This window comes from Cibotium barometz, chromosome 36, assembly GCF_041138505.1.
Source record: "Cibotium barometz isolate CiBa-2024 chromosome 36, ASM4113850v1, whole genome shotgun sequence".
Taxonomy (NCBI): domain Eukaryota; kingdom Viridiplantae; phylum Streptophyta; class Polypodiopsida; order Cyatheales; family Cibotiaceae; genus Cibotium; species Cibotium barometz.
In genome coordinates this window covers 9155572-9227660 of record NC_141081.1, presented here as the reverse complement: position 1 = coordinate 9227660, position 72089 = coordinate 9155572, and the positions used below count along the sequence as shown (strand labels likewise).

General features: G+C 40.8%; 1 protein-coding gene across 1 annotated transcript; it reads right to left on the bottom strand.

Annotated features, from left to right (window-relative positions):
• Positions 1-28514: 28514 nt before the first annotated feature.
• LOC147617463 (pentatricopeptide repeat-containing protein DOT4, chloroplastic-like) lies at positions 28515-31398 on the bottom strand. Its single transcript, XM_086775441.1, has 3 exons — positions 31268-31398; positions 29784-30241; positions 28515-29653 (listed from the first exon to the last, which is right to left on the bottom strand). The coding sequence occupies exons 1-3, from the start codon at positions 31396-31398 to the stop codon at positions 28515-28517; spliced, it is 1728 nt and encodes a 575-aa protein (XP_086631567.1).
• Between the last annotated feature and the right edge of the window lie 40691 nt (positions 31399-72089).

Below are 72089 nucleotides of genomic sequence, written 5' to 3'. Positions count from 1 at the left end.
TCAAACTTGAGTTTGCGCCTTGCCTCTCTATGCTAGCGTACCTCTAGCATATGTTTGCACAACTTGGATCTAGGATCCAGCTTAAGTCGAGCTTCTGTATGGATTAAGTAAATGCAAGTGAGGCCCCCGCTATTCAAGAAAACTAAGTGAAGTATCAATAATTGTAGCATGCAATAAGTTTCTTAAGTTTGATAGGTTTTGATTTGATATGTAGCATTTAAATCCATTTTTTTCTAAGGTTTTGAAACTTTTTTTGTGCTTCATGGGAATGGAAGCTAGCAGAGCACCCGCTACCTCGCAACAACCACACGGTGCACCAATCTTTACTCTGGATACACTACAAGACAATGCTGCCATACACGCGTTTCATACACGCGATAAATTACGAGCGCGTGTATGGTCGCGCTTGTATTTGAATAGAATCGGGCGCGTGTATTTTAGCATTTAAGTTCGCGTGTATATTTGCATTTATCAATGCGTGTATAAACGCGTTTATATACACGCAGTAATACACGCATCTATACACGCTAATATTCACGGATTAATACACGCTATTATACACGGATTAATACCGCCACTATACACGGATTAATACACGCATGGTAGAGAAAAACTGAAGAAAAACTGAAGAAATACATGCATTTACAACAATGAAATATATTCAAAAATAAATCATGCATATGAGATGATAGAAATGTCATCAATTTAGAACGTACAGTGACGGATGGGTTAGGGTTCGATCTCATCTTCAATAAGATCCATCCTTGCCAAACGATCAACATCAATATCCATTTGATCAATTTGTAAGGCTACGATTAAATTTATTCCACCTATCGATATTCTGTACTCCATTGATAATGGTATCGATGTCCTGATCATCCTCATCAACATCACCATCATCCTCAATGGTAGAGTCATTCTCATGATCATGAGAAATGGCATGCTCATCCTCATTATCATGATCATCTCTTATTTCTTGATCATCGATCACAACAGCTTCAATGGCATGTTCGACATCATCTTCATTGTGGCTTGTTACATCCTCCATATGCTCCATATCAGTGAATGTATTATACATCACTTTGGAACGTGGTGCAATAGGGATGACGTACCACCATTTGATGTCATGCACCATTGGTAGATAGATAACCTACTCAAATACACATAGTACAGTAATTAATTAGCATATCAAAAGTCAAGGGGTACGCGAGCTTAGATATATATGTACATGAAACACATTAGTAAAAAAATGCATACCTGCTCACATTGTTGTGGCAATACGAGCCTATCTTTCTTTGTTTGCCAGAACTTTGTAGAGTCAATAGTTACATATCCACTTGCATGGCGTTTTATCGTTGCATCAGGCCCTTTTTCCACCACGTTCATTTGCCATTGGACATCCAAAACATACACAAAGAAGCGACGAAAGTCAAGCCTAAATATGTCTTGGATTATGCCACAATAATCATCCATTTTTCCATTAGCTCTCTCAAAGCTACTAATGACACCGCAATCTTGTGTATTTCTCTTTTCATCAATTCTTTGTGTTCGAAAATGCTTGCCTTCACACCATATAGCATTGAACATAGTGCACTGGACCAAAATAGAAGCAATATTTGTGTAAGCAATGTGAATAAATATTAAAAGCAAATCACTTACAACTAATGCAAAACATTAGTTCTATGTACCTTTGACATGCATCCTCGTGCATACTCCCATTCTTCCGCCGTGATATGCAGCCCCTCGTCGCTCTCTGCTCTCTCCATTTCCTCATGCAACCAATCAACATGGATATCATTCGGAAGTGTTGCTAGATGCTTAGGGTACGCCTTCCGAGAGCCATGTTGCCTTCGAAAGAGAGCTCTTTCTGCTTGCCTTTTTGTCTTTGCATCCTCATATCTTGTAACCCATCTGCTCATCACATCACTATTAAGGATACAAGTGAAATTGAGATCATCAATCAATGTTCTGTCAATTACTTTACTCTCTCCTTTTCCTTGAGGCACAATAGAGGTCATCCTCAAGTCCTCTTCATTGCTCTATAGTCGTGGCAAAGAGCTGTCCACCTGACCAAGAAATTCTGAAATATATACAAGAGACTCTTGTATCAACCAACCCTCGGCCATGCTTCCTTCAGGCCTTGCACTTTGCCTCACAAAGTCTTTTAAGGTCTTCATGAAGCGCTCTAGGAAGAACATCCAGGAAGAACATCCAGCGTGCATGCACAGTACCACATAAAGCGATTTCGTCCACTAAATGCACAATGAGATGTAGTTGACTTGTGAGAATGGTTCGCGGAAAAGTCTCCTCTACCAAACAAACCACCTCCACTGCCATAACACGCGCATCATCCAACGTGGCTGGATCAATTGCTTTGGAACTAACATATCTAAAAAATAAATAAATAGTACGTTATACCTCATGCACGTTCATTTTGCAAGGTATAATGAAGGGTGATCTGAGCATGGGTTTTACATACCTCACAAGCTCGCCCATCTTATAAATACATTTTTTCAAACTCTTATTTGCACAATGGTCGATGCTAGTAGGTAGTATGAACTACGTACATAAGAGCACATGTATGTATGGTTTATGGCATTACAAAATTTAATTTCAACGTACGTACAAGACTTGGAAAACACTTACTTGAAGCATCTTGTGCCAATCGTGGGACTTCAACCCATATAGTTGCTCAACACCTCTTTTCTTAGTGGTTGTAAAGGCTCCCTTCAATGATCTCATGCATCCATTGGGAGTACGCAAAGTGGTGATGGCCTGCTTTACCTGCTTCTCCTCTTTCTTTGATATAATCCATGGTGCAGGCAGAAGACGAACGTGCCCACCCACCTCTCGTGGCCAAGCTTGATGCATACATCCTGCGACCCGCAAGTCCTCACGTACGCTAACATTGTCTCGTTTACCAATAATATGTTCCCAAATACCAGATCCCACATTCTTGAAGATGTGCATGGGATCAAGAAGATGGTTGATCTTAAGATGGGTCCAATATGGCAGCCGAAAAAAAATGGAGTACCTACACAAGGGATTGCTCTATGTGACCTTTAATCCAATTAGAGACTACACAAAACAAGATTGAAAAAACATTACTATACCTGTTCATGCCATCTGGAGGAAGAATAGTTGTAGACTCCCAAATACGCTTCCAATCTTTTGCACGAAGTGTTTGTGGAGGAATGTTACTCTTACTAGCAACATATTTAGGATGATCTGAGGGGAGAAATCGATGATGATTATCGAATATAGTCTTACATAAACCGTCAGCATACTCATGTACTAACAAAGGGCCACAAACAGGACATGCATGTTTACCCGATGTTTTCAAACCTGTTAAAATATAAATAAAAGTTAGAATAATAAAGTCAATATGTATAATTAATATATATAGCCAATAGTAATAGAGTAGGGAGGTAATGAGAATTCTTACCAGAACAATCGCTGTATCCTGGAAAGTCATGCATTGTCCACATCAACACTGCTTTTAAGTCGAAGTGTCGAGAGGAGGGAGGCCTACTAATGTCCACCACCGCAACACCTCTCCATAGTTCCTCCAACTCATCAATCAATGGTTCAAGATAAACATCCATATGCTTGACTTTATGTTTCCCTGGAATTAGAAGGGATAACATAAGATGTCCCTTCTTGATCGCCATTGATGGTGGAAGGTTGTAATTCACCAACACAACTAGCCACACGCTGTATGCGGTGCTTTTGAAACCAAATGGATTCACTCCATCCATACCCAGGCCAAGTCTCAAGTTTCTGGGCTCTGTTTTAAAGCTGGGCCACTCATCTTCAATATGCTTCCAAGCAGGAGTGTCTGCAGGAATTCTCCACATGCCATCATCCGATCGATGTGAGGAATGCCATGACATGAGCTCTGCTATGGATTTGCACTTGAACATGTGTTTGATGCGAGGAATTATAGGAAAGTGTCGCAAGACTTTACGAGGTACATCAAAACTCTTCATATCTGTTCCGTACCTTGCTTCACCACAAGTGGGACAATGTAGAGCCTCCTTATGCGTCCCACGAAAGAGAATGCAATCATTGACGCATGCATGTATGCGATCATAATCCAGTCCTCCAAGAGATGTCACATAGCGCCTCGCTATATGTCTCTTGAGGTGGGTAGTCTATTTTCCTTTGGAAGCATGTTTGATAATAGCCTGCATCCAATATCATCAATTATAATTAGTCTTAAATCATAAACCTTAAACCACTAATTCAAATTTGTAAGTTAGAATATTGCTTACTTCAATAATGCGTCAAGACTTGCATTGCTCCATCCATAAACCGTTTGTATATTAAGTAGTTCAAGTGAAGCACGTAAAACAGAGAATGTGCACCCATTAGGTTGGGGTCTATAGGGGCCCTTTAAGATGCCATGTGATTAAAAGGTTATTAAGGAAAAGAGCCAATCGTGTGATGCCATGTATACAAAAATGTTGGGTGATTAAAGGTGGTCAAAAGATTCTCTAAAAGATGCCTTTTTGTACTTTTCATTTCCAAAAAGTGGGGGGAAAGTTTTTGAAATTTCGGACGTCCATAACTTCTACATATGAGCTCAAAATTTGTCGGAGATTACAGATCCAGAATCTACTCGTCGAGCTCTTTCCATAGATATGTCACATGATATAGTTTTGCTCGCTCGATTTCAAATTCAATTTTGGCGAGAAACTTTGAAATTCAAACTTCTAGCCGTTTGAAGAACAAGAAGGTATCTAAAGTCAAAGAAACTTAACGTTTTAACAAAAAGTCATTAAAATCATAATATGGCAGCTTAAAGGGCCCCTATAGACCTCAACCTTCCCCTAATGCTTCAAACATCGGTGTCGATGAAGCCTTATAAAGATGCTCTTGTTCCATATCATCGTCGTCCATACCTTTGGGATCATCCTTAAAAAGATTCCGCACCATATCATCAAGCACCGGGCCTCTTCCACAACTTCGTGGGGTGCAGGGCTATTGTCATCCCTTTCCCACTCATCTCTGACAATAGATCCCGAAGCTCCAGCATCATCTCGTCGACGCTTTGGGTGCTCTCGTCGCGCGTAGGGTACCATGTTAGGGTGTGGTACTGCATCCTGCTTCAATTAGAGTTTATATATTACAACTCTATTAATTTAATTTGGATACCATGAGTCATTTGAATACCATCAATTTACATCTACTCACCTCTAAACCTGTTTGATAGTAATATTGAATTGATTGATCGATAGTATTACATTCATGTCTGTCTTGAATCGTGTATTGACAATGTATGCATTCATGTCGTTCTTGTCTTAATCTCCCTCGTGCATATGTTCTTCGTGGATGGTCTAAAGGGATGGTCTAATGCACAAAAAAAAATCCAGTGTTATTGGGTGCTGGAATGCTGGAACAGTATTCAGGCACCAAATAGCACTCTCTGGATTTTTTTTTTCTCTCTGTTCGCGTGTATAAACGCGTCAGAACTGCTAAAACTCGCGTGTATTTATGCGGATAATCTATAAAATACGCGTGTATTAATGCGTCAAAACTGACAATTACGCGTGTATAAGCGCATCTAAATTAAAGAAACGCGTGTATAGACGCAGGTATCAACGCGTCTGAGACATCTGAACTGAACTGAACGCGGCTATACACCCGTGTATATCATCAATTATAATTAGTCTTAAATCATAAACCTTAAACCACTAATTCAAATTTGTAAGTTAGAATATTGCTTACTTCAATAATGCGTCAAGATTTGCATTGCTCCATCCATAAACTGTTTGTATATTAAGTAGTTCAAGTGAAGCACGTAAAACAGAGAATGTGCACCCTTCAAACACCGGTGTGGATGAAGCCTTATAAAGATGCTCTTGTTCCATATCATCGTCGTCCATACCTTTGGGATCATCCTTAAAAAGATTCCGCACCATATCATCAAGCACCTCCTCTTCCACAACTTCGTGGGGTGCAGGGCTATTGTCATCCCTTTCCCACTCATCTCTGACAATAGATCCCGAAGCTCCAGCATCATCTCGTCGACGCTTTGCGTGCTCTCGTCGCGCGTAGGGTACCATGTTAGGGTGTGGTACTGCATCCTGCTTCAATTAGAGTTTATATATCACAACTCTATTAATTTAATTTGGATACCATGAGTCATTTGAATACCATCAATTTACATCTACTCACCTCTAAACCTGTTTGATTCCATTCTCCATACATGGAGATGTGATTCAAGGTAATTCGATATGCTCGTACAATGCATCCTTGACATCGATTACACATACATTTGATCCGTTGTCCCAACCACACATCGCGATTACGATGACACATTGTCTCATCTTCCCGAGAACTGCTTGAAGAGGTTGATGACATCCTATGTACAAACCAGAAAACACAAAAGCATCATATGTTTTTAATGAAAGTATAAAAATCGCGTGTATTGACGCGGCTATTTCCTAAAAATTGCGTGTATTAACGCGGCTATTTCCTAAAAATCGCGTGTAGGTAATTCCTGCAAAACGCGTGTATAAATGTAGCTAAAATATCATACACGCGAATATACACGCGTTTATAAACGCGACGGTCTGTTTAAACTAAAAATAGCCCGCCTTCCCCAAATATAGATTTTGAACTAACATATCAACACTGCTTTCGTTTTCGCCTCTTCCAACAGTAACGAAACCTAAGTGCAAGGAGGGAGCAGAGAAAGAGCACACACGGGAGAAGGAGGGAGCAGAGAAGGAGCAAAGAAGACTCACTTTTTCAGAGGTGAGTCAGTTTGTCCTATGCCTTGTCTCTTTCCTCAGATTTGTTTATGCTATTTGCTCTTTGCTTTTTGGGTTTGTCTCCGTCCTTTTGCTTCTGTGCACACGATTGGGTGAATGATTCTGACAGGGGCAACAATGGTCCTTTTATAAGGACACTTTGTCTTTGTCGGGGGTCGGTCCTTTTGAAAAAAAAATTTTGCAGGTCGCGTGTAGAAATGCGTGTAAAAGCGCGTGTACTCTGTCTGCAGAGTCTGTTCACACGGATATACACGCGTTTCTGGACGGGTGTATACACGCGTTTTTTGACGGGTGTATACACGCGTTTCTGCACGGGTGTATACACGAGACTGCGTTTCAAAATTCATGATTTGCAGGCAACACAATTGACTTGAATGATGATATTTGTGTGAGTCAAGAGACAGCCCATGATGTACATGAAGATGTTTGTTGCAGGTTCTTTATGGATATTCCAGGTTCTTCATCCGATCCATTTGCGTACACCAATTGGCTGATGGAGATGCTGAATCATTTTGGGTGCCATCCTGGTCCAGTTGAGCTTACAGAGTATATGTATGCCCATCCCCCTCCTTCCCTGCCTGGTGTCTATACCCCTACCGCGAGTATCCAGGGCACTCCAGTGCCGTCTATTCCTCCGAGTCCCGACGAGACGGCATGCAGCTTCTCCTCTTCCACGTCCACCGAGGAGACATACCTCGTCCCAGACACACTCACGTACACCCTCACAGCCACCATCACGTGCTCCCTCAGAGCCACCGTCACGTCAGGGCTCACAGCCACCGTCACGTAGACAATCCCCCAGTCGTGACTCCACCCGCAGCAGTAGGAAGAGTGGGAGTGGAGGATGCGGCGGGTGCTTTGGTGGGGAAGGTGGGGGAGGTGGGAGAGGTAGTAGGGCACGCGGTGAGAGAGGAGATAGAGGGAGAAGAGTTAGAGGAGACAGTTCGGAAGAGGAGGAGATGAGAGAGATGGAGAGAGTGGTCTGCTATGATGTGACGGATAGGGGCGGGATAGTGATGGATGCGAGGGGGAGGGAGGTAATGGAGTACATGCGTGGGGTAGCATCAAACTCATATAGAAATTGTTTTATTAAATTTAAAGATCAAAATAGCCGATTAGTTGGGGAGGTGATAGAGGCTGTACATAGTCGGTACCCCAATCCCCCACATGCTACATTCTCGGATGTATGGGGAAGGACGCGAATAAGGGAGATCTTAAGTAATAAAAGATCTCACCTTAAAAAACTCGCGTACGATGACCGGCTAAATGTAGCTGCGGGTGGCTATCCTGCCGAGAAACCTGCCACCACTGCGCACAAACGCGAGTGGAAGGAGGCAAAGAAACGAGCAGAGGGTGGCGTGAAGAGCAGGCAGCATGTGGAGGCACGACGGATCCAGATGGAGACCATTGGATCTTTGCATTTCGGATCTGGCGGCGTCGAGTCATGGGAGGCAGAGTTCGTAAGTATCTTGCCACTTTATTTGATTGTTTACTTAATTCATTGATTCTATGATTGTTTTAATCTTACAAATTGTGTTGATTATGATACAACGACGGGTTACGGGGAGGAAGCCCACAACCCACGATACTGCGTATGCTCGCCGGCATAGCAAACGTGACACGTGGGCCATCTTCAGAGCCGAGGGACGTATTACGGACGCGCAGTTTGAGATGGCCATGAGACCATACGGTCGACAGGTACTTGAAAATTCTAAACGAATGATTTTGGTTTATTGAATTACATATATATATACTTATATACTATATATTACTTGAACAGGCACAAGCTGCTGATGATCCACCCGCCGCCACTGCAGAGGGTGAACATGAGCACTACTCATCGGACATTCCGACCGATGTGAGCTCATCTGAGCATGGAGGGAGCACCGAGTCATCATCTGGGTCTGAGTAGTACTCAGACTTATAGTATCACATTCCATATTGAGGATGTGGTTGTATATATTTTTTTGTAAACTGAAGCCATGGGCTACTTCGAGATATGGACTCCCTTGTATACATGTATGAAATTTTGATAGTAATATTGAATCGTGAATCGATACTATTACATTCATGTCTGTCTTGAATCGTGTATTGACAATGTATGCATTCATGTCGTTCTTGTCTTAATCTCCCTCGTGCATATGTTCTTCCTGGATGGTCTAATGGGATGGTCTAATGCACACAAAAAAAAAATCCAGAGAGTGTTATTGGGTGCTGGAATGCTGGAACAGTATTCAGGCACCAAATAGCACTCCCTGGATTTTTTTTTTGGCTCTCTGTTCGCGTGTATAAACGCGTCAGAACTACTAACACTCGCGTGTATTTACGCAGATAATCTGTAAAATACGCGTGTATTAATGCGTCAAAACTGACAATTACGCGTGTATAAGCGCATCTAAATTAAAGAAACACGTGTATAGACGCAGGTATCAACGCGTCTGAGACATCTGAACTGAACAGAACGCGGCTATACACCCGTGTATAAGCGCGTCTAAATTAAAGAAAGGCGTGTATAGCCGCATGTATCAACGCGTCTGTGAAAAAAACGCGGCTATACACCCGTGTATAAGCGCGTCTGAGAGGTCCTATACACGCGCTTTTACACGCATGTCTGTGGCCGCGATGATACACGGGCCCGCTACTTTTTTTCACAAGTCATTTTTAGCGGCTAGGAGCGCGGGTATAGGACCTGAATTCGTATCCCAATACTTCTAGATTCAGGCCTGAATTCCAAACAGAATTTCTTCAATTCTGTTAACTTGATCCTCAGATCAAAATCAAAAGTCTTAACTTAGTTTCAGATTCGGTGGGGTGATTTGAGTACATTTTCCCTGAACTGAGCACATCGTCATTGACGAAGGAATTAGGTCTTGGTCAATAGTCAGAATCAGAGTTTGGGTCTGGAAAAGTTCTTCCTAAACTATCTTTCTCGAAAGGTACTATTTCAATTTCTCTTTTTCTAAATTTCATTCGAACAAATATTTACTAAAACATGAATTTCTTATGAGGAATAAAATAATCATTTATCTCAATCTCCCACTTCGATAGTTTAATTGAATTTTCTCTACCATCTGAGTGAATATGAAACGGTAGCATTTCTTCTCACACATTATCTACTTATTCATTTTTCTAATTTTTACAAAAATTAAACAGAGGATTAAGGATAACCCTTATTTAATTATAAAGATTCTATATGCAAATAATTATGCAAAAAATCCAATTCTAATGAAAGTCACACTTTTATCATCATAAAAATCATTTATGATGGAAATCACTCTTTTAGTTTTAAAAATATCTTTTATGCACCCATTTATGCATAAAAACCATTTATGATGAAAATCACACTTTTAATATAAAAAAATATCTTTTATGCATATGTTTATGCATAAAAATCATTTATGATGAAAATCACACTTTTAATATATAAAAAGATATCTTTTATGCATAAAAATCATTTATGATGAAAATCACACTTTTAATTTAAAAAAATATCTTCTATGCACCCATTTATGCATAAAAATCATTTATGATGAAAGTAACACTTTTATAATAAAAATAATAATATTTTATGCATACTTCTATGCATGAAAATCAAATATGATAAAAGTAACACTTTTATAATAAAAAAATAATCTTTTATGCATACTTCTATGCATGAAAATCAAATATGATAAAAGTAACACTTTTATAATAAAAAAATAATCTTTTATGCATACTTAGAAGATGATGAAAAAAACATTTTGAAGAAGGCCGATCTAGAGCATGAGGAACATCAATCCAAAGAAGATGATGAGTCCCCTATCAATCATGGCAATGCTTCATTGGATAATGATAGTGATATTGATATGGAACCCCCTCTTTTCATTGAGCGTCCATTAGATATAAACATTGATGAAGCAACACATATGGAGCTACTCTCCCCTAGTTCTCTACAATTTATAGCCTCGAATGGGTGGACCAGCAATACTACTCCATTGCCAAGTTTTGTCATCCCGGAGGATGACACTTTTCTCTTTCCAGCTCTCCCTATCTATAAAGTGATCTTTTTGATCAACAAGAAGTTCCGCAAAATTATCCTCTTTGGTATTAGTAATGTCTTTGTCCATAACAAGGTTGACCAATGGCCATTTGATGCTGCTTCCAACTGCTTGAGACATTGTTCTTGCATCCATTGTGGCAAATGGAATGAGAAATGTGTCATCAAAGCTTTGTTGAACATGTATTGCTACACATGTCTCACCAATGAATTGAAAACCACATGTTTGAGATGGAAAGATTGAAGCAATGTTTTTATGGTAGTACACAAAACTATAAATGTAATTCAATCTCAACATGAGTTCAGGCTCCAACCAAAGTTTGAATCTCACCTATCAATGCTAGTTTGCTAGGAGGCTAGGCTCCATCTAAAGCTTGAGCCTTACCTGCATATGCTAGCTTGTTAGTAGGAGGCTCCATGAGCCTCACCATCATATGCTAGTTTTCTAGGAGGCTCCAGTTAAAGTTATCATCCTCACTTGCATAATATATTAGTTTGCATATGTTAGCTAGAAGAGTAGGCTCCTCCAACAAAAGTTTGAGCCTCACTCGCGGATGCTAGTTCGCTTCTAGGAAGCTAAAAGTAAAGTTTGAACCTCACCCACTGCTTGGAGGCTCCAACCAAAGTTTGAGCCTCACCTTCATATGCTAGTTTGCTATTAAGAGGTCCCAATTGCAATGATAATCCTCACCTCATGTATATGCTAGTTTCCCAAGAGGTAGGCTTCATCACCCTCTGCATCTGGCCATACCCTTTCATTCGGATATTGAGTCAAGGTATGGTGTCAATTAGCCATCAATGTTTCATAGCTACAAAAGGCAAAGGTGAGTGGTTACAACACCAGCAAAGGCAAAGAGAAAGCAATAGAGAGAAACAATATGCTAGTGAAGAGAATGTGACATGGAAATGAGCAAACGGACATTGGATTTGAGACTCTTCTGCTTCGTGAGACTCAAACTCAAGTTTGAGCCATTGTGCATTATATAGATTTTAGTTGAATTTTTAATCGCATACTACAAAAGGCAAAGGTGAGTGGTTAAAATAGCAGCAAAGGCAAAGAGAAAGCAATAGAGAGAAACAATATGCTAGTGAAGAGAATGTGACATGGAAATGAGCAAATGGACATTTAATATGAGTCCTCCTTCGTGATGCTCAAACTCAAGTTTGAGCCATTGTGCATTATATAGATTTTAGTTGAATTTTTAATCGCATAGTTTATAAGTATATTTGGGTGTATGGGGAAAGAGGGACGAAAAGAAGAAATCTCAAGCTCAAGCTCAAGCTCAAGGCTCAAACTTGAGTTTGAGCCTTGTCTATTACACAAGCAAGTAGGAATAGAGAGGAAAGCTAGGATAATCTCAGAGAACAAGTGGGGTGTGGGTGAAGAAGGGTATATAAACAAAAGTGAAACTAACTATAATCAAAATACCTGTGACCTGGACCTGGGCTTGGGCTTGGGGAAGAAACCGAAACCAAAACCTTCTTTCTGCCACACTAGGATGATGCTCCTCTCCCAATCGGTGCCGCCACGCTCCTCGGCCAACTTGATGCCCGCCGCACTCCTCGGCCAACTCGGCGCCCGCTACTGCTCGCTCGCCCCACCGTGCTCCTCGGCTAATCGGCGCCCGTGCCGCCTCGCCCCTCTTGCCTCGCCGCGCTCCTCTCCCGCTCGGCCAATCGGCGTTTGAAATTTAAATTTCCGCCTTCCCCCCAACTTTGAAATTCAAATTTCCCCCTTCTCCCAACCCGTTTGAAATTCAAATTTCCCCCTTCCGTTTGAAATTCAAATTTTTGCCTTCCCCCCAATCTCCCGCTTGGCCAATCGAGGTTTGAAATTCAAATTTTTGCCTTCCCCCCAACTGCACTAGTGACACGTTTATGTCCGACCGACCTCACACGTCCCATCCATGTAAAAAAAAGAATGTCTCGCCTTAATTAGAAACAAAGTGTCCGACCAACCTCGCGTTTGAACCAAACCAAAGGACCTGCAAACCCTAAACGTAATTTTGCACCCAAAGCGATTCTGTGTGGTGAGCATACAGTGCTCGTAATTGCCATCGTGCACGCCATCATAAGCAATAATCATCTCTGTTTCCTGTCTCTGAAGTACTCGCTTAGCCCTGCGTCCTCCTGTGTTTCAAACAGTTTCTTTTCCTCCCGCAAATCAACATGTCTGCGTTGGTTCCGACCTCTGTTTCCTGCAAAACCATCATGCCCACACGCTCACACGCCATCGGAGACTTCAAGCATCCATCACTTCTATGCGACATCGGAGACTTTCGTGCGCCCATCTGTGTTTTGTGTGTTCCCTCATCTAATTGAATACTTTACGCAACAAGTAAGTCCTTCTTTAATTGATTGTCTATATCAATATAAAGGCTTACTTGATTGCACGCTAAGTGTGCCATTTGTCAATCGTTGCTCGTCATAGATTGTTTGCACTTCTTGCTGCTCTCTTTTGTATCTTCGCATATGTCGAGAACCTGAAAAACTGATCTTTGTGCACATTATATAATCTAAATGACAAGGGTTTCCTATATAAACATGGTATATGTGTCACATATCTGAGTGCACAACTTGGATATAGACTCCACCTTAAGTTCAAGCCTCCCCTACATAGAACTTATGTGTTAATGCTAGACCTAGATTGAGTCTTTGTTCTCCATGTTAGTGTACCCCGTCCTTAAGGCTTGAACTTGAGTTTGAGCCTTTGCTCTCCATGCTAGTGCACCCCGGCCTTAAGGCTCGAGCTTGAGTTTGAGACTTTTCTCCTTTTCTCTCCATGCTAGTGCACCCCGGTCTTAAGGCTCGAACTTGAGTTTGAGCATTTGCTCTCCATGTTAGTGCACCCCGGCTTGAACTTTAGATTGAGCCTTTGCTCTCCATGCTAGTGTACCACGGTCTTAAGGTTCAAACTTGAGTTTGAGCCTTTGCTCTCCATGCTAGTGCACCCCAGCCGCCTTAAGGCTCGAACTTTAGATTAAGCCTTCGTTCTCCATGCTAGTGTATCCCGGCCTTAAGGCTCGAACTTAAGTTTGAGCCTTTGCTCTCCATGCTAGTGCACCCCGGTCTTAAGGCTCGAACTTGAGTTTGAGCCTTTGCTTTCCATGCTAGTGCACCCCGGCCTTAAGGCTCGAACTTCAGATTGAGCCTTCATTCTCCATGCTAGTGTACCCCGGCCTTAAGGCTCCCTTAAGGCTGAAACTTCAGATTGAGCCTTCCTTCTCCATGCTAGTGTACCCCGGCAGTCTTAAGGCTCGAACTTGAGTTTGAGCCTTTGCTCTCCATGATAGTGCACCCCGGTCTTAAGGCTCGAACTTGAGCTTGAGCCTTTGCTCTCCATGCTAGTGCACCCCGACCTTAAGGCTCGAACTTCAGATTGAGCCTTCGTTCTCCATGCTAGTGTACCCCGGCCTTAAGGCTTGAACTTGAGTTTGAGCCTTTGCTCTCCATGCTAATACATCCCAATGTTAAGGCTTGACCTTCAGATTGAGCCTTTGTTCTCCATGCTCACCGGCCTTAAGGTTCGAACTTGAGTTGGAGCCTTTACTCCCGATGCTAGTGTACACCGACCTTAAGGCTCGAACTTCAGATTGAGCCTTTGTTCTCCATGCTAGTGTACTTCGGCCTCAAGGCTCGAACTTGAGTTTGAGCCTTTGCTCTCCATGCTAGTGCACCCCTAGCATCTGAGTGCACAACTTGGATATAGACCCCACCTTAAGATCGAACCTCCCCTACATGGAACTTATGTGTTAAGGCTCATTCTCCATGCTTAACTTTACATGGAACTTGGCCTTAAGACTCTAACTTAAGTTTGAGCCTTGCCTATCTATGCTAGCGTATCCCTAGCATATGAGTGCACAACTTAGATCTAGGCTCCAGCTTAAGTTTGAGCCTCTCCTACATAAAACTTGACCTTAAGGCTCGAACTTGAGCTTGAGCCTTGTCTCTATATGCTGGTGTACCCCTATCATATGAGTGCACAACTTGGATCTAGGCTCTAGCTTAAGTTTGAGTTTCCCCTATATGGAACTTGGCCTTAAGGCTCCAATATACTAGTGTGCCCCTAGCATATGAGTACACAACTTGGATCTAGACTCCAGCTTAAGTTCAAGCCTCCCATACATGGAACTTCGCCTTAAGGCTCAAACTTGAGTTTGAGCCTTGCCTCTCTATGCTAGCGTACCTCTAGCATATGTTTGCACAACTTGGATCTAGGATCCAGCTTAAGTCAAGCTTCTGTATGGATTAAGTAAATGCAAGTGAGGCCCCCGCTATTCAAGAAAACTAAGTGAAGTATCAATAATTGTAGCATGCAATAAGTTTCTTAAGTTTGATAGGTTTTGATTTGATATGTAGCATTTAAATCCATTTTTTTCTAAGGTTTTGAAACTTTTTTTGTGCTTCATGGGAATGGAAGCTAGCAGAGCACCCGCTACCTCGCAACAACCACACGGTGCACCAATCTTTACTCTGGATACACTACAAGACAATGCTGCCATACACGCGTTTCATACACGCGATAAATTACGAGCGCGTGTATGGTCGCGCTTGTATTTGAATAGAATCGAGCGCGTGTATTTTAGCATTTAAGTTCGCGTGTATATTTGCATTTATCAATGCGTGTATAAACGCGTTTATATACACGCAGTAATACACGCATCTATACACGCTAATATTCACGGATTAATACACGCTATTATACACGGATTAATACCGCCACTATACACGGATTAATACACGCATGGTAGAGAAAAACTGAAGAAAAACTGAAGAAATACATGCATTTACAACAATGAAATATATTCAAAAATAAATCATGCATATGAGATGATAGAAATGTCATCAATTTAGAACGTACAGTGACGGATCGGTTAGGGTTCGATCTCATCTTCAATAAGATCCATCCTTGCCAAACGATCAACATCAATATCCATTTGATCAATTTGTAAGGCTACGATTAAATTTATTCCACCTATCGATATTCTGTACTCCATTGATAATGGTATCGATGTCCTGATCATCCTCATCAACATCACCATCATCCTCAATGGTAGGGTCATTCTCATGATCATGAGAAATGGCATGCTCATCCTCATTATCATGATCATCTCTTATTTCTTGATCATCGATCACAACAGCTTCAATGGCATGTTCGACATCATCTTCATTGTGGCTTGTTACATCCTCCATATGCTCCATATCAGTGAATGTATTATACATCACTTTGGAACGTGGTGCAATAGGGATGACGTACCACCATTTAATGTCATGCACCATTGGTAGATAGATAACCTACTCAAATACACATAGTACAGTAATTAATTAGCATATCAAAAGTCAAGGGGTACGCGAGCTTAGATATATATGTACATGAAACACATTAGTAAAAAAATGCATACCTGCTCACATTGTTGTGGCAATACGAGCCTATCTTTCTTTGTTTGCCAGAACTTTGTAGAGTCAATAGTTACATATCCACTTGCATGGCGTTTTATCGTTGCATCAGGCCCTTTTTCCACCACGTTCATTTGCCATTTGACATCCAAAACATACACAAAGAAGCGACGAAAGTCAAGCCTAAATATGTCTTGGATTATGCCACAATAATCATCCATTTTTCCATTAGCTCCCTCAAAGCTACTAATGACACCGCAATCTTGTGTATTTCTCTTTTCATCAATTCTTTGTGTTCGAAAATGCTTGCCTTCACACCATATAGCATTGAACATAGTGCACTGGACCAAAATAGAAGCAATATTTGTGTTAGCAATGTGAATAAATATTAAAAGCAAATCACTTACAACTAATGCAAAACATTAGTTCTATGTACCTTTGACATGCATCCTCGTGCATACTCCCATTCTTCCGCCGTGATATGCAGCCCCTCGTCGCTCTCTGCTCTCTCCATTTCCTCATGCAACCAATCAACATGGATATCATTCGGAAGTGTTGCTAGATGCTTAGGGTACGCCTTCCGAGAGCCATGTTGCCTCCGAAAGAGAGCTCTTTCTGCTTGCCTTTTTGTCTTTGCATCCTCATATCTTGTAACCCATCTGCTCATCACATCACTATTAAGGATACAAGTGAAATTGAGATCATCAATCAATGTTTTGTCAATTACTTTACTCTCTCCTTTTCCTTGAGGCACAATAGAGGTCATCCTCAAGTCCTCTTCATTGCTCCATAGTCGTGGCAAAGAGCTGTCCACTGACCAAGAAATTCTGAAATATATACAAGAGACTCTTGTATCAACCAACCCTCGGCCATGCTTCCTTCAGGCCTTGCACTTTGCCTCACAAAGTCTTTTAAGGTCTTCATGAAGCGCTCTAGGAAGAACATCCAACGTGCATGCACAGTACCACATAAAGCGATTTCGTCCACTAAATGCACAATGAGATGTAGTCGACTTGTAAGAATGGTTCGCGGAAAATTCTCCTCTACCAAACAAACCACCTCCACTGCCATAACACGCGCATCATCCAACGTGGCTGGATCAATTGCTTTGGAACTAACATATCTGAAAAATAAATAAATAGTACGTTATACCTCATGCACGTTCATTTTGCAAGGTATAATGAAGGGTGATCTGAGCATGGGTTTTACATACCTCACAAGCTTGCCCATCTTATAAATACACTTTTTCAAACTCTTATTTGCACAATGGTCGATGCTAGTAGGTAGTATGAACTGCGCACATAAGAGCACATGTATGTATGGTTTATGGCATTACAAAATTTAATTTCAACATACGTACAAGACTTGGAAAACACTTACTTGAAGCATCTTGTGCCAATCGTGGGACTTCAACCCATATAGTTGCTCAACGCCTCTTTTCTTAGTGGTTGTAAAGGCTCCCTTCAATGATCTCATGCATCCAGTGGGAGTACGCAAAGTGGTGATGGCCTGCTTTACCTGCTTCTCCTCTTTCTTTGATATAATCCATGGTGCAGGCGGAAGACGAACGTGCCCACCCACCTCTCGTGGCCAAGCTTGATGCATACGTCCTGCGACCCGCAAGTCCTCACGTACGCTAACATTGTCTTGTTTACCAATAATATGTTCCTAAATACCAGATCCCACATTCTTGAAGATGTGCATGGGATCAAGAAGATGGTTGATCTTAAGATGGGTCCAATATGGCAGCCAAAAAAAAATGGAGTACCTACATAAGGGATTGCTCTATGTGACCTTTAATCCAATTAGAGACTACACAAAACAAGATTGAAAAAACATTACTATACCTGTTCATGCCATCTGGAGGAAGAATAGTTGTAGACTCCCAAATACGCTTCCAATCTTTTGCACGAAGTGTTTGTGGAGGAATGTTACTCTTACTAGCAACATATTTAGGATGATCTGAGGGGAGAAATCGATGATGATTATCGAATATAGTCTTACACAAACCGTCAGCATACTCATGTACTAACGAAGGGCCACAAACAGGACATGCATGTTTACCCGATGTTCTCAAACCTGTTAAAATATAAATAAAAGTTAGAATAATAAAGTCAATATGTATAATTAATATATATAGCCAATAGTAATAGTAGGGAGGTAATTAGAATTCTTACCAGAACAATCGCTGTATCGTGGAAGGTCATGCATTGTCCACATCAACACTGCTTTTATGTCGAAGTGTCGAGAGGAGGGAGGCCTACTAATGTCCACCACCGCAACACCTCTCCATAGTTCCTCCAACTCATCAATCAATGGTTCAAGATAAACATCCATATGCTTGACTTTATGTTTCCCTGGAATTAGAAGGGATAACATAAGATGTCCCTTCTTGATCGCCATTGATGGTGGAAGGTTGTAATTCACCAACACAACTGGCCACACGCTGTATGCGGTGCTTTTGAAACCAAATGGATTCACTCCATCCATACCTAGGCCAAGTCTCAAGTTTCTGGGCTCTGTTTTAAAGCTGGGCCACTCATCTTCAATATGCTTCCAAGCAGGAGTGTCTGCGGGGGAATTCTCCACATGCCATCATCCGATCGATGTGAGGAATGCCATGACATGAGCTCTTCTATGGATTTGCACTTGAACATGTGTTTGATGCGAGGAATTCTAGGAAAGTGTCGCAAGACTTTACGAGGTACATCAAAACTCTTCATATCTGTTCTATACCTTGCTTCACCACAAGTGGGACAATGTAGAGCCTCCTTATACGTCCCACGAAAGAGAATGCAATCATTGACGCATGCATGTATGCGATCATAATCCAGTCCTCCAAGAGATGTCACATAGCGCCTCGCTATGTCTCTTGAGGTGGGTAGTCTATTTTCCTTTGGAAGCATGTTTGATAATAGCCTGCATCCAATATCATCAATTATAATTAGTCTTAAATCCTAAACCTTAAACCACTAATTCAAATTTGTAAGTTAGAATGCTTACTTCAATAATGCATCAAGACTTGCATTGCTCTATCCATAAACTGTTTGTATATTGAGTAGTTCAAGTGAAGCACGTAAAACAGAGAATGTGCACCCTTCAAACACCGGTGTCGATGAAGCCTTCTAAAGATGCTCTTGTTCCATATCATCGTCGTCCATACCTTTGGGATCATCCTTAAAAAGATTCCGCACCATATCATCAAGCACCTCCTCTTCCACAACTTCGTGGGGTGCAGGGCTATTGTCATCCCTTTCCCACTCATCTCTGACAATAGATCCCGAAGCTCCAGCATCATCTCGTCGACGCTTTGCATGCTCTCGTCGCGCGTAGGGTACCATGTTAGGGTGTGGTACTGCATCCTGCTTCAATTAGAGTTTATATATTACAACTCTATTAATTTAATTTGGATACCATGAGTCATTTGAATACCATCAACTTACATCTACTCACCTCTAAACCTGTTTGATTCCATTCTCCATACATGGAGATGTGATTCAAGGTAATTCGACGTGCTCGTACAATGCATCCTTGACATCGATTACACATACATTTGATCCGTTGTCACAACCACACATCGCGATTACGATGACGCATTGTCTCATCTTCCCCAGAACTGCTTGAAGAGGTTGATGACATCCTATGTACAAACCAGAAAACACAAAATCATAATATGTTTTTAATGAAAGTATAAAAATCGTGTGTATTGACGCGGCTATTTCCTAAAAATTGCGTGTATTAACTCGGCTATTTCCTAAAAATCGCGTGTATTAACGCGGGTAATTCCTACAAAACGCGTGTATAAATGTAGCTAAAATATCATACACGTGAATATACACGCGTTTATAAACGCGACGGTCTGTTTAAACTAAAAATAGCCCGCCTTCCCCAAATATAGATTTTGAACTAACATATCAACACTGCTTTCGTTTTCGCCTCTTCCAACAGTAACGAAACCTAAGTGCAAGGAGGGAGCAGAGAAGGAGCACACACGGGAGGAAACCGAGCAAGAAAGAAGACTCACTTTTTCAGAGGTGAGTCAGTTTGTCCTGTGCCTTGTCTCTTTCCTCAGATTTGTTTATGCTATTTGCTCTTTGCTTTTTGGGTTTGTCTCCGTCCTTTTGCTTCTGTGCACACGATTGGGTGAATGATTCTGACAGGGGCAACAATGGTCCTTTTATAAGGACACTTTGTCTTTGTCGGAGGTCGGTCCTTTTGAAAAACAAATTTCGCAGGTCGCGTGTAGAAACGCGTGTAAAAGCGCGTGTACTCTGTCTGCAGAGTCTGTTCACACGGATATACACGCGTTTCTGGACGGGTGTATACACGCGTTTTTTGACGGGTGTATACACGCGTTTCTGCATGGGTGTATACACGAAACTGCGTTTCAAAATTCATGATTTGCAGGCAACACAATTGACTTGAATGATGATATTTGTGTGAGTCAAGAGACAGCCCATGATGTACATGAAGATGTTTGTTGCAGGTTCTTTATGGATATTCCAGGTTCTTCATCCGATCCATTTGCGTACACCAATTGGCTGATGGAGATGCTGAATCATTTTGGGCGCCATCCTGGTCCAGTTGAACTTACAGAGTATATGTATGCCCATCCCCCTCCTTCCCTGCCTGGTGTCTATACCCCTACCGCGAGTATCCAGGGCACTCCAGTGCCGTCTATTCCTCCGAGTCCGACGAGACGGCATGCAGCTTCTCCTCTTCCACGTCCACCGAGGAGACATACCTCGTCCCAGACACACTCATGTACACCCTCACAGCCACCATCACGTACTCCCTCAGAGCCACCGTCACGTCAGGGCTCACAGCCACCGTCACGTAGACAATCCCCCAGTCGTGACTCCACCCGCAGCAGTAGGAAGAGTGGAAGTGGAGGATGCGGCGGGTGCTTTGGTGGGGGAGGTGGGGGAGGTGGGGGAGGTAGTAGGGCACGCGGTGAGAGAGGAGATAGAGGGAGAAGAGTTAGAGGAGACAGTTCGGACGAGGAGGAGATGAGAGAGATGGAGAGAGTGGTCTGCTATGATGTGACGGATAGGGGCGGGATAGTGATGGATGCGAGGGGGAGGGAGGTAATGGAGTACATGCGTGGGGTAGTATCAAACTCATATAGAAATTGTTTTATTAAATTTAAAGATCAAAATAGCCGATTAGTTGGGGAGGTGATAGAGGCTGTACATAGTCGGTACCCCAATCCCCCACATGCTACATTCTCGGATGTATGGGAAAGGACGCGAATAAGGGAGATCTTAAGTAATAAAAGATCTCACCTTAAAAAACTCGCGTACGATGACCGGCTAAATGTAGCTGCGGGTGGCTATCCTGCCGAGAAACCTGCCCCACTGCGCACAAACGCGAGTGGAAGGAGGCAAAGAAACAAGCAGAGGGTGGCGTGAAGAGCAGGCAGCATGTGGAGGCACGACGGATATTCCAGATGGAGACCATTGGATCTTCGCATTTCGGATCTGGCGCGGCGTCGAGTCATGGGAGGCAGAGTTCGTAAGTATCTTGCCACTTTATTTGATTGTTTACTTAATTCATTGATTCTATGATTGTTTTAATCTTACAAATCGTGTTGATTATGATACAGCGAGACGGGTTACGGGGAGGAAGCCCACAACCCACGATACTCCGTATGCTCGCCGGCATAGCAGACGTGACACGTGGGCCATCTTCAGAGCCGAGGGACGTATTACGGACGCGCGGTTTGAGATGGCCATGAGACCATACGGTCGACAGGTACTTGAAAATTCTAAACGAATGATTTTGGTTTATTGAATTACATATTTATATACTTATATACTATATATTACTTGAACAGGCACAAGCTACTGATGATCCACCCGCCGCCACACTGCAGAGGGTGGACATGAGCACTACTCATCAGACATTCCGACCGATGTGAGCTCATCTGAGCATGGAGGGAGCACCTAGTATTCAGACTTATAGTATCACATTCCATATTGAGGATGTGGTTGTATATATTTTTTTGTAAACTGAAGCCATGGGCTGCTTCGAGATATGGACTCCCTTGTATACATGTATGAAATTTTGATAGTAATATTGAATCGTGAATCGATAGTATTACATTCATGTCTGTCTTGAATCGTGTATTGACAATGTATGCATTCATGTCGTTCTTGTCTTAATCTCCCTCGTGCATATGTTCTTCGTGGATGGTCTAATGCACAAAAAAAAAAAATCCAGAGAGTGTTATTGGGTGCTGGAATGCTGGAACAGTATTCAGGCACCAAATAGCACTCTCTGGATTTTTTTTTTTGCTCTCTATTCGCGTGTATAAACGCATCAGAACTACTAAAACTCGCGTGTATATACGATGATAATCTGTAAAATACGCGTGTATTAATGCGTCAAAACTGACAATTACGCCTGTATAAGCGTATCTAAATTAAAGAAACGCGTGTATAGACGAAGGTATCAACGCGTCTGAGTACATCTGAACTGACACAGAACGCGGCTATACACCCGTGTATAAGCGCGTCTAATTAAAGAAAGGCGTGTATAGCCGCATGTATCAACGCGTCTGTGAAAAGAATGCGGCTATACACCCGTGTATAAGCGCGTCTAAGAGGTCCTATACACGCGCTTTTACACGCATGTCTGTGGCCGCGATGATACACGCGCTGGTACACGGGCCCGCTACTTTTTTTCACAAGTCATTTTTAGCGGCTAGGAGTGCGGGTATGAGCCCGATCCCTTGTAGTGATGCTCTCTCGAAACAACAAAACAAGATGATAAAAGTGTCACTCCTAGAATTAAGGTGGATAAAACCTTTGAATTGAGTAACAAAGAAGAAGTAAATTGGTTTGTGGATAGCTACGATGCTAGTGCAAACTTCAAAGGAGTCCTCCATTTGTTTCTGTCTCAAGGTGATACATCATATGGAGATATGGGGATTGTGGTAGGCGCTAAGGATGATGTGGATGCAAGAGAAAACCCATGCTTCACATGCAATAAATTGCCAGAAGGAGAAACTACAAAAGAAAATAAGTTTTGCTTATCATTGGACACTTTTCACCCAGCAGACATGACTAGCAGTAAACTAGGAAAGGACAATTCTATTGTAAAGCTAGGATTGAAGATCATTGACTTTTCCAATCAAGAAGACTCAGGGGTGGATAATGTGGAGGATGTGGTGAAAGTGGTGAGGCATGCAAAGAAGGCTTTGGATTCACGAAAAAAGTTCATACCTGAAAAGGAGACAACAACCACTCAAGTTAGGAAAATTGTGGAGAAAAAAGGCAGGGCCATAGTGAAGAGTGCACTTGAAGCATCTAGAAATGATGGTGCAACTTCTTTAAAACAGGAGGGTGACAAAACAAAAGCCCTTGATGTAAGCACAATAGCAGCTGAAGACATGGCAGGCTCTCAGGTGCAAGAAGAGGAGAAAGCACTTGCAAAGAAGAGAAAGGCAAAGCACTCTACGAAGGTTCAAGAAATCTCTTCAAAGAGGCAAAGGACAAAACCAGCAAGTGGTTCAAAGGAGATAGATGCGTCCGATGATGAGCTAATGGAGGTTGAGACTCCAAACAAGGGCAGCAAAGCAATGATCTCATTAGAAATAAAGAAGGGATATTTTTTCTTTGGTCTAAATGAGGTCTTCAGCATTGATGTGATGAAATGTTATCCTGCTCCTTCAAACTATGTGTATAGAAGGTTAAATAAGGATTGGGTTCGTATTTTGACCCAAGACTTTATTGAGGACCCAAAGCAAGAGGAGATACTTACAATTTTGATGCCTTGTAATCGTGCTACAAAACAACTCCTTGATAAACTCGCAAAAGAAGATATTCATAAAGTTGAATATTGGATTATCTCTGGTCAACACTCCATTAGTGCTACAAAAAGCTTGCAGGCTCTAAATATGGCTAAAGTGACCCCTCAACTACGTCAGCAATTTAGGTTCAGGAGATCAAAGATAATTGTAAATTGCTCGCCCAAGATTTCTCGTGACATTTCCAAGGATGCAAATTTATCTGTTGTAAAGTCAATGCAAAAGGAGCCATTCCTTGATCAACTTCTACAAGCTCAAGCACAATGACATGCAAATGGTTGTCCTAGTAAACCTTTGCCTGGTGTCAATCAACGCAAGATGGACGAGTCTTGGAAGGTGTTGCCATATACATAGGCAGTGATATGTGTGAACACACTTAGGACCGCCGGGGCACTTTTTCCCTCTTTAGGAGGTTTTTTCCCCCGGCTTGTATATATGCCCATCCTTCTAGGGCTAACTTATCTTTTGTACATTGACATAATCTAATACACTTTGTGTTGTGTGCATTCTTGCTTCTTCTTCTCCAAGCTTTGTGTGCTTTCCTGCAACCCTAATTCCAACAATTGGTATCAGAGCAGGCATCGGCTGTCAGGGCTACGCCGCCAGCACCCTCCGACTCACGTTCTCCGATTGAGGTGAGTTTTCACGAGCGCTTGTTGTTGCAGGTCCCTATACTCTGCAAATATACCCATAGGGCTTTGCATTCTCAAAATTTGCATCTCAGGTCGTTTCGGGCTCCGTTTTTGCATTTCAAGTTCTGCACAGGTGTTTTCGTCATTTTCTGCAGAAATTTCGACAGTGCAGTTTTCTGCAAAACAGGCATACGTTGTCGTGCTGTGGCACGTCTATGCAGTGAAAGCATGTTCATGGAACAACTTATGTGGAATCTGGGCCTTGAGCAGCAAGGACAGATATGGAAGGTATTCACTCAGATACAGTGGCATTGGAAGCTGTATGAAGATGTACAGGATGGGACACTCCAATTCATGTGGATGCGGCCAGCGGTGGTTTTGTGGTACCATTTTTGTACCCGGAGATAAAGTGGGATTTTAGGTTACCATGTGTGAGGAGCATTGATGTGAGTGGCCATTATTGAGGCAAGAAAAATAAATGAAATATATGATACAAGTGGCCAATAATATAAAGGGCTACATGGAAGCTTTGTGAGGGGCCAACGTAGCTGCCAGCACGTAGCCTAGAAGCTGGCAAAAAATCCAGAAGGTGGCCGCCCAGAGAGGAATCCGGCCGTCGTGGACGAAGGGAGGGGGCTCGCCTACTCGAAACGAAGGGGGGGGGGAAGCTCCCGCCTCGGCAAGGGGGGCAGCTCTGCTCTACCTCCAAGACCATCTTCATGCAACAGCCCAACCTGCTGGAGCTCGGAGCCCCGATCAAGATTGTGGTGACATTCATGGACAATACTCTGATCTGTTGAGGCTTTTTTGGCCGCCACCACCACGGCCACAAATCAGAAGAAAGATGCGGGGGAGAAAGGCGGTTCTCAGACGGTGGGCGGCAGCTGCTGCAGAGAAAAAAGACAGGCGGCCGCTTTGGTCACGTGAAAGTCGCCTGGGGAGAGGAACAGCTGGGTGCTAGAGCAGGTGAAGAGGTGATTGCTTTGAAGAAGAGGGGATTAAAAGATGTGGTCGGCATCAATCTGCTGGCACATTCAGAACTTAAGAGAAGAAGAACATTGAAACAGAACTTTGGAGATGAGAGTTTTGATTTTACTTTCACAAAGGTGTTTGATGGCATCCCATACCCTGCTCTATTTGTTGCAGAGATAGAACGCACTTTGAAAGTAGGTGGTTTCGCTGCTATGCATGTTTCCCTGAATGTTTGGCGTAATAAATTCATGTCAAGTGAGCCCGGTCATGGCATAAAGCCAGTCACTTTACTTTTCCAACACTCAGAAATCGTGTATGTTTCCTCAGCATATGCTCCTGGCTTGGATACCATCATTGTATTCAAGAAAAACACTCTTGCCAAGACAAGTGGAACAGGTCTAGCATACGTTATGCCTCCATACCTCAACCAGTGGTGAATCAGCTTGAGCCTCTGTTGACAAAAGAGTGCAGGAAGTGCATGGAGGAGCATTTGGAAAGCATAAGATATATACCTAGTTTATGGGACCTAGATAAGCATGATCACCATGTCTATGTTGATTGGGTTCACATGATTTCAACTGCACCGGCTTGAGAATCAGGGTCTTGAAGCTGTGATGCTGTGGTTTACCAGAGGAGGGGAACCCTTGAAAGTTTCCTTTTGTATTTTCTTTTGATGCTGATGCCCGTGTCTCAGGGCAGTTGAAACACTGTTATGTTTTGCCTATCTAAAGAGTCTAGAGAGATTGGCTTGCAAGCTTCTGCAGATGATGCCCCTTGAAGTTCAACCACTTACTCTCACAGCCAGAAGCCTCGCGCTTTCCCAGCAACACCGCCAACGTCACGACATCTTTGGTGAAAACCAAAGATGTCGTGACGTTGGCGGTGTTGCTGGGAAAGCGCGAGGCTTCTGGCTGTGAGAGTAAGTGGTTGAACTTCAAGGGGCATCATCTGCAGAAGCTTGCAAGCCAATCTCTCTAGACTCTTTAGATAGGCAAAACATAACAGTGTTTCAACTGCCCTGAGACACGGGCATCAGCATCAAAAGAAAATACAAAAGGAAACTCTCAAGGGTTCCCCTCCTCTGGTAAACCACAGCATCACAGCTTCAAGACCCTGATTCTCAAGCCGGTGCAGTTGAAATCATGTGAACCCAATCAACATAGACCTGGTGATCATGCTTATCTAGGTCCCATAAACTAGGTATATATCTTATGCTTTCCAAATGCTCCTCCATGCACTTCCTGCACTCTTTTGTCAACAGAGGCTCAAGCTGATTCACCAACTGGTTGAGGTATGGAGGCATAATGTATGCTAGACCTGTTCCACTTGTCTTGACAAGAGTGTTTTTCTTGAATACAATGATGGTATCCAAGCCAAGTGCATATGCTGAGGAAACATACACGATTTCTAAGTGTTGGAAAAGTAAAGGGACTGGCTTTATGCCATGACCGGGCTCACTTGACATGAATTTATTACGCCAAACATTCAGGGAAACATGCATAGCAGCGAAACCACCTGCTTTCAAAGTGCGTTCTATCTCTGCAACAAATAGAGCAGGGTATGGGATGCCATCAAACACCTTTGTGAAAGTAAAATCAAAACTCTCATCTCCAAAGTTCTGTTTCAATGTTCTTCTTCTCTTAAGTTCTGAATGTGCCAACAGATTGATGCTGACCACATCTTTTAATCCCCTCTTCTTCAAAGCAATCGCCTCTTCACCTGCTCTAGCACCCAGCTGTTCCTCTCCCCAGGCGACTTTCACGTGACCAAAGCGGCCGCCTGTCTTTTTTCTCAGCAGCTGCCGCCCACCGTCTGAGAACCGCCTTTCTCCCCCGCATCTTTCTTCTGATTTGTGGCCGTGGTGGTGGCGGCCAAAAAAGCCTCAACAGATCAGATTATTGTCCATGAATGTCACCACAATCTTGATCGGGGCTCCGATCTCCAGCAGGTTGGGCTGTTGCATGAAGATGGTCTTGGAGGTAGAGCAGAGCTGCCCCCCTTGCCGAGGCGGGAGCTTCCCCCCCCCCTTCATTTCGAGTAGGCGAGCCCCCTCCCTTCGTCCACGACGGCCGGATTCCTCTCTGGGCGGCCACCTTCTGGATTTTTCGCCAGCTTCTAGGCTACGTGCTGGCAGCTACGTTGGCCCCTCACAAAGCTTCCATGTAGCCCTTTATATTATTGGCCACTTGTATCATATATTTCATTTATTTTTCTTGCCTCAATAATGGCCACTCACATCAATGCTCCTCACACATGGTAACCTAAAATCCCACTTTATCTCCGGGTACAAAAATGGTACCACAAAACCACCGCTGGCCGCATCCACATGAATTGGAGTGTCCCATCCTGTACATCTTCATACAGCTTCCAATGCCACTGTATCTGAGTGAATACCTTCCATATCTGTCCTTGCTGCTCAAGGCCCAGATTCCACATAAGTTGTTCCATGAACATGCTTTCACTGCATAGACGTGCCACAGCACGACATCGACCCCCTCTAAACCTGCACATCCTCCGGTATGTGCCACCAAGTTGCTATATAGGCTGGTGCCTTACGCTCAGGGTAGTCCATATCTCTTATCTTTGATATGCCAAGTTTTGAACACCCTGGCTGCACTCTCCAGACTCCCACATTTCATATACATATTGATAAGGGCAATCCCAACCACTGCATCTAACTCAAAGCCACTAGCCATCAAGCGAGCATGGAGTAGCTTGCCTTGGGAAAGGGCAGCTATACTTGAACATGCATTCAAGGCACTAATAAGAGTAACATTATTGAGCATTTGCCTCTCCTGTTGCATTTTGTTCAAAAAGTCCTGCTTGTCCATGTCCATGTTGAGAATATCCTACAATCATAGTAGTCCATGGCATCACACCTTCTTGTCCTAAACTGTCAAACACTCTCTGAGCTTCCTCAAGAGACCCTGATCATTATAGCCAGCCATGAATACATTCCACGAGACTGCATCCCATACCGACATTTTGTTAAACAAGCACTGCATTTCCACAAATGAACTGCACTTAGCATACATATCCAGGATAGCATTGTTGACATAGAGATTTTCTCCAAGTCCCTGTTTAACAGCATCACCATGTATCCCTCGTCCCCTCTCTATCTCTCCCAAAATACCACAAGCTTTCATGCTGCAAACATATGTGACAGCATCAGGAGATGCAACACCCTCTAGTTGCATCTGTTCCAAACAATTCAGAACCTCTTCATTGAAGCCATATTGAGCATATCCTGCAATAAGTGCAGTCCAAGAAACAACATCTCGAACTGATAACTTATCAAAGACTTTCCATGACTCTGCAAATGAACCACACTTAGCGTACATATCACTCAGCATGTTTCCAACAGAAAGATCTCTTTCAAATCCCTGCTTCACAATCTCAGCATGCATTCCTCTACCCATGTCTAGAGCTCCTGTGCTGCCACAAGATCTTAATCCACATATAAATGTAACAGCAGAAGGAGAGATCCCCTCCGATTGCATCTGCTCAAAATAGCTGAGCACTTTGGAACCAAGCCCTTTTGAAGCATATCCTGCAATCAAAGCAGTCCATGACACTAGCTCTCGAACGGGTAGCTTGTGGAACACTTGCTCTGCTTCTGAAAGTGAGCCACATCTGCTATATATATCCAAGATAGTGCTGCCAACAAAAGGATTTTGTTCATATCCCTTCTTTGTAACCTCAGCATATATTTCTTGACCTTTTCTTATGGCTCCTATGCTGCCATATGCTTTCAAATAGGAAATGCATGTAGCAAGGTTTAGAGGAACTCCCTTCAGTTGCATCTGATCCAAACAATCTACAATCTCCTCACCAAAGCCTTGTTCATGTTCAGCATAACCTTTTGCTTGCATAGGTTCTAAAAGGGTCAGTGCTTCCTTAGAAAGGCCTTGCTCAGCATATCCTGCAATAAGTGCATTCCAAGTCACAGTGTCCGGCTTCTTTCCCGCCTGCTTCATTTGTGTAAAAAGCTGAACAGCAATCTGGTCAAAGTGTTGTTGGGCATATGCTGAAATGATTGCATTCCATGTCACCAAGTTCTTATTGGGCAATGCATCAAACACTTAGAGTAAATGTGTCTTGCTGTATGCTTTGATGCTGCATTTTCCAAAAGAGACAAAACACATCCAGCCCGAAACCATTCCGAGAATATCCTCCAATCATTGCATTCCAAGTCACCACATCGTGCTTTGGAAGCTTGTCAAAGACACTCCACCCATCTACGACACTTCCGCATTTTGCATACATGTCAACAAGAGTGTTGCCAATGACAACATCCAGCCCTAAAGTGCTTTTAATAACATGAGCATGAATCACCTTGCCTTGTTTGAGCTCTGTGAGGGTGATACATGCTTTTAGGACGGCCACAAAGGTATGCCCATCTGGTTTCCTCCCCGACTGTTGCATTTGAAAATACAGTTCAATACCTCTATCAGGTTTTCCATGGTTGACATGTGCCGAAATGATTGCACTCCATGTGTAGCAATTGTGTTCCCACAATTTGTTGAAGACTTCATTGGCTTCCAACAAACTACCACACGCATCAAACATGCGGATAAGGTAGCTCCCCACATATGCATTTGACTGCAACCTACCCCTGGTCATAAAGGCATGCACTTCCCTTTCAAATGAGCATTCCATGTGTACATATAATGCCATCATATATGGCTTTCCTGAACAACGAGTAGAGCTTTAATCTCCATGTTCATACACTCAATTCTACAGCATTCTGCATTGGCATTCCTTTTATCCTTTTGATGTTTTGGGCTTTCTCTATGTCGAACCATTCATTCAGATTATCATTGCATACATTTAGCCCTGTTTTTCAAAGAGTTTCTTTCAGATATCCTGACAATCAGAGTACAAAGAAGTGTCCACCTTTCCGGCATTCATGAGTTCTTGAGCATTCTATATGTTTTGCAACTTGTAGGGAAGACCTCAAGTCAATACAAGCTCCTCACCTTCCTCAGCTATCAGAAAGGTCGAGTGTCGTAAGCCCTTGAGACAAAGGGTTAGCTTCAAGTCACTACAAGCTCCTCTCTATCCTTGGTTATTGGAATAGATGAGTGTCATAGGCCCTTGAAGTGGCAAGAATGGATCAAGTCATTGCAAGCTCCTCTCCTTCCTCAGCTGTCGAGAAGGATGAGTGTCACAAGCCCTTGTTGCCATTCTACAGTTCTGAGAGAGAACTACAAGTCTATACAAGCTCCTTGCCACCCCCTTCTCCTAAGGTGAACAAGTGTCATAAGCCCTTGTAATCCTTCTTCTTCCCTAATAGTTTTATTATGGAAGACTACAAGTCCTATAAGCTCCTGGCTCTCTCTTTTCAAGAAATGCATCAGTGTCATAGGCCCCTATAGCCTTCTTTGCTTTGTCTGCCATTATTTTTACCTCCTTTGCATCCTTGTCATGCTTTAGAAGTTCTCCAAGCAGCTAAGATATAGCATCATTATAGTATATTTCCTTCATTTTTTGTACCTGCCTTTCAGAAAGCCCTGATTGTGTATCTATTTGCTCTAATTTTCCTCAAGCATCATCTTGATTTGTATGTCATCTTGCATGTATCCATACATTCTAGATATCATATCGTTTTTCATCCAGCATTCAAATCAGATAACATTACCTTTGTTTTCCCACTTCACCCAGCCTTCTTTCGACTGCCTGTTGCTGTTGCATGTAGAGCACAAACGCCTGAAACATCTGCATGGTGTTGACGTCCGGACGAAATCCTTGCTGCTCCTGTTGATCACCCATGATTCCCCTTCTACACTCACCCCAGCTGTTTCACGTTGGGTTCACCAAAGATGTCGTGACGTTGGCGGTGTTGCTGGGAAAGCGCGAGGCTTCTGGCTGTGAGAGTAAGTGGTTGAACTTCAAGGGGCATCATCTGCAGAAGCTTGCAAGCCAATCTCTCTAGATTCTTTAGATAGGCAAAACATAACAGTGTTTCAACTGCCCTGAGACACGGGCATCAGCATCAAAAGAAAATACAAAAGGAAACTCTCAAGGGTTCCTCTCCTCTGGTAAACCACAGCATCACAGCTTCAAGACCCTGATTCTCAAGCCGGTGCAGTTGAAATCATGTGAACCCAATCAACATAGACATGGTGATCATGCTTATCTAGGTCCCATAAACTAGGTATATATCATATGCTTTCCAAATGCTCCTCCATGCACTTCCTGCACTCTTTTGTCAACAAAGGCTCAAGCTGATTCACCACTGGTTGAGGTATGGAGGCATAACGTATGCTAGACCTGTTCCACTTGTCTTGACAAGAGTGTTTTTCTTGAATACAATGATGGTATCCAAGCCAGGAGCATATGCTGAGGAAACATACACGATTTCTGAGTGTTGGAAAAGTAAAGTGACTGGCTTTATGCCATGACCGGGCTCACTTGACATGAATTTATTACGCCAAACATTCAGGGAAACATGTATAGCAGCGAAACCACCTGCTTTCAAAGTGCGTTCTATCTCTGCAACAAATAGAGCAGGGTATGGGATGCCATCAAACACCTTTGTGAAAGTAAAATCAAAACTCTCATCTGCAAAGTTCTGTTTCAATGTTCTTCTTCTCTTAAGTTCTGAATGTGCCAGCAGATTGATGCCGACCACATCTTTTAATCCCCTCTTCTTCAAAGCAATCACCTCTTCACCTGCTCTAGCACCCAGCTGTTCCTCTCCCCAGGCGACTTTCACGTGACCAAAGCGGCCGCCTGTCTTTTTTCTCTGCAGCAGCTGCCGCCCACCGTCTGAGAACCGCCTTTCTCCCCCGCATCTTTCTTCTGATTTGTGGCCGTGGTGGTGGCGGCCAAAAAAGCCTCAACAGATCAGAGTATTGTCCATGAATGTCACCACAATCTTGATCGGGGCTCCGAGCTCCAGCAGGTTGGGCTGTTGCATGAAGATGGTCTTGGAGGTAGAGCAGAGCTGCCCCCCTTGCCGAGGCGGGAGCTTCCCCCCCCCCCTTCGTTTCGAGTAGGCGAGCCCCCTCCCTTCGTCCACGACGGCCGGATTCCTCTCTGGGCGGCCACCTTCTGGATTTTTCGCCAGCTTCTAGGCTACGTGCTGGCAGCTACGTTGGCCCCTCACAAAGCTTCCATGTAGCCCTTTATATTATTGGCCACTTGTATCATATATTTCATTTATTTTTCTTGCCTCAATAATGGCCACTCACATCAATGCTCCTCACACATGGTAACCTAAAATCCCACTTTATCTCCGGGTACAAAAATGGTACCACAAAACCACCGCTGGCCGCATCCACATGAATTGGAGTGTCCCATCCTGTACATCTTCATACAGCTTCCAATGCCACTGTATCTGAGTGAATACCTTCCATATCTGTCCTTGCTGCTCAAGGCCCAGATTCCACATAAGTTGTTCCATGAACATGCTTTCACTGCATAGACGTGCCACAGCACGACAACGTACTCTATTGTGGACCGTGCTACATAGCACGAGTTGTTTTCTGTTCAGTCTTTGCTTCATTACAGGCAGCTTTTGCATCAGTTTCAGTCAATGGCCATGGCTGATAACAGCAATGATGTATTTCGCATGTTGTCTGCTGAAGACAAACTGGATGGAGACAGCAACTACCCACTTTGGGCATACATGATGCAGCATGTTTTGGTTGCAAAAGGAGTGTGGAACATTGTGCAGGGTATGGATGTACGTCCAGGTTCTGTGGATGTAGGATTTGTTGAGGATGTTGCAGGTTCTAGCAGCTCTACTGTTGCTGCTGTTTTACCCACTACTGAACAAGCTCGTTGGGATGGTAAAGATGCACAGGCTCATGCCTTGATTGCACTTTCTATCAAACGTAACATCACCCCACATATTCGTTCAGCTAAAACAGCAAAACAGGCTTGGGATATTCTAGCTGGTTTGTATGCAGGTCGTAACGAGGCAAAAATTGCTTACCTGCATAAAGAGCTAGAATTGAAGATTATGCAAGAAGATGATGACATGAATGTTTTTCTTGCTAAGATTAAAGATCTCAAAGAACAATTGATTTCTGCAGGTGAGATTATTCCTGATCATTCTCTTATGCAGACTGTTCTTGATGCTTTACCTGAGACATATCAGACTTTTGCTTCCACGTGGAGACTGAGGACAGACCTGATGCTGTCAAGTATGATACTTTAGTCAACAAACTCTTGCAAGAAGCGCAGTCTAGGCAAAACAGGGCTAGGCAGCGTGCAGTTGATCAAGCATTTATTGCTACCCAGCAGCAGAGAAGAAGTGGTAAGGAAGCCCCTTCCACTGTTTCTTTTCCTATTAGTAGGTCTGCAACTTCTTCTCCTTCCACAGGTAGCAACAATAAGTCTGAGAAGGCTCTTGATAAAGGCAAGAAAAAGACCAGGTGTGCAACTATTGTAAGGCAAATGATCATGTCATTAAGAATTGCCCTAAGCCAAAGGCTAAAGAGGCAAAGAAGAAAGAGTCAAATGCAGCCACAATAGCGGATGCTTCTACAAATGCAGATTCTGCAAATGTTGTGCAGGATACAGAATGGACGTTTAGCGTGTATTGCCAGTATAATCCATCTGTACATGATGCATGTTTGGTAGTTTTTGTTGACTCTCATATTTGGTATTTTGACACTGGTGCTACAAAGCACATTACCTCGCATCGTGATATATTCACTTCTCTTGAGGCTGTCCCTAATGGGAATACTGTCACATGTGCCAATAATGCTTCTTACCCAGTGAAGGGCATTGGTAAAATTATGATTACTGCTGCAAATGGCAGCGTTTTCACACTTTCAGATGCTTTGTATGTGCCAGGGATAAAGAAGAATCTATTGTCTGTCTCTGCACTTGCTAGACTTGGACTTGTAGTCAAATTTGTGGATGACAGATGTACTGTTCATGATTTGACTTTTGGTGATACGATTATTGTATCTGGCACCTTGTTTCGTGGGCTGTATAGGCTCAATTCTTATGACAAGTGTATGGAAGATTCAACAAATGCAGTTTTTGATGAAAAGGCAGTTTCAGATGCAAAACTATGGCATGCTCGTTTTGGTCATCTGAACTTTGCTAGTTTGCTGCATTTGCAGAAATTTGATATGGTTGCTTCATTACTCCCTCTTGAGGCACCATTGAAACATGTTTGTGAAGGCTGTATTTTGGGCAAAATGCAGCGTTCTGCGTTTCCAAAGGATGGTTCTGTGCGGGCCAGTCGCAAATTGCAGCTTGTACATAGTGATGTATGTGGGCCTATGCAAACTCCGTCATTTGGTAAACACTTGTACTTCGTGACTTTCATTGATGATTACTCAAGGCATGCATGGGTATATCCACTGAAGGCAAAGTCCGAAGTGTTTTTGTGCTTCAAAAAGTTTATGCTTATGGTTGAAAATGTATCCAATTGTACTGTGGGCACCCTCCGTTCTGATCGAGGGGGGGAGTACATGTCTAAAGAGTTTAATGCATTTCTGGCTAGTCGTGGGATAAAACACCAATGTACAGTGCCGTATACCCCTCAGCAAAATGGCGTTGCTGAGAGGAAGAATAGGTCACTTATGAGATGGCACAATATATGGTCAAGAGCCAAGCTTTACCACATGCGTTTTGGCTTGAGGCTGTCATGTGTGCTGCATATGTACTCAACAGGTGTCCCACTAAGGCCTTGCAATCTATTACTCCATACGAAGCTTGGCATGGCAGGAAGCCTTCTATTGGTCACTTGCGTGTCTTTGGTTGCTTGGCCTATGCTTTAGTGCCTGTGCAACAACACAGAAAATTGGATGATAAGGCTGTCAAATGCATTTTTGTTGGTTACAGTGCTGAGAGCAAGGGTTACAGATTGTATCATCCGTAGTCAAAGCGTATCTTGATTAGTCGAGATGTTGTTTTTGTGGAAGATGCTGTGCAGCCCTTGTTATCATGTACCAAAGAGACAGGTGTGAGCTCACGGGATGTATTTGATACTTTGTTGCCTCTCTTTACAGGTGGGAATTCAAATGTAAGTCCTAATGAGGCAAATATTCAGCCTATGCAGATTTCAAACGACATCATAGATCAGCCTATTTCTGATGCAGATTTACAAGATGTAATTCATGAGGATAGGGCTGAAAACGAGCAGGCTAGAGGGATGCCTAAATGGCTGGTGCAAACCTTGCGTGATAGTAAGATTGATGCACCTATGACTAGTCGTACTCGTTCAGGTTTTCAGCATGCCTCTTATGCATCAAATTGTTATGCTTTGGCTGTGTCTAGTATGTGTGAAGAGGAACAACCTCTTTCATTTGATGAGGCACAAAATTCAGAAAATTGGTTGGCTGCAATGCAAAGTGAATATGATGCTATAATGAAGAATGGTACATGGTCTTTGTGTGATTTGCCTATTGGTAAAAAGGCCATTGGATGTAAGTGGGTTTTTAAGTTGAAACGAAAGCCAGATGGCAGTGTTGATCGCTATAAGGCTAGACTTGTTGCAAAGGGTTATGCTCAAGAAAAGGGCATTGATTTTGATGAGACCTTTGCTCCCACTTGTCGTATGACTACCATTCGTAGCATTTGTGCATTGGCAGCTCATAATGAGGAGCCTCCAAGCAAACTAGCATCTGTGGGTGAGGTTCAAACTTTACTTTTAGCTTCCTAGAAGCGAACTAGCATCCGCGAGTGAGGCTCAAACTTTTGTTGGAGGAGCCTATTCTTCTAGCTAACATATGCAAACTAATATATTATGCAAGTGAGGATGAAAACTTTAACTGGAGCCTCCTAGCAAACTAACATATGATGGTGGTGAGGCTCATGGAGCCTCCTACTAACAAGCTAGCATATGCAGGTAAGGCTCAAGCTTTAGATGGAGCCTAGCCTCCTAGCAAACTAGCATTGATAGGTGAGATTCAAACTTTGGTTGGAGCCTGAACTCATGTTGAGATTGAATTACATTTATAGTTTTGTGTACTACCATAAAAACATTGCTTCAATCTTTCCATCTCAAACATGTGGTTTTCAATTCATTGGACAAAGACATTACTAATACCAAAGAGGATAATTTTGCGGAACTTCTTGTTGATCAAGAAGATCACTTTATAGATAGGGAGAGCTGGAAAGAGAAAAGTGTCATCCTCCGGGATGACAAAACTTGGTAATGGAGTAGTATTGCTGGTCCACCCATACGAGGCTATAAATTGTAGAGAACTAGGGGAGAGTAGCTCCATATGTGTTGCTTCATCAATGTTTATATCTAATGGACGCTCAATGAAAAGATGGGGTTCCATATCAATATCACTATCATTATCCAATGAAGCATTGCCATGATTGATAGGGGACTCATCATCTTCTTTGGATTGATGTTCCTCATGCTCTAGATCGGCCTTCTTCAAAATGTTTTTTTCATCATCTTCTAAGTATGCATAAAAGATTATTTTTTTATTATAAAAGTGTTACTTTTATCATATTTGATTTTCATGCATAGAAGTATGCATAAAAGATTATTTTTTTATTATAAAAGTGTTACTTTTATCATATTTGATTTTCATGCATAGAAGTATGCATAAAAGATTATTTTTTTTTATTATAAAAGTGTTACTTTTATCATATTTGATTTTCATGCATAGAAGTATGCATAAAAGATTATTTTTTTATTATAAAAGTGTTACTTTTATCATATTTGATTTTCATGCATAGAAGTATGCATAAAATATTATTATTTTTATTATAAAAGTGTTACTTTCATCATAAATGATTTTTATGCATAAATGGGTGCATAGAAGATATTTTTTTAAATTAAAAGTGTGATTTTCATCATAAATAATTTTTATGCATAAAAGATATCTTTTTATATATTAAAAGTGTGATTTTCATCATAAATGATTTTTATGCATAAACATATGCATAAAAGATATTTTTTTATATTAAAAGTGTGATTTTCATCATAAATGGTTTTTATGCATAAATGGGTGCATAAAAGATATTTTTTAAACTAAAAGAGTGATTTCCATCATAAATGATTTTTATGATGATAAAAGTGTGACTTTCATTAGAATTGGATTTTCTGCATAATTAGTTGCATATAGAATCTTTATAATTAAATAAGGGTTATCCTTAATCCTCTGTTTAATTTTTGTAAAAATTAGAAAAATGAATAAGTAGATAATGTGTGAGAAGAAATGCTACCGTTTCATATTCACTCAGATGGTAGAGAAAATTCAATTAAACTATCGAAGTGGGAGATTGAGATAAATGATTATTTTATTCCTCATAAGAAATTCATATTTTAGTAAATATTTGTTCGAATGAAATTTAGAAAAAGAGAAAGTGAAATAGTACCTTTCGAGAAAGATAGTTTAGGAAGAACTTTTCCAGATCCAAACTCTGATTCTGACTATTGACCAAGACCTAATTCCTTCGTCAATGACGATGTGCTCAGTTCAGGGAAAATGTACTCAAATCACCCACCGAATCTGAAACTAAGTTAAGACTTTTGATTTTGATCTGAGGATCAAGTTAACAGAATTGAAGGAATTCTGTTTGGAATTCAGGCCTGAATCTAGAAGTATTGGGATATGGATTTAAGATTTATTCATGGTATTCAAACAAAATCAAAACTATAAACTTGCATAGATTTCCTGTTTCCTTAAAAGACTGTCTTACGCCAAAATGCTAGAGGGAGTATTTGGCATATATGTTTATCTAAGGGAATTTTGATTGCAACAGCTGGCGGGGAGTGTTCGAGGGACAGCTCACGCGGCAAAGCCTGCCAAGGTCTTGACCAGCCTCGGTATGGTTAAAATGGTGCACTTCCGGTATGATGGGCAAGGGCCGACGAAGCGGTCCCTGAGTGAAGTGCCACACCTAAGGAGGATCCTAGAGGGTTTTGACCAGGTGATGCACGGGCTTGCGGTGCTTAGGACACCCATTCGTATGTCGAGGAAGATATTGTATGACAGACCAATGTTATTGTAATCTATCACTGGATATTTTTGTTGACTCGCTGGTCTCAACAGAGAGTCCAAAGTGATACTGTTTTGTGAGAAACAAAGACTCAATGGAAATTTTGAAGCATGACATGTGTAACTAGTAAATTGTTTGTCAATGGATTTTTTTATATATATTAAAGTTTTGAAGAGGAGTGTGTGCGTATCTGTTTTCTAAAGCTAAAGTTAAGAAAGGCATTTCAATTAGGGGTGGCTGAGTACTTGTTTGGATCTACCGATTCCAGTGTGGCAGGGTGGTGGCTAACCCATGGGCTGGATGGGGTTAGGCTGGAATCAGTGGAGTTTTAATAATCAAACTGAAAAATCTTAGGATTACGCTAGGATTCGAGTAGATAGTTGATTCCCTGATAAAATTCTTGATTGAGTGGATCAACGGCTGTGCCTAATCTTGATTAGGAAAAAAGCGTTGAATTGCTCAGATGATCAAATTATATCAGTGATTTTCCTTCAATCTGGTTTATTCAGGTGGAGGATAGTTTAGATTTTGATCTCGTTAGAAAACTCATTAAGAAAAATTCAAAAAGGTGGAATCGTCCCCGCTTTCTGGATATGGGAAATTTTCTCGGTTTCGGTTTACGGAGTGACCACCAACCTAGTCTCGTGCCCGGACATTCGTGGGCGAGGCCCCGAGTGAGAAACCCAGCCCCGCGCATGAGGGGGCTGTTTTCGCTGTCAGCTACTACCGGGAATCCGGCGCGTGGAGGGGGCAGAGGGATCTCACAAGGAGGACAAAGACAATAATGCTGAGCACTCAGAATCCAATGAGGATTCTTATTAGGCACCTCTTCATTGATATATTTTTGTATATATGGCCAAAGGCCTTACACTTCGTGAAATATAATAAATTTTGGGCTCACTTGGATTCTTCCCGATCTATGTGTTTTTCATGTTTATGTTTGTGTCATAAAACTGTGATTCTGTTTTTTTTTAAGAGATGGGGCAAACTGGGGAGTCCTGTATAGACTCGCCAGTCAACCCCAAACTTTTTTTAATACACAGTACTTTTTTTAGTTTTGAAAGACAAAAATAGCAACAAAATATCGGTGCTCAGCAGCGCTATTATGATAATGAACAACGAAATGTTTCTGTTGAGTAGCGCTATTTCGCTGCTATTTTTGCTACTCTAGCAGATCTGTTAAGCAAAAACATCAACATTTTTAGCAGCAAAAATAGCCTAACATCTCCCTACCCTTCTAGCTATAAAAGCACTACTATTTTTGCTACTACACCCTCATTCTATTCTCGAGATTCTATTATAGTGAGATTTATGCAAACATAAAGAGATGTAAAAGACTATTCAAAAAGAAGAAGACATGGTTTATCTAAGTTAAACCAAGGAAGAATTCCCTAACTTGAGGAAAATTTCAAACCTCTTTTCTACTTACTATATGGACTATATGAAGAAGGCAAATTGACACGATACCTTCTTTTGTAAAGGACTGGATTCTTCTCAACCTACCTCTCACCATTCCATTTCCTTGTGTGACAACACCCACCATTCCCTTTCTTTGTGTGACCACACCTACCAGACCACACCCACCATATTCCTATTGAACTCGAGCTGACTGGGAGACTTCTTTTCCCTACTTCCAAGATGAAAAATGCACCTTCATAGGGATTTGTGAGTTTATTTTTGTCATATTTTTCTCTTCCTCTTGTGTGCTAGTACCTCCTACCACTATCCTCTCTACACTTGGGTGATATTGGAGCAATTTCTAGATATTGGAGCTAGAAGGCTAATTCTCATTCTCCTGAATTCAAGCCATGTGTTTTGTAAGTAATTTTTTGGTTTTCCTATGAGTTTTTAGTAATTAAGCTTAATAATTCTTTTCTTAGGGATTAATTATGTTGCTAATGTGTTATTGAGTGCTATATAGTGCCCGATGAGGCCCTTTCTTGGAGTTTTTCACTTCTCTCTCTCTCTCTCTCTCTCTCTCTCTCTCTCTCTCTCTCTCTCTTGCTCTCAATTTAGTAAAATAAAAGAGCTTTATCACAAAATAAAGTTATGGAAATTTTATTAACTATGATTAGTACTAATTAGGCTTAATAATTAGAGAAAGTAGAGAAGAGAAATTATGTGAGGAGGCTATTCTTTAATCCATTCCCTACTAAAGTAAGGCTATTTGTGAGAATTTCTCTTATAGGAAGTTTTGCCTTCTTTATCTTTTCTTAATTTTCAATTGGTCTAGGCATCTCTTTTATGCCTTTTAAGAGAATTAGAGATAAACTACCCTCTCTAATATGTCAAAAAAGAGGAGAGAAAGTTTTATTATGATTATTATTTTTATTATGTTGTGTTTAGAGAATTATATGGCTAATTAGGGTCAGGATTTTATCCCTTTTTAGTAAAGAAATGGTTATTTAAAATTATTATTTAGGAATGAGAAAGGATGGATGAGATGTGTATTTGGGCATAGCACAAGCTATGGTTTCCCAGTATTGTAGTATAAGAGAATCATGGGTTTTGTGAGAGAGCGTAGAGGATTAAAGAGACACTTCATTTCTTCTTTGATACAGAGGATTAGAGTATGTGAGTAAAAAGGATTATTTTTCTTAACATAGGTCTTGTTATTGTTCATTTTTTCATGGTGGATCAAATATGATGATTGGACTAGTGAAGGAAATAACATCTTCTCCCCTACTTATCTAACTCCGCTCTTACTTGCATAGTCAGTGTGCAAAGGTAATAACAAGCTCGAGAGTTGGCTCGGGCTAATCCCCCCTTATGCCATTGGGAATTGGATTTTCTCCTCACCCACGAGGGTGGACATGTGATTATGGATGCTACCGAGTTGTGTGGGCCTAGGTTAGTGCAATGAAGTAGCCCACCTCATGAGTAGAAATCCCCTCTGAGGAGCGAGAGGATTTGGTACAAGTGGAATTGCCTTAAAAAATCCCAGGCAACATGTTTAAAGGCATCCCGTTTGTATACAAGGTTCCTTGAGTGTGAAGATCTCTTGCAGATTCTATAAAGAACCAGTTCTGTGAAAGGAAAGGCTGTCAAGAAATAGAGCATAGTGAAGAACTCCTATGCAGCTTGATAAAGAAGTGTGCAGAGTTTAAATCTTCTGCAAAAGTTCAAACTCATGCATTTCTTAGTGCAGTTTTGGAACAACTTCATTGCCTTGGTGTTGGTTCAAAGCTTAGCATTGTAGTACTTGTTTCAAATTCCCTCTTCTAGAGTTGAGAGACCCTGGCATGAGAATTGCATTCAAGTGAGTGCTTAAAAGAGAGACTATGGTATGAGCATTCTCAGGCTCAGTGTAGATTATCAGCAAACGCAAAGTGCAAGCCAACAACCACATAGAAAACAGTTCCACCATGCACCATGCAACACATCATCGTTTGCAACATCATCTTTTCATCTAGTTTTGAGACGTAACAATTGTGTTCTCTATAGTGTTTCAATGGTGCAACTCATAGTACTCATCACAGGCTATCGCAACTCTAACTAGATCAACTCTGTGCTCCTCAACGTAGGTGTGTAGCATTCATCAGACTAGTTAGTGTCTGCACATAAGCAAGTAGTCTCTGAGGTGCTATACCATGTGATTGTGGAGGTGGAATCTGGCGGTCTTAAGAAATTGTATAGGTCAAGGTTCTGGAGAAGGCATGGCATAATGTCAAATGATTAGAAAATTTTGTGTCCCACAATGCAGGAAACTAGATTGGAGATGCTTATTGGCTCAAAAATGCAAGCCTACGAGAGCTAAATCGTCTTCTACATCAAGCTCCTAACACAGCCTTTACTCAGGCACCGATTCGCACAAGTGATCACTCAAACCACTCCTCACAGTCGTCGCAGACCTCACAAGAGAGCGCATCACAGATCGTCTCACAAGTGCAAAATCATCTACAACGTACACGCCATTTTGTTCTCTACAGCCAGCAGGTGCAGATCATAGTGCATGCTCACAAACAGGTCATCACAAGTGCAGAATCATCTTTAGCGCACATACGTAGACAAAAGCAGCGGCTTCATCACTTTCCTAGAGGCTCAACATCTTCGAGGTGCAGAGAAGCTTCATCGCTTCCAAAGAGAAGCTCCCTTCTTTCTCGGCAGTACGCATAGGCTGGTATTTAACCTTCGGCGTAGACTACAACCGCACAGTACACAGCAACGTAGAGCTGCCACAAGCTGCTAAACTTCTGCTCTGGTACTCAGGTTGGTAAACACCAACATGTTGGACGAGCTCTCAGACGTTAGCGTGAAGCCCTGAAGCCTTTTTGAGCCATTCACAGCACGCATCTACTCATCACAGGTGTAGAACCTTTTTGAGCCATTCACAGCACGCATCTACTCATCATAGGCGCTAAAGTCTTTTTGAGACATTCACAGCACACATCTACTCATCACAGGTGTAGAACCTTTTTGAGCCATTCACAGCACACATCTACTCATCTCACAGGCACAAAGCTTTTATATAGGGTCTTGTAAGGGTAAGGAGAGAGCAAAGAGGCATGGCAAGGACGGTGTACGTTAAAGTAAGCCAGTCTGTTGCATGAGCCTCTAGAAAAGGTGGTGCCTTTAAGTGGGCCAATGGTAGGGTACACATCGGCCTTCCAAGGAGTGGTTGCATGGGTGTCCATGTGGTAGCCAGCGAAGACTATGCATTAGGGCGACCGGTTTTTGGTCCTTGTGTGGGCGCCCTAGTATGTGTACGATCCAAGGCAAGGTCCTTTGATGCACACTTCCCAAGAGGCATCTTTTGGGACGGAACCCCTTTTTTTGGGACATCGGCCTCGATATGTGTGCTAATGCGTCCTGATGGTAGCTACCAAAATTATTTCTAGTGAAATTGTGTGGGTTGTTTTTCTAATTGCAGGGATGCAATCCATTCGTCAATTAGATACCTAGATAGGCATTTATTAAGGTTGAAAGTTTATCATAATTTAACTAAAAATTTACATAGAGGCTTATTCTGGTGTTTGTTTTAAGTATTGTAAAATCCTATATTAGGGTAAAATCGTACGAAAATTTTAAATTTTGACTCATAATTTTAAGATTCCTAGTTAAAATAGCTCAATTAATAAAGTTATGATTCTTACACTATAAAAAAAACCATAATTTTATCTATTAAATGGACATATATTATTATTGAAGATGGGCATGTTACATCCTTTCCCCCTTAAAGAAATTGAGATGTCCTCATCTTGTCATGAATTTGGGGTAATCCCTTAAGAGTGTAGCTTCATCTTCCCAAGTTAAATCCTCTATAGGGTAGTCTTTCTATTGCAGTAGATGTTCTATAAGTTTCAATTAAGCACTTGCCTTTCTCTTTAATCTATGATTCTACTAGGTTACAACTCAAGGACTCCTTAATTTGGGATTACAACTTGCTCATCATTAATAATATTATCAAGAATGGGTATATAAGGCTTAAACAAGCTTACATGACATACATTGTGGACCTTAACATGGGCTAGGAGCTGTAGCTTATAGGAACTAATGCTATTTACGAGAAAAATAGGTAACTGATGAGGGTTACCTAAAAAGATTCGCTCGCAAAATGTGTGAAATCTAAAAAATGGTTAAAAACATAGTTTTTTGAAAACGCATCTAGAATTCCATGTATAAATTTAAAAATTACATGAATTTTGCTATTTTTTTCAAGATTGAGAACACATCTGACCTTCGTAGATCTATAAAATGTTGTTGTTTGTGACATAAAAATAAACTTGACTTACAAAATGACATAGGAGTCTACATAACTTAAAGAAATATCAATCTTTTTTAAATGAAAATTTATTTTATAAATTTCATGAATGTAAGACACTTTTTTTAATGGACTTTCTTAGGACAAATTCTACCACTATGCATAAATATGCACATTATTTGACAAGCGCTTAAAAAATGTTAGAATACATAACAACATAAGCTCCGTAATTTATGAAAAGTTCTACAAACATCCTTGAGTCTATTTCTAGACCCAAATAGCAAAGCCTTTAGTATATACTTACCTTGATAGTTTGCATGACATAATTACTTGCTCTATTATTGATAAGCAAATAGTGGGCATTGTATACAACCAATGCTAAGAGTTTAAAGAGGTCAACTTATAGGTGTGCAAAGGTAGACTTCTATTCATATATATATGTAGAATATGGTAGCTATGGAGGCTCTGAGTAAACCTAAGCATGTTAAAAGAGTAGAAAATTAAAATAATTTTTTGGCAGGAAAATTTTAGAGGTAGACATTATATATCCTATGGGTGTAAATTTCGACCCACATAAGCATGTCTTTTCATGAAGTAAATTCTTGTTATGCAATATGGGTAAAGGTGGGGGGAAGAAATTGTAGCCTATATCATGTACATATGTGGTGGTGGCAAAAATTCATAGTATGCATATGTTGATGTTTGATCCAGATAGCCATTATCATGAATGTAGGTGATGGTATATCTAAGACTAGTGTAAGAATAAGCTCTAGTTATAATTATTTAGAGTACATGTGAAGGATGTTGAGAGATGGTTATATGTCTAAGGGTAGTGTAGAATGAACTCTGGTTATAATTATTTGGAGGACATACAAAGGATGCTGAGAGATGCAATCTTCGCTCGTGACATTGTCTTTGTGTACAAAGAAAAAAGAGACGAGCTTAGAGCGTCTGGAATGGTGGTAGAGAAGAGCTTAGAGCTTTCACGAGATGATGGTAGATTTAGGGTCCCCTATGTTGGAGAGCATACTACTACACATAGGCATGGCAAGGTCGAGGCTCACATGCACCCCCCTCCTCGACATACATGGCCCCACCACATGTATTTTCTTATAGCTCTTCAGCTTTAAAATTGAATTGTAGAATAAAAATCAACATTGATAAGTCAATTGACTCGTGGTTTTCCAAATCAATGGAGTCTTACACATCTGGATTAAAATCAATGGATTACAGGTCATCACGGATTATCTCATCTAGCTCTTCTGCTATTATGATTTTTTTGGCATCTACTTATGTAGCAATACTATTTATGATACAAAGGTTACATGGTTACATAGACAAGCATTTTTTTTAATAACCTCCTATTTTGTAGTGAAAGGTTGTAACCATATGTGTTTTTCAGGTCCTTAGCCCTAAATCTATGTTCTACCTATATCACCTTATTATAGGCATATTTTTTCTTTAATTCTATGATTTATAAGAATTTTTTTTAAAATTTTGAGATTTTACTGGCTACTATCTACTATTTGGAATGAGCTTTTACAGATTTATTAGTGATAAAAATAAAAATATTTCAAAGTTAAGAAAAATAGCCCCCTAAAAGTTGATGTTTTACATCAAAGTTGATGCAAAACATCTACTTTTCCACACAACTCGATGTTTTGCATCAAAGTTGATGCAAAACATCATCTCTACCACAAAACTTTATGTTTTGCATCAAGTTTCAGATGCTCTGGAGAAGAAAGTTGGAGGATTGGAGGTCGATTTTCAAAAACGACATGTTTTAGCGATTCTATCCATGATGGCATGCTCATATGACCTATTCCACAAATTTTGAGTATCAACACGACTATGTCTTTATGCGATATGCAGATGTCACAAAGCGATTATCGCTTTGTGATGTAGCAAATTGCTTTGTGACATCTACACATTGCATCGAAAAATAGTCGCGTTGGTACTCCAAATTTGTAGAATAGGTCATCTAAGCATGCCAATTCAAACGAAATTGCTAAAATAGGCTGTTTGTGAAAATCGACCTCTGATTCCTCCAACTTTCTTCTCCGAAGCATCCAAAACTTGATGCAAAACATCAAGTTTTGTGGTATAGTTGATGTTTTGCATCAACTTTGATGCAGAACATGGAGTTGTGTGGAAAAGTTGATGTTTTGCATCAATTCGATGCAAAACATTAACTTTTAGGCTAAAAGTTGATGTTTTGTATCGAGTTGATGCAAAACATCATCAACTTTTCCACACAACTCGATGTTTTGCATCAAAGTTGATGCAAAACATCGAGTTTTATAAAAAAGTTGATGTTTTACATCTAGTTGATTCAAAACATCAACTTTTCCACAAAACTCGATGTTTTGCATCAACTTTGATGCAAAACATGGAGTTTTGTGGAAAGTTGATGTTTTGCATAACGTTGATACAAAACATCAAGTATTGTAAAAAAGTTGATGTTTTGCATAGAAAGTTGATGTTTTTCAAATAAAGTTGATGTTTGCAAAATATCAAATTTTCATAAAAGTTGATGTTTTGTATCAAGTTGATGAAAAAAATCAACTCTTACTCAACATTAAGTTGGCCACAAATGTTATAGTTAAAACATCCTTACCATGTATAGTAACCAGTAGGATTCGAACCTAAGTCCTTGCCTGATATTTTATTAAAAAAAATATTTTGAAAAGAATAAACTTTTATTTCATAAAGCGAGCTTTTTCATGCTTTCTAAACTCATTTAATAACTAAAACTACCATTTAACCCCTTTTTGTCACATCAATGACACATCTTCTTTAAAAATGAGTGTAATTATTTTTTAAAATTAGACAACTTTTAAATAGCTTATTCATGATATTTTAAAATTCATCTGTACACGTAACGAACTCTTTTAAATAAGTATATATTATCAATTAAGAAATTGTGATATTCATCAAGCTTCAAAATGGATTTTAATACTACTCTCATCAAGAGCTAAAATAAGGTTTTATAATTACGATAATAACTGTATCAAGATAAAGATTTTGTACTATAATCATATAAATAATTTTTTATAGTTGCACTCTGTAGCACATTCTCAATCATGCTAACATGGCAGATGACCCCAGGAGTCTAAGCTTCAAGTGTACACATAGAAGAAAAAAAAATGTATTTGTGGATAGTGAAGAAGAAGATGCCTCGTCTACCTTTTCAGGGAAAGTCACATCAAATATAGCGATGGTGTAGCAATGATTATGAGGAACCCCATAACTATGCCATAAGCTATATGTTTAGAAAATAAATTCTTTTTATAGTTGTATCGTTTTTTTAATGGATTGAAGATGGAAATAATAAACATTGTCTCTATTTTGGCATGTTTTTCGAAAACTTATTGTTAGATTTTCAATTATAATCTCAAAAAGTAAGCAAAATGAAGTCTTTTTTTTTCATGTTAATTTTTGTAAGAAATGTATACTGTCCAAAATATTATTATTTTTTGGTAGTGTTGTACACATGCGTAGACCACTTTTTAAAAAGAGGTAAAAACTGAACTTTTTTTATGGAATCTTTGAAAGATGCCAAATGTTTCTCGTTTTCAGGAAATATTACCTATTTTGTCCGCAAACAGTGTTGACTTCTACCCAAACACTATGATTGTATAGGGCCCATAATATCTTGGGTTATTTTCTTATATTTCCCAAGTGATAGAGAGCTACACTTGGGTCGCACCGTAGAAGAACTTTGTATCCTTCCTTGAAGATCCTTTCAGACTTCCTTGTGTCGGCATAATGTTTTTGCCAATCTTGAACAGCTTTAATATCTTTTTGGATAGCCTTAGTCTGCTCTTCCATCTCCTTGAGCATTTTTCTGGAGGCTTCAACTCTTGAGGTTGGATCAAAGAAATTTAGAGGAGATAAGAATTATTGTCTATAAAGTGCTTTAAATGGTGACATCCCTATGCTCTGGTGATAAGATGTATTATACGTAAATTTTACTAGAGAAAGGTATTGAATCCATCTTCTTAGATCCCGCCCACAATATGCTCTGAGAATGTCTTCAATTACTTGGTTTACTCTCTTAGTTTGGCCATCAGTCTCTAGATGGTAAGTTGTACTAATCCATAAAGCTTGAACACCTCCTTGGCCATCAGTCTTTGGATGGTAAGTTGTACTGAAGAAAATTTGTGTACCCAAGGCCTAAAATAAGGACTTCTAGAACTTTGAAGTGAAGTCAGAATCCCAATCCCTTACTATCCTTTTTGGTAAACCATGAAGCTTGAAGACCTCCTTGATGAATAATCGGGCAACATCAAAAGCTTTGAAAGTTTTCTTTGCCAGTATAAGATGAGGTACTTTGGTGATTGATTCCACCTCTACAAAAATGGAATCATATCCTCCTTGTATAGTGGGGAGACTTGTGATAAAATCCATACTAATGTATTCCCAATTCATTTGAGGAATATCCAAGGGTTGTTGAAGCTTTACAGGCATCTTAACTCTTTCATCTTTGATCCTTTGACATGAGAGACATTTCCTTCAAGTATTGAATGACATCATTTTTCAAGCTTGCCCAATGATATTTCCTCCTTAGAGCATTCAAGTTCTTTGCATATCCTCGATGCCCTGTGGTGGGGCTATCATTAGCTTCATGGAGAATTAACTTCTTTAGGTAAGGGTCCTTAGGAATACATAGCCTATGATTGAAGTAGAAGTCTCCATCATGGGTGGAGTAACCCTTGATTAGATTTTTCTCCTTCTCTGAGGTTCCCTATCTTTGACTAAGTTCACCATCCTTTGGTAGTCAAGATTACGAAATGAGATTTCTTTCACCTTGACCGGTATGGGGTCATTTGGCATAGAAATTCACTCAAGAAAGACTTGCAACTAAGTGCGTCTACTACCACATTATCCCCCCTAAGGTTGAATTTGATGTCGAAGTCATATTCTTGTAGGATTTCAATCCATCTTCTCTACCTCATATTGAGTTTAGGATAGGGTAACATCTACTTTAGACTCTTGTGGATAGTTACAAGGTGGAACTTGGACCCCAAGAGGTAGTGTCTCCATAACGTGAAGCACTGAACAATTGATAAGAGTTCCAAATCATGAGTGGCATAGTTGGACTCATATTGCTGCATCTTGGGAGAAGTATAAGCCACCAGAGAGCTCTCCATCAAGCGATCTATTAAGCATTCTATGCATAGAGCGAGGGTTAGGGAAACATAAACCAATTTCTTTCAATCACTTATTAATTAGCAATAGGGTTTAGGGTACTCACCTCTTCTTCTCCTTGGTTGCTAATATGGTAAAATGAACTAACTTTTTGATTTATTATGTTTCGTTTTTGTAGGTTTATTCAAGTGACCAACTAACAAGGGTTTAGGCCAATCCTCTCATACGGATTCTTAAAGAAGATGTAAGCCCTCTTTTTCCATTATTTGTTTATGGTTCTTCTCTTTGTGTTATTTCACCCTTGGGTGATGGGGATTAGGGTTAAGTCAAGTTATGCATTAGCCTGGGTTTAGGCCAATCCTCTCTTATACGGATTCTTAAAGAAGATGTAAGCCCTCTTTTTCCATTATTTGTTTATGGTTCTTCTCTTTGTGTTATTTCACCCTTGGGTGATGGGGATTAGGGTTAAGTCAAGTTATGCATTAGCCTATGCTTAAGGCCTATGCATAAGACTTAATCCTATTCATAAGGATTATGCATAAGCCTTATGCTTATGGTTATGCTTAAGGCTTAAGGCTTATGCAATAGGCTTACGCATAGGCCTTATGCCTAAGCCCTATGCTTAAGACTTATGCATGAGCCCTATACTTATGCATAAACCTTATGCTTATGCTTATGGTTATGGTTATGCTTAAGGCTTTATGGTTTATGCATAAGCCTATTGCATAATCACTTATGCATAGGCTTTATGCATAGGCCTTATGCATAGGATTTCTGCATAAGCCCTTATGCAATAGGATTTTGCATAAAGATCTATGTGTAGGCTTTATGCATAAATTTCTATGTGTAGAGATTTATGCATAAGGCTCTATTCATAGAGCTCTATGCATAAGACTCTATGCATAAATCTTTATGCATAAGACTCTATGCATAGAGCTCTATGCATAAGACTCTATGTGTAACTCTATGCACAAGGCTATGTGCGTAGAGCTTTATGCATAAGGCTATATTCATAGTTCTATGCATAAAGATTTATGCATAAGGCTCTATGCGTAGGCTTTATGCATAAGACTTTATGAGTAGGCTCTCTGCATAGAGCTTTATACATAAGACTCTATGCATAAGGATCTGTGTATAAGGACTTTATGTTTTATACTTCAAGAAATTGACTCTTATGTATAGGAAATTTTGATCAACCCATCGCAAGAACTAGATGTGGCAAATCTGTTATCTATTATAAATGAACGATTGGGGCAGAAAGCTTGATATCACTTTACTCAAACATAGGTATGGTTCCATTAAACCTTTTCACATACATAAAGTTAACCTTTCATGTGCTCTATAAGTCTTATTGTTTAATCTTATATGTAGGCAGGCTTACCATTTGGGCCAGTCGATGCCATGGGGGGGAAATGTACCCCACTTGGCGTGTCGGAACAAACCACACCTTTGATAGGCGTAGGTCCGAGTGGTGTAGGCCCATCACGGTATGGTTGTGATGAGCCTACACCACCTACCTCGACTATATCCACCCCCGCTCCCTCACGTCCATCTTCACCCACGACAATGATGTAATAGGGAGTCTCGGGGGGCTAGTATACATGCTAGCAAGGGGGGTGAGAAGGCTTCTTTTGATTTGGAAAAAGTAGCACTAAGTCTCCCAATGCATCTCCCCGGTAGGGGGGCTCTTCATCTGCTCATTATGAGCCAGCCCCCACACGAGACCAATTCCACCATTTCACCCATGCACCCTACTATAAAACATGGATGTCGATGGTACCCTCATGATGAGCTCATGATGGATGCACGAGGGAATCAACTCATGAACCGCATGCATGTACTTGCTAAACTCCTTCAAAAAGTGGAGAGCACAAGATGAACTTTCAAATCAATATTTCATTGATGTGCTTAAGTCAAAGTCCCCTATTCCACATGCAAGCCTTTTCGTCTCAAAGGAGTGGATGAAGAGAAGAATCAAGATTTTTCTCTCTAATAAGAGAGAAAACATCAAGAGAGAGGCAAAGAATAATTTGGAAAATCCCAGTGTTGCACCTACGAGGAGTGGAGGCACGTATGTAGCTTTGTGAGAAAGAATCCACATGCCTTTCGGCCGCCGTAAGTGCTTCTCGACTATGGAAGCGAGGGGCTTCACTCTTCAGCTCGAGAGGAAAGTCATCCATCATTTCTTGTTTCATAAGTACCTATTTTACTAATAATATATTCTCCTCTTTCATTTTGTTTTGTACTATATTTTTTTAAAACTAATTGTATATTTTCTTAATTGTTTTTTGTAGAGGGAAGCGGGATGACCCAACAAAGAGGAGTATGACTATGGCTATAGAGTCCCCCATTCGCAATTGTGGGCGTGGATGCCTACGCGAGGCATACACTTAGACAAGTCCATTTTGCAGACTCAAGCAACAAGCTCCAATTTCTTCAATTTGGAGAGAATTTTAGAGAATAGTAAAAATTATCATTATTTCAGCATAATTCTGCTGGCATAGTATAATTCTCCTTTTTTTTACAAAGGGCTCAGGTTCTATTTATAGGAGAGGGAGGCTCTAACCAAGACCAACTGATTTCTAGAATTTTCTAGATTCAGTTTGGTTGAACTTAGACCAGATTTGGACCTAGTTTGGTTCCTTTTTTATTCAGTTTGATCCAAGAGAGAGGAGAGATAAAAATATCACATTATTTTTGAGTTTAAAACTCATTCAAGCATGTGAAGTAGGCGCCTCCTTGAAGGGACTCCCCTTCCTTACACATGTGTCAAAATGGAATCATTATACCCAAAATGTCTCATTTTTTTAGTAATACTCATAGTTTTTTACTAATAACCCTTGTACATAGTTTTTTACTAATAACCCTTGTACATAGTCAACTCTTCATCTTATGTGAGCATTTACTCATTTTTGGGTTTTTTTTTTTACAAATTGGATTTATCTCCTCCCCACACATGGATTGATCTTATTGGCCCATAGGAACCTTAATTGGACCATAATCCAAAAATTTCTGAAAATCTAGACCCTTAGGCTAAAGTCCTTTATACCCATTTCCAATTAATTTCAATTGCACATTGGAAAGTTCTTTTTTGAATTTCTATTTCAAGGGAATTCATTTTAGACACTAGGAGGATTTTTATATCCAAAAATATGTCAATTTTGGACTACCTCCCTCTAGACATTTTCTGTCTCTAGGTCAAAACAAGGTAAAACAGAATCTTTCTTTTATTTTAGAGAGGGGAATAATTATAAGTGAGAAGGGAAGATTCCTACACCTACACACCTCAAAAAGTTGGAGGGAGGAATCTTACATCCTACCCCACTTAAAAAACGCGAGATGTCCTCATCTCACAAAACTAGAGAAGAATTCTTTTTCTTAAGATCCAACTGATTATGGGTTCCTTATATTCTGGTAAACCCAAACAGAATCCTCGGATAAAGATCCCTTATATAAAACTCATCACATTTAAATAACAATTCACTCAGACCACAACATTCAATTGCTTATCACAATAATGGTCCATTAGACTGAAATTTCTATTTGAACAATCCTTCATGGAAATTTTTCATTTATGCAGATTTTTAATTTGACCTCCTTTACCTTGATCCACTGGGTCAAGTGTTAACAACAGCAATCTGTCAGCACAATCCACTAATCTCATAGTGATTTGCTGGAGTCATTAACGTCATTCTAACTGCGAACATTATCACAGGGACTCGTTCCATTCATCCTCATTGAGCTTTTGCTTTAGTTATTACAATTTAGCTCCAAAATTCAGAAATCTTTATTTTTTTCATCAGAATCCAAATCAACTCATCATTTCTCAATCAGAATTTAAAATCATATTAACCACATTTGAATTCATCATCTAGATAGTATTAATGCTTATAATTTCAAGTCTTAGATTTACTCGTATGTACTGCCAGTAAAGAGCTGCAGTTATACCATCGGTATATACGGGTAGTCAGGGTCCTTGGAACTATAAGGTAAATACTATCATGTCTAGGCCTCAAGCAAGTTAGGGGTTCCATATAATTGAGGTACTTCCATCTGAAGACCCAATTACCAAATTACAATTCTCAGTCGGAATATCAATTTGTATGAATTTCATCACACAATTCCAACCTTTTTTCTGTTATTTCATAAATTTTTGACATTTTTGGCTTCTCAGTTGATCCACTTTAGCCAATTTGCTCTGATACCAGCTGTAAGATCCCTGTCCCCATTGCGCAACAAATTCAAGGGTGCTAGCAGCGGAAGTAGCACTTCTTGCGCAGGGCAAGATCCCACACTGGGGGCTCGCCCACCCACGAATATCCGGACAGGTGACTAATTCCTCGGTTCTTCCAAAACCGAACCGGAAAAACTTCCCTTGCCTGAAAAGCACAGGCGATTCCACCAGGATAACTTTTTCCTAATGTAGTCAAGGTCATTACTGACCAAACTGATCCGACTGAACCTAAAGTCACTTGGTCAGATCAAGGAAGAAACTTGCACTTGGATCATAGAGATCAACGCTTTTTTCCCTATCGAGAGGCACAGCCGTTGATTCCTTTTTCCATAGAACAATTACTATTTGGGATTTACTTCATCTAGCATATTACAATAGAAATTGAGTCTCATTTTACGGATCCATCAGTCCAGCCTAACCCCATCCAGTCCCATGGGTTAGCCAACCAACCAACCACTATAGTGATGGGATCCAATTTAGAATTTGGTTAGGTTTTGTCCCGGGTACTAGGGAAGAGAGTTCCCAGGCCCCCTAGCCGGATTTTCAAGCAAATTTAACTCTAGTCACACCACTGTAGTGATGGGATCCAATTTAGAATTTGGTTAGATTTTGTCCCGGGTACCAGGGAAGAGAGTTCCTAGGCCCCCTAGCTGGATTTTCAAGCAAATTTAACTCCAGTCACACCACTTACACACCCAATATGAAATTGCCTTTTTCCCAGATTCAACTGTATTTGAATCAGTCATTTAATGAAATAAGTGTTACTGATCATAAACTTCCAAGTATAAGGTTGAATCTTAATTTCCAATCATTCCTTCATTGGAGTATCTATGGCATCATTAGCAACCAGAACGCTCACCACCTGTTCACTCAGGGCCTTTTTGATAGTCCCTAGCTCATAGTACCCGATAATTATTCACTTATAAAAATCAAGATGGGATCCTCGTTGAAGATAACAAGATCAACCAACAGATCCATATAAGAGAGCTATGGACTCATCAGTTGAGGACCAGCAAAGTCAATCAACGAGATCCATACTCGGTTTCAGAAAACAACTCTTACTCCTTGTTCCAATATCTTCCACGATGCACGTGTGGGTATCTTCGGCGACCCAAAGCCCGAGCACCGTATGGTCAGCACCCTCTAGGATCCTTCGCAGGTCACCTAGCGCTTCACTCATAGGCCGCTTCCTTGGTCCCTCATCCACCGTACCGGAAGCTCACCATTTAAATCAAAGCGAGGCTGTCAAGACCTCGACTTACCTTGCTATGCGAGACGTCCTCCGGTGACTCTCTGTCAGCTGTTGCAACTTTATCAGGTAGGTCTCCACGACCACATTCTCAAGATAGTCAAAATGCTTCCCCAACATTCTTGACATAAAACAGTCATCTACAAACGGTTCACAAATACAATTTCTATAATGAACTCTCGTCTTTAAATTCCAGATTGTTCCACATCAATCCATATTACTTAACCCAAATCCAAATCATATGCGTATCCATTCTTAACCAGATACATCATTTTCCATCCCATCACATCAGATTCATTCACTTCACATAACATCCATTCCTATCTTTCTTAAATTACATTACGTCTCATCACATCCATTTCTCATTACATTACATTCATTCACATCTTATATCATTCAATCACATTCTGATTCACATGACTCATCTCATCCATTCGCTCATATCTACGTCATATCCGTTCACATACATATTCGCATTCATTATTCCATATATACATCCACATTCGTACATCCACATCCACATCTACATCCATACATCCATTTTCACATCCACATCCACATCCACATCCATACATCCACATCCACATCTACATCCATACATTCATTTTCACATCCACATTTATACATCCACATCCACATCCATACATCCATACATCCACATTCACATCTGCATCGATACATCCATTTCCACACCCACATTCATACATCCACATCCACATCCACATCCACATCCACATCCACATTCATACATCCACATCCATACATCCACATTCACATCTACATCCATACATCCATTTTCACATCCACATCCAGACATCCACATCCACATCCATACATCCATTTTCACATCCACATTCATACATCCACATCCACATTCATATATCCACATCCACATCCATACATCCACATCCACATCTACATCCATACGTCCATACATCCATTTTCACATCCACATCCACATCCATACATCCACATCCCCATCTACATCCATACATCCACATTCACATTGTGATTCACATGACATCTCATCTCATCCATTCGCTCATATCAAAGTCATATCCGTTCATATACATATTTGCATTCATTATTCCACATACACATCCACATTCGTACATCCACATCCACATCTACATCCATACATCCATTTTCACATCCACATTCATACATCCACATCCACATCCACATCCACATCCAAATCTACATCCACATCCATACATCCACATCCAAATCTACATCCATACATCCATTTTCACATCCACATTCATACATCCAGATCCACATCCACATCCACATCCAAATCTACATCCACATCCATACATCCACATCCAAATCTACATCCATACATCCATTTTCACATCCACATTCATACATCCACATCCACATCCATACATCCACATTCACATCTACATCCATACATCCATTTCCACATCCACATTCATACATCCACATCCACATCCATACATCCACATCCACATCCACATTCATACATCCACATCCACATCCATACATCCATTTTCACATCCACATCCACATCCACATTCATACATCCACATGCACATCCACATCCACATCCATACATCCACATCCACATCCACATCTACATTCATACATCCATTTTCATATCCATACCCACATCCATACATCCACATCCACATCCACATCTACATACATATATCCATTTTCACATCCACATTCATACATCCACATCCACATCCATACATCCGTACATCCATACATCCACATTCACATCTATATCCATACATCCATTTCCACATCCACATTCATACATCCACATCCACATCCACATCCGTACATCCACATCCATACATCCACATCCACATTCATATTCTTATTCTTATTCACATTCACACATCCATTCTCATCCTATCACAGCCCATACACATCTTATCACATCCCATACACATCTTATCACATCCTTTTACATCTCATACTCATCTTATCACATCCTATCACATCACATACTCATCTTATCACATCTATTCTTATCTAATCACATCTCCTACACATCTTATCACATCCTATCACATCACATACACATTTTATCACATCCCATTTTCATGCTATTACCATTTAATAGCTTTTTCTAGATTGATATCGATAATAGGACCTTTTTTTCTAAATTCTTGCCAATTGCTTATCATAAATTAAAGATTCTTTTCTGAGGACTATTTCTATATTGCTTCTCAATTCCTCAATTTAATTATATGTAATATTCTTCTTTTGAGTAAAAGAATTCATGGGATTTATAGAAATCAATTCTACCCATATTTCCTCTTATGGTAAAATAATCATAAATCGAATATATAATAAAAATTCCTCTTCTTCCCATTTAATTTCTAGGATCCCAATTACTATAGGAATCCCAATTACTATAGGAATTCCTCTTTTCCCATCAAATATTTCTTATAAAATAAATTCATTTAAAATATCCATTATTTCAATATGCTAGAAATTTCTCTTTGTCCATCTAAATGATGGAATTCCAAATGTCGTAAGGGTTCCTCTTTTGACATTTAAATGTTTCTCATAGATAAATAAATTTATCTAAAAATTTTGAGACTTAAGTAGTAGATAGTGCTATGCAAAGGCAAGTGTGCTCGTACACCGCCGGTTATGACCGCAGTCTCAATGTCCTACAAGTATGTAAGTTATTCCTAAGTGGAAAACCTACTTCTAAATATGAGCAAAGGTGATTGGAACTCTTTTTTATTTTTTTTATTTTTATTTATTTTTTGATGTGTGTGTAGAAGGTGATAAAGATTAAGGTTCCATCCCAAAGAGACCCAAGTAATGGCCAAGAGACCTCCGCCAAGAGAATCTAAAGACCGCTAAGTATCTCAAAGGCGATAGACCCTTTTTCTTTCTTTTATGACCTAAGGAGTACCCCATGAAGATGAGGGCATCGGTCTCGAGGGCCAAAATGTACCCCAGAGTCCTACCAACATCTATCAAGGCGATAGATTCCTCAAAGGTCTTTTTCTGAGGCTTTTAGACATCAGTGTTCACCCCATGGAAACCAAGGCATCGGCCCCAAGGTGTGCTGAGACAACCCCAGGTCCTACCAAGCATTCCACATGGCTGTAGACACATCATGTCTCAATTCACTTTGTATATATTTTTTTAGGGTATAATTTTTTTTTTATTACTCCTAGCACCTAGCTCATATCTAAGAGGTAGCTACCACTAGGGATAACTAATATACCTTGAAAGCATAAGAACTTAGCATACTCCATTGGTATATATCCTACACTGTTTTTAAATAGAAATATCTTTTACTAAGTCTTCTAAGAATCTAGAATTCACTCACCATATTTTAACAACTAATCAAAAACTTAAACCAGCCAACATTGTGTGAACATGCAAACCATATATTCGAAAGATAAGAGCACATAAAGAAATAAAGATTAAGATTTGAATACACCTGTTGTAGTGCCCTGTTGATGTTGTTCGTTTGCATTGATGCATTGCTGATTTTGTGCAGATTGCTCCTCCTTGATCTTTGTAGGCATAGCATGTCTCCCCCCTTCCTAATTTGTGTGCACGGTAGGTGGACTATTGGGGCGTGTTTGATGCTCTTTTTTTAGCGGAGATCTCTGCAAAATTTTTATTAACAAACAAGAAAAGAAAAGAAAAGAATAAAATTTGCCATTGGTACCAATCACCGAATATAGCCGAGGGCAAAAACCCAATGGGAGAAAAGTGCCCTGGCTTGTCGATCTTATTATGGAGTCACTGAGCTTTCCCTTGCGCTGGTGGTGGATCCGTGTCCTCGTCTGCTGGAAAGATGGTATCGATTTCCTCAGGATGCAGGGACAACCCCTCACAAAAACCGGCCTCTGGAGAAGGCCTCTGGAGAAGGTGGTAGAGGAAGGAGTGCTTCCTCACTAAAATATGGCATTGGTTCTATGGGAAGGTTAAGGAGACAATTTCGATTTTGGAACTGCGCAATATAGGTACTCATATTGATCCAATATTGACATGTTGAGGCTTGGGGAAGGAGGGCTTGCAAGATCGGTGGTTGCAAGTCATTTAAGCTTGTATCCCTCCATTGTTGTGCTTGAACCTCCTCAGGTAATCTACGTTGATTTGGTCCTCTCTCTGGTATTCTCACATTAAGAAGATTATGGCGTTGGGGTGTAATTCCCACAATTTGCTTCATTAAGCCTGTGCCATATCGTCTAAAGTAAGAGTGGCATATCCAACAAATATGTGAAGCTTCTCCTAATACGAGCCGTGCACACTCTTGACAATGTGGAAATGGGTGATGCTGTTGATAGAATAACGTGACAAAGTGATGCCCACAGTAATTTTCACCTAAGGGAGCATAGAAGTACCTAGAATGTGTTTGAAACGGAGGAGCACTATAACCCCCGCGATGATCAGGTCGAGTACTATCAGGGTCAATGCATGGTGGACATGTATCTCGCCAAATATCCATCAGGAGTTATCTGGACGTAGAACAATGAAATTTAGAACACTCATATCCATCATTACAATTCCAATCAAAAACAAGATTATCTCAAAAAGAACACATCTTCTAAAGGCATAAGGAATTACATTATTCAAACATTGATCTACCAAAGAGCTTCAATTGTAGTGTTAATGCCTTATCTTTAGTTTTTGGTATATCCTTTTTAAGAGGTGGAAACTTTAGCAATTGTCTTGGAATTTGAGCAAGATAAGAGGATTTAGGCATTGAAATGCTAGAATCTATGCTCAAATGAGACTCATTTGGACTTGCCGTAGGTACACAAGTTGATGGTTGAATTGTGTAACAAGGAGAAATCGAGACAACCGGTGTTTCAATACATGTTTTAGGAAGATCAACACAAGTAGATTTGTAGGTGCTATCACAGCCACCTTTCCTTTCTTGAAGAGTTTGTGTTGATTTCTTTTGCACCCACTGATATGGAAAATCAAGGGTGGCTTTTGGAATCTTTCTGAAACACTCTTTTACCCCTAGCAAAGCATGGCATTTTGGAAGCCAAATTGCTGTTGCACCCTCATAATAGCCTTGTGCTTTAAGAACATGTTTTGGGACCCATCGAGTAACAATCCGAGGTTTAGGCTTGGAAATGATGTGCTTCTTAAGAGGATTAGCAACTGGACTAGATGGTACAAGTTTGTACGCATCTTTGGGTAGCCACATTGATAATTCCTTCTTGCCCAGCCTTCTTTGAGCAGCAACTAGAGTAGTTGGAACATGCCAGCCATGGCCCTCACTTGAGTACTCATCAATTATCCACATCATTTGTTTTGGAGCTTCAAGAGAGCAGATTTTGAAAGTGGGTTGTGTAGGGTAGAAACACCACTCTTTTGACATGATAAAGCTCGTGGAGTAGTAGAGACTTCCTCAACATGCAATGCTGTTGTGGATGCATTCCTATAGTACAAATCATCTAGAAGGTCACGTGGTTGTACCATTCGTATAGGAATAATATCATATCCATCTGAGTCACAAAATTGAATTGGCTTTGGTAAAGCACATGTCGATAATGTTGCAAGGACATGACTCCATTCTAGTGGATCAATTAAATGCTCAGGGAAGGGTTGTGGAATGTATGCCTCGTTTGATACACTTCGATTACCCTTAAGTCTCTCAGTGTTGAAATCCCTACATGAGGCTCCACACATCCACAGATCTTCTCGCCCGTCTGACAATGTAACTCTTGAGCCCTCAGATGAAGCAGAATCAAACTCATCTATTGGAGACCTTGTTACATCACGATATGAGTGATTCCTTAGGTTGACCCTTGTGATGACAGAATCATGTCGGAGGTACAAATAATTGTATCCCCAATCTTGAATCATTTGAAATTGTCGCATGAATGGTCTACCCAATATCACTTCATAGTTTGGATGTTTTCCAAAATCCACTATTGCAAAGGTGTGCTCATATTCAATCCCACATGTGGTGACCAATATGTTCTCAAGCAGCCCAAGGGGATGTTCTAAGCTTCCATCTGCTAGCTGCAAGCGCATCCTGGTACTCCTAATAGCTGGTTTGCTCCACTTTTCCCAAATGGACCTTGTCACAATGCCCACTCCTGCACCACTATCAAGTATTGCAGTTGAAGCTACTTTTCGCACTTCTAATGGGAGGGTAGCATTTCCCTGATCGTCCTCACAAAATTTTCCTACTTTGTTGATAGGAACTGGCATAACATGCTTTGTTTCAGGATGTATAGTACACTCATGGTGACCCTTTTGTAGCAATACCTGCTCTGACAAACATGTGGCAATATCATTCCATAACTCAGGTCGAATTTTTATCAAATCAAGCAAAGGTAAGGTACAAGCCACTGGTGTTGACAAAATAGCTTGCACGATACTCATATCCTTCTCCTTTGTCAACCTTTTATGCATGGAGGGTATCCTCAAGGTTTGAGAACAGTTCTCATATTCTCCCAGATATGATGGCAAGGTTTTCATTGTATGCTTACTTCTAGGAGAAACAATTGTTTGAACTTCCTCCTGGATGCTTGGGCGTCTAAAGTTGTTTTCCGTGCCCCTGGTAAAATCCACCTCACAGAATGGAGGCGAACTAATAGAAGACATGTTCTCATTAACTTTCTCATGAACTGCGGCCCACATCTCATTTGCCATGTCCTCATTAGCATCAATAACTTCATCATTGCATGGGAAGACAAGGCTAGGTGGTGGCAGAATACCTCCTTTCAATTGGGTGTCAATTGGTGCAGACCTTTCGCTATGAGCTTGTGAAATGAGCTCACTTTTCATTTCCCGACTTGATGACACTTCTGGTATGGTTTCTAATGTTGGCTTAAGAGAGGTTGGGCCCCAAGGAATAGGTGGTGGTGGTCCCTCAAGTATTGACTGAGCTTCCCTAATGAGTTGCTGATGTACAACTAGATTGATCTTCTCCTTACGAGGGTTTGGGTATTCTTGAAGCTTCTTGGGTAGCTCAGATAAAGCTGCAATGCGACTTCTATGAGCATCAATGATGGCCTCTAGAGTCTCATTCACTTTATCCACAAAAACAAAACCCCCAGAACTATCCTCAGTCGTACTAGCCTCATCTTGTTTAGCACTAGGCCCAGGTTGAGGTTGATGTTCCTCATGGTATTACATTCCTCTGTTTTATGGTTACCGCCACATGCTCCACAAAGATGAGGACCTGTAGGAAGTACACTTCTCATTCTCTGCTCTGCTGTTGTTGTGGCTGCATGGGTGGACGATAGGTCTGTCCCAATCTCCTTAGTACTAGGTTAGCTATCTAGTCTGGATTTACTAGCGCGCTAGACCCTGAACTTTGTCATCACCCCACTGATCTCTAGGTTTCACCTCTGGGCCAGAACCATCTTGGAATTTGAAGTTATCGGTGAAATCCATAGCATCATGGCAACACTCATTGAAATTTGTATGCTTCTTCGCATAGAGATGTGTATGCAGTGTCGAATTTTTGAGTCCTTTTAAGAAGAGAGAAATTAATTGACTTTGGGCGGGCTTCTCATCTTCTGGGCAACGATTAATGTACTGCTTCATTCTATTTACACAGTCTCTAACACTCTCATTCTCGCCTTGCTTGAAAGAGTAGATGTGTGCTACCGTGTCATGTTGAATTCCCATCAAGGAAAAAGCAGCAATGAATCTCTCTTCCAAAACTCGTAAAGAAGATTTGTCTGAAGCCTCTAATGCCTGAAACCAAGCAAGGGCTTTTCCCTCAAGGGTGAGTCCCAAATCCTTCAATTTGAGTATGCTTATCAGCCACTTGCTCAGCTCGAACTGCTTGTCTAAATGCTGCTACATGGTTGTATGGATCTCCCGACCCTTCATACTTCTTTACCAGTTTCTGAAGAGTTGATGGCCTTACTTGTCTTGAATACTCATCATAGGGCCTACGGCCTCTCACTCTCAGTGGGAATTGTTCCTCTTTGGAAAGATGGTCCACATGTATCCAAAATTGGTGTGGGTACCCTATTACCAACCTCACCAAACCCCTCCAAAGATCTTGTCACCCGCATTTCAGGAGGTGCATTAATGGGAGGCCGAGTTGGCTCCCCTCTTCTCCGATTGTCATAGTGAGAAAGGTGTTGTTGTGGTGTGACGGGTGGTCGCACATTTGGTGTAGGACAATATCTTGGTGCTAGAGTTGGGCTACTAGCAGTGGTCCACTTAGATGTTGAAGGTCTCTCTCTAGTGAACTCTCGTAGGGGAGGAGCAACAATTTCTCCAAGAAAGGCTGTCTCTCCTGGTTTGGCTGTATTTGTTGAGAACACTTCCATGAATAATGGTTGTCCTTTCCACGTGAGTTCCCGAATCTCTTTCCAATCTAAGGTTCGGTATTCATTGGCCCATTTATCAATTATTCGGTTCATGTGTCCTGCAAGCTTCTCAACTACCACCACAAGAGCTAGAGGAAGATCTAGCTGTGGCAATCTAGTTGTGGCATAATATCCCTCTAACGAGTCCTTATAGACCTCTTGAAGTGGGTCATCCTGTAAGACCTTTGTCACTGGAATTTGTCGTACAAACTCCCATTGGTTCTTAACCCCCTGATCCATTTTACTCTTGCCTTTCCTATCCCTTTCCAAATTTAGATCTACAAGAAGTAAATCATCTATGGATGGCTTTGAGGACTGGGCATTGGATGGTCCAGGCATGTCCGGCTCAATGAGCCAGTCATCTCTAGACTCCCTTGCTCTGGAAAGTTTTGATAAGTCTAAGAACTCGGTTTTAGAGAGCTCCCCTAATTTGTCTACATTTTCTGGATGGTAGGTGACTTCGTAGCGAACACCATCTCCACCCATGTACATGTTACCCTGGTCATTGACTAGAGGTGCTCTATCAAGTTCTGAGAAAATATCTGCGATCTTAACAAGATACCGTTGTTGTGGATCCCTAAAGATCTCAGCTCCTTGAGCATTCGTGTAGACATATTGGAGTCTCACATTGAGTGTTAATCCCATGGTGTCGGCTTCAAATGGATTAAAAGATCTTACGGGTGTCCTATTTGGGGCTACGGACTGACTATTTGACAGCCCAAAATTGTCCATGGCCAATGAACTAGTTGTTCTGGAGGAAAGGGTATCGGATTGGGATTCAGAAAGGGTTTCAGCAATATCTGCCAAATTGCCTACCGATTGGGTCCCACTTTCCTGCGTAGGTACTCTAGAAGGTGCCCTAGGCCCTATGGCAGAATCTATAAGACGTCCCGACCGCAAGTGCATAAGGTCAATTTTTTTTGGTTTTTTATGAGTTTTTGTTTTGTTTTGTTTTGTTTTGTTTTTGTTTTTGTTTTTGTTTTTGTCTTTGTTTTTGTTTTTTTAATAAATATATATATATATATGTGTATATATATATATGTATATATTTTTTAACCTACCTAATCACTAAATGCAACTAAAATGAGTATGTGTGGCGTAACTATCTATCCTATTTTTTTATTATTATTTTTTTAAATGATTTTATGTTTTTACTTTTTTTTTAATTTACACAAAAATTATGAATCACACTAAAAAATACTAATTATGCACAAAGTTACAAAAACTAAAAAATGCAGGTTAAACTAATTATGCAAAAAATTAAAAAAAATGAAGAATTACAAAATATGCAAAAAAGTAGACTCTTAAAAAACACTTTATAGAATTTTTTTATTTTTTTAATTTCTATTTCTTTTCTTTTGTTTTCTTTTGTTTTCTTCTCCTTTTGTTGTTGTTTTTTTTTGTTTATTTGTTTGTTTGTTTTTTTAAAAAAAAATATATAAATTTCGTAACAATTACAAAAAATATGAATCTACTAATTATGCACGCAATTACAAAAATTCTAAAAAAAATAAAAAAAAATGCAAGCTACTTTAATTATGCAAAATTTTACAGAAATTTAAATAATGAACAATGGATTCAAAATACAAAAATAAAAATTGTTTTTTTTCTTGTTTTATGGTTTTTTTTTTTCTTTTCTCTCTATTTCTTTTCTTTTTTTTCTTTTTTTTTCTTTTTTTTCTTTTTTTATTTTTTTTTAATGCAATTAACAAGAAAATTAACAAAAATAAATAACAAAAAATAAATTAAAAAAATCACTAACCTTATATTCCTTATCCCTCCGGATCGTCCGCTCTGCTGCTGCGCACCTGCTTCCTCGTGGCGCGCCTTCTTCACCGCCTCCTTCACTTTCTTCACGTGCCTGGTTCTTGATCTTATATGCAGCCAACAGCCGATCATCTCCACGCCTGACACTCTCCACGCAGCCACTCTCCACGTGGCCACCCTCGCTTCACTTTCGGCTTCTTGCACGCTTTCCCCACAGCTGCCCTCTGCAACCGCCTTCGCAACCTTAACTACAGGCGCCTCAGCCTTCTTCGCTTTAACCGACAAGCTCAGTAGACGCCTGTTTCGGCCCCTTCCATCTTCTTGCTAGTCGCCTCTAGCTGCCTCCAACGGCCTTTTGCTGCCCCGCCTCAAACTGCCAGCCGCCTCCACTGCTGCAGCCGTCGGCTCACCACCTTACAGCCAACGCTACTTCGCAACCCCCTTTGTCTCCTACACCGGCGACCAGTCTCCTACTACCTTCTCTTCCCACTTCCAGCCGCCGTCTACTCCTTCGCTTCCCACTTCTAGCCGCCTCCACTGCTTCGCTTCCCACTTCCAGCCGCCGTCTACTGCTTCGCCCACTGTGCAAGCGCCCCCCAGTGCAGCACACGATGTAGACGACCCCCTACAATGCCACGCCAACGTAAAAAATTATATATATATATATATATAATTATTTTTTTTAAGCCGTCTCCTCTGCATTCCTTTCAGCCGGCCAACGCTGCCCACTGTCCTTCGAGTTGCTGGCACAAACAGCCACGCTTCAAGGTAAATAAATATATATATTTTATTTTTTTCTTTGCTTCAGCTCCAACAGCCGTTTGCCTTCACCATCTCCTTCCTCCTTCGCTCGACGTCAAAAAATACAAAAACAGAAACCACTTGAACCTACTTAATGGCGGGATTACTCTACCGCAATGGGGTTATAATTTTTTTTGCTTCTAATCAAAAAACCGAAAACACACAAGGCGCCCTTGAGATCACACACTCAATGCCCTTGCAAACTCTACTCTAATCTACCCTAATCCACGATTTTGCAATCAATGGAGCACTTAGTAAGAAGTAATGGTTAACACCCTTCACTAACTTAGGTGTGCGTTCCCTGGCAGCGGCGCCATTGTTTGGGACATCATAGCATAGCGGAGGCTACACTCCAACCCACACACTTTGTCAATCCGTGAATGCAACCCGGTTAGCGCATAGAGGCTATCCCGAATGGGAGAAGATTAGTTAACCACACACTAATGACTTCTAGTCCTACTCAATCCTTCTTCATCACTCAAGCAATCAATCTTACATAATCAAAGCATCAAGATTAGGCTACACTTAAGCAAAAAAATGCAACTTATGCAAAGAATCTAACATGCAAAGAGTTATCACACAAGCCTCAACTACACATCATTCCATGCACAAGCTTCATCACACGCACTCTACAAATCAGATTTTAGCATCAAAACATCATTAAGAAATCTAGATTAGCAAGTGTGTAGACCATAACCTCATATCATTGAAAATGTAGAGAATAGAGAGTACAAGATTGAAGCATGAATGGAGATGGAGAGCCTTGGGAGAGCACTTGAGAAGGAGCTATGGAGCAAGCTCTCTCTATGAGCCTCTCAACCAAATGACCAAAGAGTCCTCTCTAGCTCTCAAATGGGTCACCTTTTATACAAAAACTCTAGAACTCCCAAAAGTTCCCATGTGGGATTATTGTCAAGCCCTCTCCCACATTCATCTACAACTTGGAACTCTTTTCAAGAGCCCTAAGTGTCTTTTTTGTTGCATCCTTGTATTGATCTTCATTTGTCATGCAACATCCTCATCTCGCAAGGTAGAGGACAACTCTTTTTCTTAAGATCCAATTTATTCTCGGGTTCCTTATATTCTGGTCAACCCAACAGAATACGGGGATAATTATCCCTTATAACAATTCATTGAGATCATATCATTCATATCTTTAACACGATAATGGTCCATTAGATTGAAAATTTTCCTTTTGAACATTCCTCCACAGGAATTTTAGTTAAGCAAGTTCTCAATTTGTCATCCCTTAACTTAATCTACCATCTCAAGTGTTAGCAGTAGCAATCTGATAGCACAATCCACTACCTTTGTCCAGAAACCACTAGTCTCATCGTATCCATAGGGCGAGTGATTCATGACAATAACATGGCACCAAATCTCCAAATCTGATACACGACAATAGCGGTCAACCCAACCCACTTTCTCTCCAATAAAACATAACATAACTTTTATCAACCAAATCGCAAGACAATGCTTGCAAGCTTCCAACACATAGAATATTCCTCCCATCGATGCCATAAACAACAACCAGCCAGAATCACCAAGAGTCGGTGTAGCCAAACCAACTCCATACCACACATAGTCCTCAGATACTATATCCCAAAGGGGCCTAGAGTCCGTGGCACCGTGTATCACTCCACCAAATGAGATATTCAAAAATATCAAATCAACTACCCAAGAAATTGATCTTCCTTTCCTTGCATATTGTCAACTCTTGGTGGGTGAGGATTTTTGCATGTGCTCATGAACTATGGTGTAAGATGAATTCTTTGTGCCATTTATAAAACCCTTGCCGATGGCAATATAATCCCCAGCAAACAACGGCCAAACACTTTAGACCATCCCCACACACATCAACCAAAACTAGTACATGTGGTTGGTAGACATATGTTATCATTCTTTTAGAAATGATCAAGGTTGTTTTGCCATGAAGGCCCTCATCTTGAAAACAACCCAAAGAAAGATTTAATGTCAAACAACTTTCCTTATTCATGCCATTGTCGAAAATCGTAACCTGACATAATGTAGTATCAACACAACAAAAAGAAAATCCCAAGCTCAATTTTAGAGAGTTTGGAAAGGAATTACCATCATCATCCTCAATATTCATGTCTATCTCATCATCCAATAAGTCCACCCTTGGCAGCTCTTCCACAACTTTGCCTTTGTCTTACACCGTTGCAAAATAAAGCAATGAGCAACTCAAGATAATGACCAATAGTTAGTAGATGCCTACATTGATAAAGAACCCGACTAACCTCTCCTTTGTGTAGGTCTCTTTTTCTTCACCTCCTCATCAACCACCTTCTCCACATTGATGAAAAGATGTAGGGGGGAAGAGAGCTTGAGCTCTTGCAAGCACACACACACTCACAAAACCCTAGTAGAGAACACACAAGGTGAGAGGCTAAAAATCTTCTTCTTCTTCACTCAACACTCAACACACCATATACAAAGATAAGAGTACACATAATATGAAAGGTCCTCAAACAATACATACGAGGGTTCTCTATAGTGTGAACCCAACTAAATGAGCTGGCGCTATAACTATGCCAGTCTCTAGAATGGCTGTCACATAGCCTGTCATCCCACTGGCTGCATATCACCCAAGATCTCACCAACCATGCCAGTGGTGTAAGTGTGGGGCCTATTCCCCAAGGTCATCAGTGTTCACCGCCTCACTAGACGAGCTCGATATCTCAACACTCCCCCTCGAGCTCAAATCCATCTCATGTACACCAAGTGAAGCCCTGAATCTGCAGAGCTTCTTTGTACCCAATGCTTTGGTGAAGATGTCAGCTACCTAATCCTTTGTGCTGACATAAACAAGGTCAAGGTCTCCTGCCAAGACCTTCTCTCTGACGAAGTGGTAGTGGACCTCTATATGCTTCGTGCGAGCATGAAAAACTGGGTTCCTGGCCAACTGTATATTACTAATTTTGTCACAAAAGATGACAACTTGTCTATCCACTGATAGACCCAAGTCTGCAAGTAGCTTTCTCAACTAAGCTACCTCACATGCTGCCATAGCATCTCGTCTGTACTACTCGGCCTCTGTAGTACTGGATAGAGAAACCGTAGGTTGCTTCTTGCTGCTCCAAGTCATAGCAGCACTCCCCAAAGAAAACATGAAGCCACTGGTAGATCTTCTATCTGAGATACTACCAGCCCAATCAGCATCTGTGTACCCATGTACACATATCTCTATCCCAGTCTCATAGAATAGTCCACAATGCAAAGTAGACCTCACATACCTCAGTATGCGTCTCAATGCATCTAAATGCGGTTTCTGTGGAACCTGCATAAACTGACTGACCAACCCAACAGCATAGCTCAAATCTGGTTTGGTGATCGTCATGTAGATCAAGCTTCCTACTATGCGCTTATACATAGTAGGATCCTCCAAGATCTCTCCTGGATCTGCACTCAACTTGCCATTCTGATCCAATGGCACGGAAATAGGCTTACAGCTTGTCATACCATACTTGGACAACATGTCCAAGCCATATTGTCTCTGCAGTAATCCAATAACCAAGAAATATCTGAGCTCCCCCAGATCCTTCATCTCAAACTTCTGTCTAAGCAAGATCTTTACATCAAAGATCTCTGGATCATGGTCCCCCGTAATGATCAAGTCATCTACATAGATGACAACAAGCACAACCTCTCTATCACCATGTCTCACATACAACGAGAAATCTGCATTGGCTACATGAAAGCCAATAGTGACAAGATATTCAGAAATCTTGTCAGACCATGCTCTTGGTGCTTGCTTTAAGCCATACAAGGCTTTCTTCAACCTGCAAACATGCTCGGGGTGACTCACATCCTCATAACCAGGTGGCTGCAACATATACACCTCTTCTTGCAAATCCCCATGCAAGAATGCATTCTTTACATCCATGTGATGTAAAGACCATTGCTTTGATGCAGCCACTGCTATCACAACTCTCACTATTGCCATCTTGGCAACTGGGCTGAAAGTTTCCTCATAATCAATGCCATATGTCTGTGCATATCCTTTGGCTACCAATCTAGCCTTGTACCTGTTTATTCTTCCATCACTATTATGTTTTACTTTGTACATCCACTTGCATCCAATGGCTTTCTTGCCTTCAAGAAATTGCACTAAATCCCAAGTTTCATTTTCATATAGTGCATCCATCTCCTCATCCATAGCTTTCTCCCAACACACATTTCCAATAGCCTCATCAATGCATGTGGGCTCAACAACCTGCACAACTTAAGCCATATATGCATAATGATATGCCACATAACCATCATAGGTAAACCTCTGCACAGGGTTTTTTACTCTCCCAGATCTTCGCAGCTTTTCATTCATGGCTTCCTTAGACTTCTTTACACCAGGTGTTCTCATAACTGGGATCCCAAGCTCCTCTCATCAAGGCTCATATCTGAGCCACTAGACTCTCCATCAACATGAGAATGCCCTACAGAAATGTCAGGCGACATACCAAGGGGCTCAACCACTTTCTCTTTTCCTTTACGTGATGTACTAATCACATTTGCAGGACTGGTATTATGATGCAGCCTGCCACTCCATGGTCTATCAACAGACCCACTAGATATGGACTCTCCTGGGAGACTGTGATTGCTGACCTGCATTCTGTGCAGCCACACTTCCACTCACATCAGCCCTAACAGCTTCTTTTTCAGCAACATATCAGCTGCTCATCTCATCAAAGACAACATCCCTGCTTACCCTCAACTCACGTGTAGCAGGGTTATAACACCTGTATTCCTTTTGCTCAAGGGAATATCCAATAAACACACATTTTTCAACTTTCGGATCAAGCTTAGTTCTCAGCTCATCTGGCACATGCACATATGCAATGCATCCAAAGACTTTCAGATGAGACAAATCTAGTTTTCTGCCAGTAAACCTCTCCTCTGGAGTTACATCATGTATGGCTACAGTTGGAGTCCTGTTCATGATGTATACTGCTGTAGAAACAGCCTCAGCCCAATAGCTATGCGACATATTCTTCTCTTCCATCAATGCTCGCGCAATCTCAGCAATGTGCCTGTTTTTCCACTCAGCAACTCCATTTTGCATGTAAACTGTCTCCGAATACCATTTTTCTTCAAAAATTCAGAGAACTCATTGGATAAGTACTCTCCCCCTCCATTGACCTTACGCACTTTACATATTTCCTTGTTTTCTTTTCAACCAAAACTCTGAAATTCTGAAAGTGAGTGAACACCTCACTCTTCTCCTTCATGAAATATACCCACACATTCCTTGTGTGGTCATCAATAAATGTCACATAATATCTGTAGCCTCCCATAGACATGGTCTTCGTAGGACCCCATACATCTGAATGCACAACATCTAGTGCATTTCTGCTCACATATCTATAACGTGGAAATACATGCTTTGTTTGCCTTCCAAATTGGCATGCTTCACATATTCTCTGCATACCTTCCACTTTAAACTTTGGCAGCCCTGTCACAATTCCTTTAGTCTACATAGACTTCATTATTTGCACATTCACATGTCCAATTCTTTTATGCTAGATGTCTGTGTCTGCAACAATTCCTGAACCATTTGCAAACATCGTAGCACTCATTTCAGGCATGTCTACATTCAACGTAAACATTCTGCCCACTCTATTGCCTTTTGCAACCAACCTGCACTTGTCTTTAAAGTTTTCAACATAACAACCATCAGGGTTAAACCAAACCTGCAAACCCTGCTCAATCATCTGGCCAACTGAAACCAGATTCTTTGTTATGTTCGAAACGTGAAGTACTTTTGCAAGGTACTTCACTTTGCCATTCTGCATAGACAATGGCACATCTCCAACATGGGCAATTGGATGAGCAGTGTCATCCCTTGTTTCCATAAAACCTGGTCTTTCCGGGTTTTTCATCTCCTTGAACCACTCCCCATGACTTGTCATGTGGTTCGAATCACCTGAATCCACATACCATACATCATCCTTTTGTGCTGCATCAACATTTTCAGACATGGCATTCACGACATGCTGCATAACAAACAACCTTTCATTATCCTCATTATTTCTTCTTGAGGATGCATAGTTGTTTTGCTGCACTTTCCCATTTTGCATATGTCAGCCTGCTTCTTATAACATTCTGCCTGAACATGTCTAGGCTTACCACAATAATAGCATTCACGTGCATCATTATACTGCCTTTGCCAATTTCCACGGCCTCTTTGACTCCCCCTGCCTTTGAATTTGCCTCTTCCACCTGCGTGTTGTTGTTGTTGTTGTGTATTCTGGGACTGTTGTTGTTGCTGTTTGCTGGCCATAATTCTGATTACCTGTTCGGCCACCT

Excerpts from the sequence above, each read along its gene's own strand:
- LOC147617463 (XM_086775441.1), bottom strand. The coding sequence starts at position 31,398 with ATGGGTGATCAACAGGAGCAGCAAGGATTTCGTCCGGACGTCAACACC. Across the intron at positions 30,242-31,267 it reads GGTGAAGTGGGAAAACAAAG|GGGTAGGTTGCAGTCAAATG; the intron begins GTAATGTTATCT and ends CTTTATGACCAG. Across the intron at positions 29,654-29,783 it reads TGGAGGATATTCTCGGAATG|CATATGCCCAACAACACTTT; the intron begins GTTTCGGGCTGG and ends CAATCATTTCAG.